Source organism: Gymnogyps californianus, chromosome 3 (assembly GCF_018139145.2).
Source record: "Gymnogyps californianus isolate 813 chromosome 3, ASM1813914v2, whole genome shotgun sequence".
NCBI classification, from domain to species: domain Eukaryota; kingdom Metazoa; phylum Chordata; class Aves; order Accipitriformes; family Cathartidae; genus Gymnogyps; species Gymnogyps californianus.
The window spans coordinates 118023483-118095571 of record NC_059473.1 but is presented as its reverse complement, the minus strand read 5'-3'; the positions used below and the strand labels follow the sequence as shown (position 1 = coordinate 118095571).

The following is a 72089-nucleotide window of genomic DNA, read 5'->3' as shown; positions in this document are numbered from 1 at the left end:
TTTCTGAGATTTGATAAAATCTCTTTCTACTTTGGAATTTAGGAGAGTGCATCTTATAAATATTTAGTGTGTAGCATTAAAATCTGAACCAGCTGTCCAAGATAGCTTAATATTCGGTGGAAAGAAGTAGGCATGTTTAGCACGAGTCACCTGCTCTATATTAGATTTAACTTTAGGAGGAGATGAGTTCTGGCTAGAGGTCCCTTTTTCTCCCATTAGGTGTGGAGGAACCTAGGTTCTGGATGAAATACATATATTTGTATTAGAAATGTTTGGTCAGATTAATCTAGATGGCCAATTTAAGATTATAGATACCCAAAATTAGGTGAAAATGATCCCACTTTAATTCCATACCTGTAGGTAACTAAATGCTATTAAAATGTTGCCTGAGGATGTAAATCAAGAGAAAACAAAACCAACAGCAAACTGGAGGTGTTTTAACATATTGCTATAATGTGGAATCTTCTGGTGTAGGGTGTCCCTCTACAAGCCTAGGAAGTTTCAAGTAGTTGAAAGTAAAATATTCTTCAGTAGGAAAATACTCTCCCAGGTTAAACAGGAGTAGACTTCATAGACAAGGACAAAATTTAGTATCTAGTGTACATCTAAATGTTTTTTTGGAATGAGGTGGGTAAATCAGTAATTTCCCACGGGATTTTTTCTATGCTTTGCTTTATTCCTTTTTCTACTTCTAACACTGTGATTAGAGCATCTACTTGGTTTGTTGGAAACAAATGTTCAAGTCCCTTCTCTGCATATAAAAGGATGAAAAAATCATATTAGTACTTGTCAGAGGAACCAACAGCACATCTATTTTAATCCTTTCATTTGCACCTGTTCCATTTTGTGTGCTCATCATGAGGAAGAGAGTAATTTAAAAATGGGAATCTTCATTTTGTTCCTTCTGTATGAAGTTCTAATAATTCAGCATTTTCTCTGGCCATAAGGTGCGTAATGGGACTGGTCTGCCAGTAACTGGTTATCTGTGGATGAACTCTGGCTGTATTTGGAACCCTGGAGAAGATCTATTTTTATCCTAACTAGAAGACCACAAGGACTCATGGCACTGAGGAAATTGAGGAAATATATACTTTAGAAATGAGAAAAGAATGAAAAAAAAAGCAAAAAGAATGGAAATTTTGATATAACATGGCTTGCAAACCTTATCCTAATGGAAGAGGTGTGGTACGGAAATCTTGCATACGTTTTACTGAATTGAACAATTAAGAATACTTTGGCTCCATGTCAGATTATTTCACTATGGGCCCAGTGCAGCTCCCCTACTCACACATACTTCTAAAAAACAGGCTATGATCTTCTGTGAATTTTTGTGTGCCTGTCCTCATTTTTCAAGATGCTGAACATCATTTTCTCAAATGACTATTTGCTTACTCCTCAGCTCTGGAAACGTCATTTGCTGTCTTCAGCTGGGCTACCAAACAAAGACTCGGCATGGAAGCAGTGGTCACATTTGTTGGCTTTGATTTGTCTATGTCCTCAGGTTAGGCTTTTGTCAAATGACAACCCTGTAGTTCAGAAAGCCAACAACGTCCAGAGACTTCAGTAATGCTTGCAGCACATTGGACAAAAATTAGTATAGGAAGAACCATAATAAGGCATTTAGTTATCCAGTTTTTTTAGGACACAAAACATACTTGTCTACTTCCATGGAACATACTGGTGGTGCCATATAAGGGTGATGAGACCATGTCAGCTGTAATGGAGCCTGCCCTGATATCCCTTGCAGTTCTTTCCCTCAGGTCTGGCTCTTTTTTATCTAGTAAAATAGATTCTGTCAATCATCAACCATATCGTGGCAAACTCCCTCATATCAAAATATGATTTATTTAGTTTCTTCTTTTGTAATGCCTTCGTTATCTGTTAGGTTAACAAGTTTATGCTGAGTTTCTTTACTTTGATCTTTCCTCTTTTTATCCCATGCACTTTGCTCCTTGACCCCTTCCTCACACTGAGCTCAGCTTGGCATACATCTGTGTAGTAAGGACTGCAGTGCATGGAGATGATCTTGAACTTGGTAATAGGGGTTCTGCTCTCAAGCAGAGCCAGAGCAGGGCAGAGCTCAGTGCAGCTTCACTGCCCAATCATTCACCCAGCTTCTAAGGTTGGATTTGCTGCTTTCTCTCAGCTTTGTTATCATCACTGATAACAATCTAAAATTGCCCTTCCCTCTATTTTACTGTTAAAAACCAAAACTGATACTTGGATTGTAGCAAGACGCTACAAAATTGTTGTCTCAGCAGCTTTACTGACGCAGAAATAATTGATGCTGTGCATTTTTTTAATGTCTATAGTTGCAGAAATACATTGTACTAAAATGAATGCAAATTCAAAGACAAAGCATTTTTGATGGCACTGCTTACTTTCTTGGAGATATTCCCTGGAAGCAGCTACTGCTCTGTCCAAGAAGCAATTGTTCAGAGCCTATGCCTCTCTCCAGGGTTTCACATGAATTCCCAGTCAACACAGGGCACACATTTCACATGCAGTGAAATGGTATGTCAAGAATTATTACCTTTAAGCAATTATTTCAGATACTTGAGGAAATTTCACCGTTGTGGCCAAGAACTCTGAGAACTAATTTACGTCACAGTTTTCCAAATACATTAGTGAACACAAAGCATCTCACTCATGCCTTTAAAAATCCACCGCAAAAAAAGAATGAAAGGTACCACTGAGTGGCAATAAGTTATTAGTCTAACAAGGCCAAATGTTTTTAAGAAGTTAGGCTCCTGAGTCGGTATTTAGTATTGGAAATTAGTAGCCTGATTTTCATTGCAACTAACTTTTTAGTCAACTATTAAAATTTAATGGAGGCTACTAGATTCTGAAAAAATCTCCATGTTGTTTATTTTAATTGGATAAATATACACTTATATTTAGCACAGTTAGCAGCCTCATTTTAATTATCACCATTTTTCAAAATCTTGGCTCAGATCTTTTCCATCATTAACTTCTATGACTCTATCTATATCAAATATCAATAAATATGTAACTTAAGAATGTCTCTTTTTTAACTATGTTCATGACTTCATGAGTTTTTCACTGTTGAATTTATGCCTGTGCTAGTGAAATACAATGTACATGTTGTGCCCCCACATCACTTGGAAATCATTCCTTGGCTGACATAAGTAGCTAACTGTAAGCCAATGGAAAGAAATCTTTAAAATATTCATAGGAATTATCATGGCTAATGACAGCATAACAGATTAATAGACTCCCCCTGCAAATATGAGAATACTCACTACTTTCTACCAGTAAAGTATCAACATTCATTTACAACATCAAGTGCTTTAGGAAGCTCTTTGCATGGCCATCACATTGCCCAAATCATAACAGAAAGATAAATTAAAGTTCAAAGACAGTTTGATGAGTTCTGCTGTCATTCAGCAGTTCATTGAAATGCATTCTATTCCTCATAATTCTTTTCTTGCCACAGAATGGTAAAAATTATCAAGCATATTCTAGTAAACAGCGATCTAAAAGGTTGGTTTTTGTAATAAAAAGCCCCACTGTAGGAAAAATCTTTTACAAGCGTTTTGGGAGAAAAGCCAGTGAAGGGCATAATGGGACCTGGCAAGGTGTGACTGTCAATAGAGGTGGCTAACCCTCCTGCTAAAGGAAGTTGGGATGATCCATGGGTGCCTTCTTACAGTGTTGAAACCTATATCCAGAATAAGTAATGACTCTCCTTAAATCCTGTCCACCACTTACTCCAGACCTTATTAAACAGCTTGGAGGAAATTATTTTAAATGTCATTCCTCTTCATTAATTAATAGTATGGAGTGTTTAATAAAAACAGTGTTTTATATAGGCAGAGTTCTTGAGAGCAGGCTGACTAACTTGGGTTTATCAGATAGTTTAGAAGAGTAACATTGTCACACTAAACTAGATACCTCCTTGAAAACTGGTGTTTTCTGCCAGTTCCAGTCATTGTGGAAAAACAGGTCTGTTTTAGTATTCTTTTGCATTATAAAAGCATGATTTTGGTCTAAGGTGCGATGAGGCCAATTTCTTAAGGCAAAATTTGACTAAAGGTTTTAAGGGAAGGAATCTCTGAGAGAAAGAATGTATCCAATTGTAGAGCAGTTGCTCTGGCAGAACTCCCAGATTTATTACTATGATTGCATGCATTTTTGCATATACTGGTAGCCCTATGTACATCATTAATTGCAGAGATTATGGAATCTATATGCAAAGGGGTAATACCCCTTTGGCACCTAATTTCCATTGATAAACTGTTCTTGGTGCCTTTGAAAAGCTTGCTTTTTGTTTTCCTTTCTGTTTATGCATTCCCTGACATAATCACGCATCTCATAAGAAAACATAAAAAGTGCAATACTGGGCCTGAGTATTTCAATGTCGTAACAGTTTAATAACCTGTGTTTTTCTGCAGAGTTGTCAGCTGTTGACACTGGACACAGTTCTTAGTTTAGAAACAACATTCCTGAAATCTTTGGTGTAGGTTTTTAGTGGGATTTTTTGTCCTTTTTTTTTTTTTTTTTTTTTAAATCCATTAGTGTTTGAAGAAAAATACCATCCGATGTTGCAATGAGGGGCTTCACCTTTCAGGGTAATATTTAACCTTAGGTGTAAATATACGCAAACAGAAAAGTTTTTCTGTAAGAACTCTGTAGATTTAGTCTACTGATCTTGTCAAAGAAGTAACCACTGTGTATTTTCATCGTTCTCTTAATTCATTTCTGCTTAGCAAAGTTCTGCAGCATTTCTGAAGCATATAACTGGAAAGGACTATTGAAGTCCTTAGGACCAGAGTCCTGCCTGCTATCACAAGCAACTGTGTTTTCTTATGCTAGTCATAAATGTATTAAACTAGGCTCTAAAATTGTTTAGTTTTGGCCCCTTAGATACCACCATTCCTCCGCAAAGGCTCGTGGACTGGTGCATAATTTCCAGTCTTCAGCCTTGATGTACCTTTGTCTGCTTTATTTTGGGCCTGTAACAACAACATCCTTAAGCTTGTATGGCTCTGCTCTCTTCCTGTGGATTTACAGGGATCAGTCATAGCCCTCTCAGACTTTTCTAGGATAGAAGTGTCAGGCTGCTTTGTCCCCTCTTGAAAAAACACTTTTTGTTTCCGTATTGATTCAAATAGTCCTTCCATTCCCATCTAGTTTGAATTCATGTTTGCTGAATATGAGTAACAAGAAGTGCTTAGAATGTTCTGCATGAACTCCCAGCAGTACCAGGGAAAATAATCAGTAATTACTGTTATATTCTAATGAGTGATAGGTAATACATCCCTATCACTAGTACAAATACTTTCACTGATAGAGCCTAAGATGGCAGCTGCTCTCCATTTATGTCACAGCTCACTATTCACAGTTATCCTGCCCATAAATGATATATATCTAAATCCTTCCCTTCCTCTCTTTTTTTCCCAATATACAAGTTTCTAGCTTAAAGCAGAAGTTCCTCCTATCTGTTCTTAAATGAATGGCCTTTCCCTTTGTACTACTGAAATTGATGCTATTCCTAATGTTCGAGTTCTTAAGATCATTTAGTTCCTTCCTGAGTGACCTTCTAATCTTTTCTGTGTTGACTATAGGCTAGATCCACAGAAAGATATAGTAGGATTCAGTCAAATTTTTAGGTTCGCTGTTTTTGCTGAGTAGCTCACTGTCTCTGATAGCATTGTCATTGCTAAGTACCTCTCTGTATCACTAGAAAGTACCATAGCAATTCTGTTCCTGCACGTGCCCCAAGCTTTGCTAGTGAGAATTGAGGTTGATGTCAATTTAATTTTCGGACCAAGCTTAACAGTATCTTTCTATCAACTCCTTTCTTCCTATCCTTCCTTTGCTTTCTTTTTTTTACAGCACTCATACTTTCCCTCTGGGGTTTTGGCAGTTCTCCCTTAACCCTTCCAAGATCTAATTTTTTTGCTGATCTGCTCATTTTTCTTATTCATTGTTAATGTTCTGCTTATTTTAATAGTATTTTCTGACATAGTTATTTATTCAGTTAGGCTTGGAGTGCTTCCTTTCAAGTTTTTTCCTCTTGTTTAATATGGAAATTCCAAAGTGGTATTGCAGTAAAGAAGTTACATTCTTCTTCCACATACTTAAGACCGTGCTCTTCATTTGAATTTTTTTCCTGAGAACAGTTCTCTTCTCATAAATGCTTGTCTGTTGCTGAACATTTATCAGTTTCCTAGGAATACTAATCAATAACCTACCTATTTTCCTTCCCTTGTCAAATCTTTATCCTCCTCCTTTGGAAGAAAAGATCTCTGAAATTCCACTAGACGAATCCCTGGAAATAACACCACTTTCTTGAATGTTTTCCCTAAACTGACATAATCTAGACCTGTTCCAGTATGAAACCAGCAGAATCATTGCTTTCCAGTGTACCTAAAAATTAATAGGGAGTTTTTCAGGCTTTCTCAGATTCATATCTCATATCCTTACTTTTGGCAAACATTGCATACTTTTGTTCGCTGGATACACTTTGATGACAAAATATAATGGCTTTAACGGCTTATTAAATATTTCTTGGTAAGATGCTTCCCAGGTTTTTAGACCTGACCTCTCCTGGAGTTGAGAGGAATCCGAGCGTTTTTCCCCCCTGCTTTTCTTCAGTCCTCAGGTCATGGCATTCCGTTTAATCTTGCAGTTCTTTGTATATTATCTTCATGTCTCCTTGGACTCTACTCTCCCAGGCTACACCTACACTAGTAAACAAAACAGAACTATGGCAATTGGGCCTTACTTTTTCTCACAGCTAAATAGCACAGTCAACAGCATGTTTTTAGCCCAGCCTGACAAACACTTTCCCAAATAATGCCCAGGCACCACTTCAGACTTATCTCAAGTCAGGAACCATTCCCAATACACATATGGCATGTGAACACCTTGTTTGGTGACATGAGAGAATTTAACTTGATGGACATGGACTGTACCACAACCCTTGGCCTCAGACCCAGAAAGTGATCCATGGCCCATTTCATTTTTTAGTACAAACAAACCCGATTGTCCTTTTCACTCTTTTCCCCTGGAACTAGTTTCATTTCTGTTCTTCTTTGCCAGACATTTTCTGTTTGTGTCTCTTTCTTATTCTCCACTACAGCAAATCTGTTTGTCAAATCAGTCTTTCTGTAATAAAGGGTGTCTTAATTTCTCTTCATAAAAGTTACTATCTGCATTTCTGGGCATCTTTAGATGTGTAAATATTTGAGTGGCCCATTCACTCTCCTGACTTCTCTGTTCCATCCCTATTTGAACACCACCTTTCCACTTCTCAGACTTTTTTCCTCTTATATTCTATTTTTTAAAATACATAGCTTTTAAAATACAAAGCTACATTCTAGCTTTCTGGACCTACTCTCGCCTAACCATCATCATCTTCTCTCTCTGGACCCTAACTTTAAAGAAATAGGGAAAAATTCCCATCCAAAGTAGCCTGTTTGTGGTCTATTTGACTGCTGACCATTTAGTGTTTCAATCTAATCCTACTTCTATGCTGTGGGTGAGTTAGATGTCCATCAGCAGTGATTAAAGGCAGAAAGCTTCCAGCACAGACTCAGCTAAGAGCTGACAGGGAAATGTTAAGACCATGTGTAATTTCATTTTGGAATAATTTTTTACCAAAGTGTAAAGTCATGGGAAAATTTCAAACACTTTCCCAACATAAATCTCAGATAACTGAAATTCAACATTAGGATTGATATTAATCCCATGAAACTGTATAATAAAAATGCTCACATCTGAATTTCTAAGCATAACTGACATTTCAAAGAATTGGAGAAGTTTTACATTCTCAGCTTTACTCGTTTCAAACTCTACCGTCCATCACCAAGGAATCTGATTCTACACTCTACATTCTTCCTTAATCTACATTCTGCACTCTTGCTTGGGTGTATCGGGAATTATTTCACTTAAGATACAGGAAAACAAATGTCTATCAATGTAAGTCTGTCAAGAGCAAATTTTATGTGAGAACATAATTGAGTCTTTGAAATTTATTTTCTAGCCCCACTAGAATCATGCCTCATGAATTAGTATTCAGACTAAAAGGTGGATTTTTATAGAATATAAAGTAGACATACAGAAACAGCTACACTCTTTCCCCAGCAATGTCAGGGGATTCACAGAGAAATGCCAGAAGTTATCAGGAGGAGTTATACAATTACCTTCCTCTGAAGGAAAATTCTTGGCTCACATGCTTAAGCATGAAAATTTGGATCATTTAAAAACTGCTGTCTGTGATGTAGGTGTCTGCAGGTAATCTAAATGTCTAAGTTTCCATTACAGTCAGTGGAGATCTACATGTTTAATTAGATGCCTAATCATGAGTGTCTGATCCCTTATGTTACTGAAGTAGTGGCAGTTATGATACAGTATCTACAAGAGGTTCTTACCCTTTTGAAGAGGCAGCTGAAAAGCAGGCAAGATACTCTAGTATATGAAATGACTTAAGATGTCCAAGTTTTGGCAAATACATAAATTACAGCCATAAATTACATCCTTTCTGTATCCTTGTATTATTGTATCTGCCTGTTTCAGTCTCTTTTCTTTGTATTTAGATCACCAGCTCAGTCAAGGAAAGAAGTATTCTTTTTTGTCTTTGTAAAACACTACTGTGATAAGGTCCCAGTCCTGCTAGAAAAGGACATCCAGGAGATAAGCTAAACCAAGAGGTACATAAATGAATAGACTTGAAACAGAGGTCTCCAAAGCTACCTGTGGATCATGTTTAATACTTGTTTTTATTTAGTTAGTTTAGGTTTTACATTCAGATTTATTGCCAACTTTCAAATTCACTGAAAGCAAGATTAAATGCAGTTAGGCATCTAGTATAATTTTTTACTCAGTGGATTATCATCTCTGACCTTCAGTTGCTAACCGAGAAGGGTGCAAATCTCCTGTAAGATCCATGTCTTATCTCCAACCAACATACAGCTGTCCTTGATACCCAAAGGGTTGAAAATAAAATTGGATGGCTATGTTTCAGGAACTGATTCCACACACAAGCACCCCCCAAATGTCTTCTAGTACTGCAAGAAAAGGAGACTCTCAGTGCTTTTAATCTTTCTCTATATTTGTAATTGGTTTGTGTGCCTTTATTTTATCTCTTATCTCCTCTTCAAAGCAAACAATTACAGTCTCTTCAGTCCCTCTCAGATAGGAGTATTTTCCATGGCTCTGACCTGCCTATCTCTGATCCTTCTCAGTTTCCGTTACATGTTCTTTGAACTGGAACCACAGGAACTGAGTAATAGCTCTGTTTGCTTCTATTATTATTATTGTTACTGTTGAGAACATACCGTTGTTTGCATTATTATAATACTGTTATAATATTTTGACACTGTTCTCCATTCTCTTCCTTCGTTATGTTACTGCTTTGCTTTTTTGCCCACCTCTACACATTGACCACAATTCTGAATTGCTCAGAACTATGGGCACATTCTCTGCCCACCAAATCCTTACCATTACCGTGGAATACATCTTACCTAAGCTTACCATCTGAACATTGTAGACCTGAAGTCTACATTAGACTAGGAAACAGTGCACAAGCGTTGCATCATGAGCTTAGGAAATGGACAGAGGGGTATTTCAGGAAGCCACTCAGTAAAGCACTCAGGTTATGCGTAGTTTAGTGCAACAGAAGAGACCATTTTAAGGAGCTGAAGTGGTGTGTGATGAGAATCTGCTAGGTTGTTCTCACAGTGGAATTCTGGATAAGATAGTGGATTGCAAGGGCTTAGTGAACAGGAAGATGAAGAGAAGATTTCAGCAGTCTAACACCAATGCAAGACTTAGCAAAATGCTAACTATGAGGAAGTAGAAGTAAAGGTAACATTGAGATAGTGTGGGATATAGGTGATGTGCTGAAACAGAGAAAATAGGAAGGAGAAATGAAAGAATAACACTAGAAGATAAGATTCTTTAAGTGCAATTGTGGCAGTGAATAATCAAACAGATACCAGATACAAGGGGAAAGACGGTGAACGGTCAAGGAATAGAAAGGCAAATGGTGGAGCAGTCAGCAGAGAAGTAGCTGCTGAGAGCATCAAATAAGAACAAAAGGGCAGCTTCAGAATTGAGCCAAATCCTCATATCAGATAGAGTAACATAACTCAATCATTGTCAACTGATTTATTCCTGCAGATAAAGTGACTCTTAGTGTTACATTTCTCTAAGAAGAAACCTGTCCTTTTTCATTAAATTATATGTCATAATTGGCATATTGATATGTTGGGGTTTTATGCCAAAAAGTATAATTCAGAAATCTTCATTCTTGACAACTAAATAAATATTTAGATATTTTATTTGACTTGATTAAGCATGTTTTCAAAGAACTTAAAAAAAATTTAACTTCTGGCAGTTTTCCTTCTGTTACTAAATAATATCTGAACTAAAAAACATCTGAACAACAGGATGTTACCTTTTATTTCTGAGCCTCAGCTGCTATTGAAAGATGAACTTTAACCTATTTTTGCAGTTTATACCTTATCTTAGTGTTAAATGAGGTTTGGTTTCATTTGAGTGATTAGCATAATGAATCACTACATTGTTGATAGCAGAGACAATTAGACAGTCATACACAAACATAAAACAAAATGCTCCATCTTCACTGAAGCCTTTATGTAAAGGAGTTTTAGCTCAAGTGGCAACTGTTTTCAACCCATTATTATTCAGAGAGACACATTTTTCAAAGATATCACGGACTGATTTTCAAACCCCAGACCTCAAAACAGAAGCTGTATACAGAAGGAATTCAGTGCCCAATGTGAGAATCTGACCACATAATTTGATACTTAAAATTGGAATCATGTTACGATGTCACTCTAGCCCCTGGGACATCATCAAATGTGTAGGCAATGCCAATAAGGGGTAGCATGCTTACTTCCAACACCATTCTTTCTGACTGTATGGTGGAGGTAACAAAAATGACATGATTTTACTAATAAAAATGTACTAATATTGGAAATAAGTTTTAACCAAAATTTCAGATTTGGAAACCCCTTGATTTTGGCAGAAATTCATATTAATCAATGCATGGAAGTCTGTATCTGTAGACAAGTGAGGAAATAACCATTCCACATGCAAGATGTTCACAGTAGAACTCCTGTTTACTATGTGAAATAATAGGGACAAGTTAGTATTCTGAATAAATACACTTCTCTCATGCTGATTTATATTCCATCAAGGTCATGTTCCATCAAAACTGAATTTCGGTTGCAAACATATAACTCTTCCTAATGTGGATTTTAGGAGACACATTTCCTTCTTCAGCAGTACAATAACAAAAAAAAAGTCTCATCCTAGTTAGAAGACTGCCACTTTTTTCTTTTTTAATCCAAACTGGTAACTTCTATATACCCAGTGCAAGCTGTTGAACTCATTTGGCTGAGAACAATGAATTAATTTTTTATTATGGCCACATTCAGGGGTGGATTTAGATATACATACTTCACTGACCCACCACAGACCCACAACAGAAAGTATAGACAAAAATAGCCTTCCCCTTTCCTCCCTTCCTCTCTCCTTCCTCCTCTCCTCCTCCTCCTTCCTTCCTTCCTTGCTTTCTTCCTCCCTTCCTCCCTCCCTCCCTCCTTTCTCCCTCCTTCCCTCCCTTTTGCTTATTAATACTGTATTCTTACCATTATCTATTAGTGGCTTATCAAGTACAGAGGTATCTAGTATTGAAAAGTTGCATTCTTAACTGAATGAAATGAGTGAAAGAGCACTCAGAAAGAAATAAGAGCTCATATATAAGCTTGAATTATGCTATAGGGATATAAAGTCCTTAAAAAGATAATACAGTAGAACTGACAATAAGGTGACTTCAAACAGGGGTTTCTGGAATAAAAGCAATATATGAAGAGGATAATATTTGTCAGTGCAATTTTGCTGGACAGAAAAGGAGTAATAAGAAATTAACAAAGAACAAGAAAGAGGATACTTACCAGTAAACTGAAAAATTAATGAAGTACAAATGCTTTACTTAAAAAAATACATTAAAAATGTTTAAGATTTGACAGTACATTTTAGATGAGTTGTACCTGCGAAGAGGAAGTATGTAGTATTTTCCTGCTGCCCCAGATAAGTACGGATATAAACATTTAATGTAATAATTAAAAATATCCCAAATATCTCTCTTTTAAATATGAATTTGATTCCTGTCAGTTGTATGTTAATCTAGGATGCTACATTGAGTTTAGAAAGGAACCCAGACAGAGGGTAAAAAGATCTTTCTTCTGAGAGGACTTTTGTAAAAATCAAGACTTTTGGTTATCATCAGTAGAATTGTGCTGTTTAATCAGCAAAATACTCAGGTGTATGGGTAAGCTGAAGATATTTCAACGATACAATGCAACGCCTCTTTAGGGATAAAAGGCAGTTTTTTTTCTCAAATCTCTGTGACTCTTGGCCTGTCCTAGAATTTAAAATCACAACCACTACAATAATGTTTCTAATTTTGAAAACATTTTTACCCTGGGAAGGAAGCTGAACCCACTGCTCATTAAGGCTATATTTACGAAGGTGACCAGAAAGTGAAAAGCCTTTGATGTCAGTACCAATAAGATGAATGACATGTCCCCTTCCTTTCTAACTTTTCAGAGCCTCAAGCCTAACAGGTGCAGTTCATCATCCAGTAATGAAATTTATAACCTGGTCATATAAAGTTCAGTCCCCACCTGACAGCCATATCTACTGTCACTCTTGTGGCTTCATACGTTTTGTTATCATTTCTGGTAGTGTGTCATGCAAAAAAATACTGACTCATTTTTTTTTTTCTTCCTTGTATAGCATCAGCACCTCAGTAAAATGAAAAAAAAACCCTCTTTTTCCTCCTCAGATGGGACATTGGGTAAACCTAACTATTTCCTTAACTATCATGTGTGAGCTTAGTCCACAGAGCCTTCCTTGTGGCCTTCGAGCAGCTAGTATGTCACAGAGGGCATCTTTTGCAGTATTAATTATCTAACATTAGGAGAAAGCTAGTAGTGAGGGCTTCCTGTGCTCTGTAAGGCAAGTTAGTCCATTTGTGGTTCTATTCCCTATTGCTAATGTGAAGACAGAATTTTTTTCCCTATCTAAGGAGAACAGTGCCTTGAAAAGGCTCAGGAATGATCCAGTAAAATTCCATGTAATATTGTGTAGAAATATGTGTTGCACAATACCAATCAGTTAAAACTATCAAATTGATGGATCAGGTCAGACTGAGTGAAGGCGACGTGTCAGACTCTTTGACTTTGAGTGATTATTGAACAGCTCTCAAAAGCAAAGAAAAATGAACTGCTCAGATTGGTGGAAAAATGAGCTCCCAAAACAACTGAAAAATATTTAAACATTACTCCTCAGCGTATTTGTGAGCAGCAGAAGCCAGCAAAAACAAAAACAGCAACCAGTAGTTCTATAAATGATAATTCTTACATTCAAAGCTTCCATTTAATTAAAGTGCAGAAGGCTAAGTATTTAACTGTAGTTTGCCTATTTGAGGAACATGGTATTCTGTAGAAAATTAACATGTGACAGATAAATATTTGAAAAGAAAGAATAAAAAAAGGAAATAAACTGTTTCTATGTAGATGAATTCAACTTGTAAGTCTGGAAAACAAATTGAGTCTCTGAGAAGTGGCCAGATGCGGAGATGAGGAAAAGCATCATAGAAAGCACAGTGGTTGTGTGAATTAATTTTGGGAAAGCAGTTGGAATTTTGCAGGCAGAGATGGCATCCTGTGTACATGAAAGCCTGTGGAGACAGCATGAGCTCTGGCAGTATGAAGATGATGGAGGGTTGAAACCATGGGAGAGATGAAGCAAAAAGGTGCACAGATTTTCAAGTTGGAGTTCTCGAAAACCATGGTTCACTGAACCACTTATGTCATGACACTCCACTGGAATACAATATTTTACATTACAACCTGGACAAAAAGGATGAAAAAAAAGCCACTGGTTCAATGGAAGTTACTAGAACAGCAGCATGTAATTTTGCTACAGGAAATCCCTGGATTGTCATTGTGGAAGTAAATGAGTTATTTCTTAGTCTTACCTTTTTTGCAGATGCATTGAACATCTGTACCAGAAACAGTGTTGTTAGTACTAAAAGAGACAGTAGAAGATCAGTCTTCCAGTGGTGAGCTTAGAAGGGAACATTTGAATGGAAAGTATGGTTAAATAAGAAATTGGAAGAAATGAAAAAAACATGGAAAAAATGCTGGTTTAGAAATACATTGAGCACTTCACCATGTCACCTTGTTGGTGAGAGAGAATAAAGTAGAGATTTGCAACATCTTTGTAGGAATCTCTCGGCAGAATTCAAAACTGATTTTAGAGATTCCAACCTACCACAATTCAAAAGTACATTTCTTTGCCTAGGGACAAAACAAAATGAAGGAACTGGGGAGGTCTAATACTTTGAAAGGAGAGTGTGAATAAAAGGTTCAACAGAATCAGTACATTTTCTTGTTAGTGCAAAAAGAAGACAGAGCCTTTGCCCAGGAATATACTGAAAAGAACTAAATAAAAATGTAAAAAGGAAACATTTTCCACTACCTACAAGGAGAGAAATTCTGGAGGAGATGGCTTATGCCAAATATTTTTCTACTCTTGATGCCTCAGCAGGTTTCTGGCAGTGGTTCTTAGACAAACAGAGTGTATGTTTATGCACCTCCAACACCTCCTTTGGGAGACACAGTTTCCTCCAATTGCCATTGGGTTATAGTTAGCACCATAGGTGTTTCGCCAGAAAATAGAACCATTTTTCTCTGATGAGGGACATGCTAAGACCTAAACAGATGACACTGTGATCTGGGAAACACAGTAGAAGACTAAGACCAATGTTTCCAAGGAGCTCCCAAAGAACCAGAAGTGCTGGGCCTTGATCTGAGTGAGTAATAACAAAAAATGTGAATACTGTGTAGTGGGTATATTTCTTAGAAAAGAAAAGAAGAAAGAAGGAAGAAAAAGGGGAGGAAGGAAGCCAAAAGGAAGGAAGAAAAGAAGAAAGAAAAAGAGGAGGGAGAGAGGGATGGAAGGGAAGGTACACAGGGATTCTTTGGAATATAAGCAACTTTGTACCAAGCATAATTGCTTCCATAAACTGCCTGTATTGTTGTCTTGCAAAAGTCATTGAGTGAAAATGAGATACAAAACTTAATAAAGAATCTAAATGAGTTAATTGAAGAGGGTCTTATCCTAAGACAATGCAATGACAAGCACAAGATAAAATTTCTGGTGGATGTGTCCAGTGAAGGTGTTACCACATCCCTCTCAACAGTACTGTCAAAACATTTGACCAGTCTCCAGTGACAGAAAAAGGAAATCTCAGTATCATCAAGCAGAATAAAAGACCATGGTCTATAATATATCATGTAATATATAATATAATATGATATAATATGTAATAACTATAGAATATATAATTAAAAGTTAATGGAATTTCTGTATTTGTATTAGTATTAGCAAAGCCATTGTTGGCATTGCCAAAACAGGCATGGAAAAACCAGTTCCTCACTGGAAAAGACAAGTGTAGGAAGGAGGGGGTTCAGTTTCAGATGAGTGATTTGATGCAGCTTCCTCTGTGCAGCTGTGGAAAAAAGTGTAGTGAAGTTTGAAGACAAAATTTGATAAAATAAATTGTTCTTTCTAGAATCAAATGTAGACTCTGAATGTCAGGAGAACTCCTACAACTAAGACTTCACAAAAAATAAACTATTAATGCACAGGATGGCTAAAACAAATTCAGAGCCCAAATCCTCAGTTTAAGAGTCTCAGTTAAAGTTTGAGTGTTAGATGGGTTTTCTGTTTAATGGTATTCATATGTCAATCCCTAAATACAACAGTTCAAGCAGTTTGAAAGTAAGCAATACCTGTACTCAGTCCTGAGCCCTGGTCTCTGCTACATGTATTATGTTTGCATTTAATCCACATGTGCAATACATACATAGCTGAAGCCGGGACTTCATACTCCCAGGTACATGTCCCAACATGCACAGGAGTTGTTTCATTATTTACTTGTTCAATTTTCTGGCTCTACAAACTTCAAATCATGGCTACATAGTAGTCCGGGTTCATCAGAAAGCCTGCTCCCAATCAGAATTACATGTAGCCTTATATGTAAGACATACATAGGATCAAACCCTCTCTCATGATGGCAAAGCAGGAAACTTGGTCATCTACTTCTCAAGCAAGTGCTGTAGTTCCAATGGAAAAGCAGCTGTTCCAGTCATTTAGAGTACAGTAATGCACCCAAATACATAACTTCTTCATGTACGTGTGAGGAGGCAGTAGCCTGTTAGTACTGCAGCTAGATTGAAGTCCATGAAGGACAGAACATCAAAGGATCACGCCTTCATCATTTGCTTGGACTCCACTGTACAAGGCCCAGAGCATCCTGATCTAGTAAGATCTGGTTTGAGTGTGGGGTTGGACTAGATTACTCTTAGAGGTCCCTTCCAAACCAAGTTTATTCGACGATTCTATGATTGCTAAGGCTTCCACATCATGTCAGAGATACACCATATCCGTAATACCCATGCACAAATTATCTCTCCGTACAAAATTAATTCAGCATATCGGAAGTATTGTCATACTTCCTACATTTCATAAGACCCTTGATTCAGTCCATACACAGTATGTCTGATGAATACATGAAGTAGTGGACTTTGTGAACACCCAGTCCATGCATGTACATGTGACACCTTCAGTTTATCAGTCATTCTTTACATATATGAACTCTGTGTTCTACAAAGAATTTGTGCATGTTCTATGGTTTTCATTTTTAGGTAGTACCAACGTATGAACGTGCAGAACATCCTAAACCAATGGCAAGATTTTTAGGAAAGAAAGAAGACATAATTGGCAAAATTCATGAAATGTATGACAGCTCCAGCCAGCTTATTTCATCAGCATTAATAAATGCCCTGCATTTTCCTCAATAAGCCACGAAACTTCATTTCAGTAATGGTTAGTTACCAGATGCTGATGACATTTTTAACTCCTTTAGGGAATTTTCCCCTTACTAGGTTCTCCTAAGAAAAAAGATGTGAAATGTCCAGAAATAGTTCCTTTCTAAATATAATTTCATCATTGTTTTTTAGTAATTTTTAATATTGGTATTTAAGTTTTTTGAAGGGAATGGTGAACAAACTTAATGGTCTCTGGCAGTACCTAGTGCTTCAACAGTGTTACCTTACCATGGTGAGCATCAAGGCCCACACTGTCCCTGTTTCCAAGTAATGTGGACTAAAGGAAAAAAAAGTTCTTGAGGGAAAAGAAACATGGAACACAGCACTCACCTCAGATGGCTTGATCCAAAGACAGTTGGAGAACTTCCATTTAGGTGTTTGGTTTTTAGATCAGGACCAAATCTGTGCAGGTTAGAGATATAGAGCATATACCAAAGAATGGAGCTCCTTCCAGTGTAGAACATCAGGGAGTAAAGTTTGATGTTTCTGTCGTCCTTGCTCTTTTCAAATGTGCACCAATACTCTCTGCCTGTCTTTGTCATATAGAGTGCAAAAGATGCAAAGATGTAAGACCTGCAATACAGTCACCAGGCTTCAGAATGGTTCCATCTCCAAAGTCTTCATTTCACTTACAAGAGATGCACTCAGAGGAGAGTGGGACTTAGCCAAAAGTAATTGAGAAACACAAAGAATGAGATGAGATAATATGATTTAAAACAGATTGGTCTGGAAGATTGGTCTGGAAGCCCACAATTTCACAGAAATAGCTGAAATAAGAACTTTATGTTGTCTAACTCCATGTGAATATTGACTTCTTCCAATGAGCTGGAAGCATGGGGATTCCTTGATGATTGAACAGATAAAAGTAGTGTGGCATTTTGTGGCACCTGTTGTGAAAAAAATGCTGTCCCTAAGTAATACAGCAATATAAACCTGTCATAGTAGAGTGGTGCACCCATGTTACCTGCATGCTTATGGGCTGAGTCATAACTTCTGTAATCTGTTTACGTCCATGAAATCTCATATTAATAAAGTCAGCCTCAGCTTGAGCCCAAATAATCACCTGAAGGCAGTAAGGACACAGGCAAAACAGGGAAATAGCTAACAACTCTCTGAATGCTGGGCACTCCAGAGCGCTATGTATCTGCAGTGCTAAAGTGAGCAAATAAATAGATTTTAAGTAATAGTCAAAACCTCTTAATGTTTGAATGCAGAAAGAGATCAAATGCTATGGACAAAAGTATGATATATTTGTATAGTCTCTTTGGTAGAATCATACTACAAAGTAAAATCATTGTTACATATCACAACACATATTGAGGCAGCTGTGGACACAAGAGTAAACAAAAACCTATGTTGCTTTTTGGAAGTAAAAAATAATAATCTCTTATTGGTTGTTTTATTGTATCTGTGATTGGTGTAAGCCAAGGACAGAAACTGAAATGGAAAAATCTAAGAAATGCTTTCTTCGTGATACCTCCAATACTGATGAAACCATGAAAAAAATTTCTGCAAGAAATCTCTCTGAAATGGCATGCTCTTGTTAATGTCATCAGACAAAATCCTGATTACAAGGAAGACGTCTCCCTTTTTGGAAAGTACGCCCCATCGTACACCAATGCTTACCATTTGGTTGAACTGATGTTAGGAGTTACATGATCATAGTGCGTCCTGGGAAATGTAAGCCAACTATGAAGTCCAAGAGAGAAAGTGTATGAAGAAATAAGAGACTTTAAAGATAACTACTGTGATGCATGGTAACCTGGTAACGTTTCAAGGGAAAAGAAATTACCGCTTAGCTAAGCCAAAATTTGATTTTTGATTCAACAAGCTGAGAGGAAATATTTTGATTTGGGAATGTCAAAACATTTCCATTTGATCAGATATATGAAAATTAAATTTACTGAGAAAAATGTTCTTAACTATTTCCATAGTCAATTTTTTTTACTGCAGTTAGCTTTGATAGATGAGTAGAGAAAGAATTCAAACTACTAGAATTTTTCATGACATAAAACCAGTCTTTTTTACTAATATACATATTCACAAAAAAGTTTTTTGTTTGTTTGTATTTTAATGAAGTTTATCTTCTTCATAGGTTTATCTTCTTCATACAGATAAATTTTATCATCTTATTTTCATATTTTTGCTATTATTAGCAAACAAAAATGAATCTAAACCAAATTTAATCTAAAAATAAGGAAACAAAAGAATTACACAGAGCTTACTTTCAACATGAACATGACCTGATTTACCAGAATATTGCAAGTAAATGTAAAATTATTTTTGGAAAGGTATATGACAAATTTTGGTACTACAAAGGAAAAAACTTAAACTTTCATTCTCCTGCCTGTAAAGGGAAGATGTCTAAATTGCACAATACTCTCATTTTCTCAAGTACTCATACCCTTAAGCCTCTCAACATCATCAACTGAAAGCATGCTGCAGTGATCATTTCTTCCAGCTACAATGTAATAGTTCCTATGTAGACATGGGAAATTTATTTGAATACATTGTCAGAGTCTGTAGCTGAGGGATTTTGCTTTTAAAACTCTGTTAAAGAAAAAACCAATTAACTGGAAGAGTTACTTATCTCCAGTATATGCTCAGTCTTCTGCCTTCAGGGACTCCCAGCAACCAAAGCAGAGCATTGTCTGGAGTGCAGTGAGGATCTGGGACTCTCACCTTTGGACCTTTGGCAATTTGCTCTGAGCTTTCTAAACCGTTTGCCTCAGCTGCTTGCTACAGACTATATAAATGGAGGTCCAAGTCAGAAGGCTCATTCTCCCTCTGAGGCAGTAGGGAAGAGGTGAAGAGGGGAGGGAAGGAAAAACAGAGTAAAAGAAAGAGCAGCAAGAGGGGTCGGGGCTCACCATGGGCCCTGTGCAGCTCTTGCTGCTCTTGCTGCTGCTCAGCAGTGGTGTTCTCACACGTAAGTACTGCCTTTTATGTTAGTCCTTTTTCTGCTTTCTTTATGAACCTGTTAAAACAACAATAATGCAAAAATCAACAGGACAATGGCTTATAGAATTAGAGAGGGTAAGTGTGGCAAAGATATAATTTCTTACCTTTGTAGGACTGGGCAATCATAGGAGGATCCCAATGTAGAAAAAGCCACAAATGTCACCTGGTGTCTTTTGATCAGATTTAATGTATTTTGTAACTTGTAAGGAATTCACGTGATTTATTTTGGCCTAATTGTTTTTCTGTAATGCTGTCCTTTTAAGCCCCCATGGAGATACTGTAGCTTGGAGATACCATACAGACTTATCCCAGCTGTTGCTAACCTGTTTTGCGGCAAACGTGAAGATGGAGAGCAATAAAGCAAAGTGTATTTGGCAGGCAATACTGACATTTGAAATACAATTTTGTGTTAAAGGGACATAGTCATCAGTAGTAGTAGTAGTAGTAAAAGAGGTAGGCCAGTCGAGTTTTTTTTCCTAAGATCAGAAAGGACAGCCTAGATCAATATGGTGCTCTGGATTGTGAGCTAGCCTTGCTTCCCAAGACATGGCTTTTTAGAATACGACACTGTAGTGTTACTTCAGACTTCAGGAACCTTAAGGAGCAAAGTGAGTCTGGGGCCAATTATGCAGGTCTGGTTTTATATGCAGATTGAATTCATCATAAATACACCTTTGTTGAACCAATATTCTGTGTTGAACCAATATTACAATAGTAATAGTAGTATTACTGTTGCTGTTGCTGTTACTGTAACTAATGTTACACTCTATTTCTATAGAGTGGTCAACCTTAGAATTCCCAGAATGAAAACTTGGAAAGTGCGCAGACAATATTGTGAAAAGTGCTGGCATTCATGTGTGATATCGCAAAGAATGACATAGCATCAAATGAATGCAGCCAATTTACTAGATTTTATTTTATTTTATTTTATTTTATTTTATTTTATTTTATTTTATTTTAGAGTCACATGGGACATACCTAAGACAGATTGGAGCAAATGATTCTTCTTAACTTGAACAGGCTTCCAATCAGTGTTCTTTTCCTCCAAAGAATGAACTCTCAATGTTCAGAAAAGATTTAATAGCAGAGTATTGTAGTATTAATCATCAAAGTTGTCCTTTTTTAAATGTACAAAAAGCAAAATATAGCCATTCATCCATTATGCAGTATTTTTGAGTGCTCAAATAGACTAAAATTTTAAAGTAAACCATGTTATGTGGTACATTTCATCTGTCTACCTCTACATTTTGTGCCCATCATTTATAAACGTTCTATTTCACATAACATAGGGCTTTTAAAAATGCTTGTTAACGTAGAAGCTGATCCTTCTCAGTTTAAATCAAAATAATTTAATTCAGTGACTTAAAGATCCTATTCTGAGGTCTTCGTTCACAATATCAAGGCAACTACTGTAACTCCCTTTAGATTTGACTCTCTACTGTCAATGTTAATAGTAGCATTATTTACATCAGTGTGGCAAACTATGTCAAAAGTTGGTATGAATTAAAAAGGTCTTACAATGAAAATGTAGTATTTCCATTTATATTTCCATAGCCCTTGTTTTATAGCTATAAACTGCTTTTCCAGCTTTTAATTCTTGTTTTTATTCTTTACAGAAGAAGAAACGCCTGAAAGTGGAAATCCAGGATGTTCAAGTAACTGATTTCTTGCATCTGGTTTTGTTATCTTATGTCGCTATATTAACTGAATACATCTTTCAAAGCTTGACTTTTCCTATTCCATAAATCTCTTCCTCTGAAATAACTGAAACAAAAGTGATGGCAATATTCTGAAGTCTTTATTGCCATTTATGTTAGGTATTTAATTATCCATAAGGCTTGGCTCAAAGAATTTTGAAAGTTTCCTAAATCGGAGAAGTTGAGTTTGAGTTTCTAAACTTTTAAAAAGCTCCCACTAAGAAACTACTTTCCATTGTTTTGTTGATTTCTTAATTGTCAGGTGCAAATTCCTTAATCTAGAAATCCCTGTTTATCAGATGTGAAGCTTTAGCAGTGAGGTTATGTACATTACACTTTACCATGAGCTGAATCTCACTTTTCATTTACCCTTCACAGTGGCTGCTAAACCCATAGAATTGCACTTGGATATCTGACTAAATACCTGTAGAATAAATCATCAATTCTGTCAGCAAGGACAGCAATTTCTTTAAACAAGTCAAGACTCAGGAAATGCTGACTTTATGCCCTATCTTTATAATGAACTCTGACTGGCCCTGACTGCTTGGTTAGATACATAATGTTCCACCATAGGGTCAAAGTACCAAATGAGTTGTTTTCTTTTTTGTCTTCAGGGTTTTTTTTCCCTTGTTGGATGCTTTAGCACCATCTCCAGGCAATTGGGTTTATTTCAGCTGCCTGAACCAACTCAAAGACTTCTGGGCTTCATTGCCAATTTCTTGTGTATTTTTGATACAATAAATTATTTAGTATTTGCATTTCTAATCTTATCATTTCCCTATTACTTTTCCATTTATTTCTGTTTAAAAGCAGGAAATGAGGCAATAGTTAGCCTTTTGGCTTTAGCATAGTAGATCCTGATGTTGCGAAAATTTCTGAGAATGTACAGTTAAGCAATGTTATAGTCCAGGATAGCCAAAAGTGACAGGGATAGTGTTGAATTTTTTGTAGCAGTTAATTTTAAGGTTAATTAGATAATTTAATTCAGTTTTCAAATGTTTGTAAGATGCTGATTACTGTATGATAGCTAGTATTAATTATATTAATTCTGTTTAGCAATTACATGCAAGTAATCTCAGTTAAAACACTATTAAAGTATGTAAAGCTTATAAAAGTGATAGTCCAAGGAGGAAATACGAGATTTATAGTACTATTCTGTTCTCCTTTCTAAGTATGCAATTCTGTGATATAAAGGGCAAGATATAGCATTGCCATTGGCCTCTGACGTGACAAATGTTTTATAAGAGGAAGAGTAAGCTACATTCATGGCAGATACAGGCAGGCAAAATCATGCAAATTTGATGGCGGGTGTGTGGGTTTACACCGAGATGACTTTACCTTTTTTTTTCTGTAAAAGTAGATCTGGATTCTAATATGTTCAGGCAGTCACAAATAACCACAGAGGAGCAATTTAGGGAATTGCTTTTCACTCAGCATCACAACAGCATCACAATCCCAGTGAGTTGCTCAGTCTAAACAAAGGGAACAGTAACTTCTGGTTCAGATAGACCTAAACTGCTCTGACACAGTCACTTAAAATGCCTGATCATCATATGTTTAGTTTAAAATGATGCCTGCAGTTATAATGGGAGTGAATTGTAATTGAGGACATTGTTTAGCCTACATTATGCATTCCAGACACCAAAAGAAGATCTTATATCCCTATATGACACTGAGACAAAATATTTTTTTCTTTATGTCGCTATTACCACATTCATTCCTGCTTGTAGGGTTTAAAATTACAGATTAATTGCCTCTGAAAGCAACAGGGACAGATTAAACACAGGTGAAATTCATCCCTTTGAGGAAGCCCATTAAGTTTTGGGCTTCCTTTGATAAAAAGAGAAACACCTCTGCAAATACTTCCTCCTGCCTTATTCTTACTCTTAACTTAGTGCTTTTGCCTTGTTCTGGATGCTCTTCATATAACTAAAGTTTATCTCCATTAAGAAGTCTACTCTAGTAAAATTTGCTGATCTAATAAGTGAATTAGAGCAGATCACTTTTCAGGAGACTCTGGGGCAGAAAGATACTCTGTAGATTCAGGTGAAATGATATTGAGAAATGCTAGTTTTGGTGTTCTGTCTCTTTCTGTGTTTATTTGCTTTCAGTCTCAGTCATGTGACTTAGATAAAGCAGCTCCTTGCGCTTGAATTAGGATGGAAAAATCTGAGCTAAAATGAATCATTTTATTACCAATTGAAAACTACAATTTGATTGGTTTAATTTAGAAGCAATAGGGTCATTTTTAAAACAATTCCACATCTTAAGTTTTCTCCCGTTTTGTCATTAACTTTAATGGGGCATGATTTGAAGGCCAGATAGGGTCATATTGTCAGATCTCATCAAACAGAGCAGTGAACCCCAAAACTTATGCTTCCCCCACAAGTTTTGTCTTATGCTTCAGAAAGTATCCAGCTGACAGGAAGGCATTAATTCTTTGTCTGAAAGCTATTCTGTAAAAGGAAATAGCGAGAGGGTCCTCATGCTTCCTTTATATGTGGCATTCATTTTAGTTACACAACACGAAGCGTGTATTGTAAGGATCTACATATGCATATCCTACCCAAGTTACAAAAGCACTCTTGTTTTCCCAATTGCAGAAGATGCAACCAGATTTAAACATCTCAGAAAATATGTTTACTTATATGAAGCAGAAACATCAAATGGGATCACGGGAACAGCAGATTCTCGAAGCGGTTCAAAGATCACTTGCAAGGTAGGGAAAGAGGGGTAAATACAACCGATTGGGACTGTACAGTGAATAACATGGGAGCTGGCAGGTGGGGAGCATCCCTCAATGTTTTTCCAAACAAGGACATTCTTTTGAAAGGCACATGTTGAGACTCCTGAAGACTAAGCCCTCCCTGTCCTAGACAGAAGTGGCAGCACTGTGCCAAGTGCATTTCAATCCTGATCTGGCTGTCCACGAGAGAGGAGGAAGGCCCGGTAGTTCAGTTTTCCTTAGCTCCCAGGCTGAGTCTACCAATGTCCATCAAACAATCCTAGAAGTTGAACTAAAGCAGCTCATTGATGTCATGAAGACCACTTGATAGCCTATTGATGGTAACAGTCAAGCCAGGATCAGGGCTGTGGGAGTAAAAGGTCCCGTAGGCCATTAAACTACCCAATGTCCCTCCATCTTGCCCAAAACTTTCCCAACATGTTTTTTTTTTTCTGAAATGGAGTAAGTGGGGAAAATATTTTTTTATTTAGCACACACTGTTCTGAAAGAGTCTAAACATTGATCAGTGTAATGACTCAAGTTTTCATACAGTTCTTCTAGTACCATAAATTTTCAGAACCTAAGTTGCTTGTTTACCATGTATATAGTATACTCCATGCCATTAGCCAAGAAAATACCTGCTTTCATATCTTCTCCCTCAAGTTACCTTAAGCTATTTAGAGTACTTTGGAATCTTACCCAACAGCTGCTAGCAGGGTGATTCTGACACTTTACAAAACCCAAGGAATACCATATTTTCAAAACTGTAACTGGATGATCCTGGAAACATGATAATGAAAAAAGGATAAACACATCATATTTGTGTTTTCAGGTTGAACTGGAGGTACCACAACTGTGCCACTTCATCTTGAGGACAATGCATTGCTCCCTGAGGGAGACATTTGGTGTTGACACTGAAGGAAGGGCCATGCTGAAAAAGTCAAAGAACTCTGAGGACTTTGCAAATGCCATGTCAAAGTAAGCAGTATCAATTATCATCAATACTTGTAGCCTTAACATGGAACAGGCTGCAATGTTACAGTCCACCCTGACTATGTTTTTGCAGGCATAAAATACATTTAATGATAACATGGTAGATTTATAAGCTGATTCCACAGCAAAACTCTCCCTGGTATAATTTAGGGCTGACTTGGCACAGTTCTCAACTGCTAGTAGGGAAGGTTTTTTTCCATTCAGAATTTTCACCTGGAATGTTTCTGTCATTTATATCATCTACATCAGGAAACTGTTGGGTAGTCCCCTAAAAGATTATTGCAAGTGGAATGTTCCTTCTTGTAAGCAAATTCTCAAATGGCTGTGTGCAGCCATTTTAAGATAATTTTCCTTTGCTGACATGGTACAAAGACTATGCAATAGAAAGGCATTTGAGACTGAAGTCCAGATTTCCTATCCCGATCTTTAATGACCTACGCAACTTATCTTTTCATTACTTATCTGCTTTCGTGACTTATTGCTACTACTCCCTCCACCCAGCTAGTCTCTAGTGCTTGTCAGTGCATGTTTCACTCGTGCATGTTCATGCTTGTTTCAATGCCTCAGTATCCACTCTATCTTGTTTCACAAGCCATAGATCTCAAAACAACTTGTGACAGTGTTAAAATATGTTTTTCAGAAAACAATCGAGGTTTTATTTAAAGACTGCAACTAGTAGAGAATCCTTCCCATCATTTTGTAGCCTATTGCAGTAGTTAATAATTACCTCATTCTAAAAATTTGCTTATCTCCTCTCTGAATTTGTGCAATTTCAGCTTCCAGCCATTGCTCTTGATATTTGCTTGTCCTTACATGACGTAATCTGGTGATACCAGAATGTCCTTGGTTAGAATTTTGCTGCTTTAATGGTAACACTCTCTAATAGTAACAACAGTGAATAAAAAATAACGATAGACCAAGATAAACATGATGCTTTAGCTGTAGCCCAGCAGTTTGTTGATAACATGTTCTTCACTGGGTGGCTTTAACATGATTTCATACTAACGTTGGGGTTTTTTTGGGCAGGCATGAGCTAAAATTCAGCATTCAGGATGGAACAAAAGTCAAGCTTTATCCAGAGAAGGATGAACCTCTGAATGTACTGAATCTCAAGAGAGGGATCATCTCGGCTCTACTTGTGCCAACAGAAACAGTAGAAAACGTAAAAACAATTTCAATGGTAGGTGTTTTGAAAGCATTCACTTTATTTCCTTAACAAATGGAAGAAACCTCACCTAGTAGAGTTACTCTTGAACACCATTTTCAAAAGACCTGGAAATTCAGATAAGAAAGGGTGCCTTTCAGCTAGATCAGAAAATGTCTGACAGCATGAACAAAGACACTGATTTCTTTCTTCTTTCCAGGATACTGTATATGGAAAGTGTGACAGTGAAGTTGAATTCAAATCTAGAAAAGGAAATGTTGCAGAAGATATTTCAATTAACAGGGACCTGAAAGCCTGCGACAACTTCAGTCCCATCAGAGATTATGTCAGCCCTATTGCCATTGTAAAGGGACTAGTAAGTATACCATTAAAAATGATGTGATATAACATTCTTCACTACATCACTTAAAATGATAAACAACTACTACAACAACTAAATTTTGTATTTATCTTCTAAAAGCTTAAATAGGTTTTCTGCACCCTTGCATTAGATCAGACTGTGGTTTTGTTGGCAGTCAATAGAGAAAAACAGATGCAGAGAAAGAGTGTAATTACTTTCTTTCATGTTCTTCTTGTTATTTTTTAAAGGACAGCTTTTCATAGATGGAGTTAGTACTATTGATTACAAGATAACCTGTCAGATCATATCCAAATTTTTAGTTTTGTGAGTTAAAATTTTCAACATTCCAATTTCATGTAAAACATGTAGTCCACCAAAACCCTGATGTGTATACGATGTGCAGGAGGAGAGGGCTCTAAATGCCCTGAAGTAAATGGTTTGACATGCTGTTCAGGCTACCTATGAATCCACAACAATCAAATGCAGTTGGTTGCATGAATATTGGCAGATTTCTTCCTGGTATCATGGCATCAGTGCTTTTGAGTGTTTTCCCTCAAAAAAAAATAATTAGGATTTCATATGCTAAAAACACATTTTATAATTTCTGCCACTTCTACAGCTTGCTGTAGATATCTTTAAAATTTGTATAATAAAGGTGAAATTAAAAAGAGCGTCAACTGTTACGAGGGGCTTGAACTACTCGAAAAATTACAAACTGGTTTCTATGAAGAAGTCCTTTGTTGTAGGCAGCAGGGGATCAATCATGAAGTAACTACTAAGCCAAACACCTCAATAAGGCCTGAGAGAAAATTTCAGTGGGATTTTTGCTTGTGAAGAGACTTAAGACTCAAGATTGATACTGGCACAATTTTGTCTTTGTGTGAGAATGATTCCAGTTATGCACCTAGTTTCCAATATGCTGTAACTGTTAAAATTACAGTAAAACTGTGGCAGCCTTTAAAACTATGTTTGTTTCCTATACTATTCAGTAAAATGACTGTCAAACTATTTTACAGAACATCCCGTTATCTACCCTTCTAAGAAGCACTCAATTCTGTCATTACAATATTGATGCAAAGAAAAGGCATATAAGAGATGCTGTCTGCAGTGAAAAACACCTGTTTCTGCCTTCCTCATACAAGTAGGTTGCTTACTATTTGTCATTACCCTTTATTTATAAATATTCAGTTTAAATGGTGATGTATCACATTCTGCCCTGACTACATCCCCAAATATGCATTTTGTTCGCAAGAAGGCAGGAGGCATGGCAAGACCTCTCAAAGGTACTTAGACTCAACTGAAGCCGTGAATTTTTCTTTGTTTGCTAGAAATCGCTATGGTGTGATGACAGAGGTCAACCAGACGCTGAAGCTTGAAGATACCCCAAAGATCAATAACAGAAATTTTGATGGAGGTATAGCTGCAATTCTCAATAATACAAATACAGGGACAAAATATAAATATAGGTTAAATACAGGGACATTTTTTTTTTTAAATAGTGAATTAGTTAAAGATGCAGTTGAGGGCACCAAAGCAATTCATAATTTTTAATGAAATTTGATCAGTTTAGTCAGGGAAAAGGTTGGGGTATAAAATGGGAAAACCTGAAAAGTTTAAAACCACGGTAATTTTAAATAATCTTTGTCTTTTCATTTTAATTTTGAAATTATTCTTTATAATTAAAAATTTATAATTTGTTTGGAAAATAATTTTAATCTTATTGGAAATTAGTTTAATGAACCCTTTTTAGCTAACCATACTTTCTTATGCAACTTTTACCTTCAGCTGGCAAATGTAAACAGTCCACGATTACTATATATTTGGTTCTGAAACACACTTTTTTGACATGCAGTTGTTATTCTTAGTCATAACATATTTCTCCTAAGATACATTCATTAAAAGATGAAAAAGCAAACTATGCTAAAATAAAAGTTGTTAAGGAATCATCTTCATTAAAATTTAAAAGAATTTATGCAAATAGGTATTATTCAGCTTTTGGGAGAATTACATTTAAATTCCACTCCATTATTTTTAGAAACTGTTCAGGTGTTAAACATCAACAGTTATCATATAAAATAATCTACAGAGTTTATATTTATACTGAATGTGTGACAGAAGATAAAAATGAACATAGATTTTTGATAAAGACATAAAGAATGCAATTTTTTTAATTGCTAGATGAACTGGAAGAGAAGGGACTTGCACTGGAAAGTACAGATGCCAAATTTCCCAGGCAGGGGGATGCTGTTCTGAAAATCCTTCAGGAACTGCAGAAACTTGCAGCCTCCCAGCAGAACCAGCAGAGAGCAAGACTCTTTTACAAATTTGTTTCTGGACTTAGAAGTTTACATAACACCACTCTTGGCTCTCTTATACCAAAGATGATGGAAACTTCAAGGTATGTTACAACAGTTCATTGTGCAACTATACCACGTGTCAATGTCATAGCAAATTCATTCTAAAGTTGATTTGCTGCAAGTGGCTTTAAATTAGAGGTTAATTAGATGTAAAGAATGTCTTTCAGAAAGATAAGTATCATCAGAATTATCTAGAGAGAGAAATAAGGAAGAGAGAGTAAAACCTGTGGATTTCACATTTTTCTATCAGAAATGCTCAGTTGTTAATTGGAACTTGAACAGTAAATATATGAGAACAGTATAAGAATTCAAATAGATCTGAAAGTTGTAGCTTTCTGTGAAGAACTAATATTGTTTTGATCATTCCCTCACCAAATCTTCCAAACTTATTGGAGAAGCTGAACTATAAATTAGAGTATAACACAGCCCAGTACAGGGTTTTTCTCCCCACCACCATCCCAAGTGTGTATGCCAGACATAATCCTGTGGATATGTTATTATAGACAAATGTCTTTCATGCGGTTTTGCCCAAGGACAATGACTGTAATTCCAAACTCCCAAGTCTGACTTGTAGCAAAGAACACAGTTTTGAAAGTGAGATTTTTGGAGACATGGAAGGGCACAATTCTTTGGTCTGACCTTGCCCTCCACTCCCCACCCTTACTCTTCTGTCCTAGCTGGACTTGAGTCAATTTACACATACTTTATGTCCTCAGTCTGTAGAGGGACTAGAGCCTCAGTCTGGTTCACTATATTATATTATAATACTTAAAGTTGTGGGGAAGTCTGTTGTGGAGGAAGAAAAGAGATGTCTGTGTAATGATAATATTGTTAATACTTTCTTGTTGTTCATAGCTAATCATGTTGTTATAACAACTTGTAAAACTAGGCAGCTTCTTTTTGATAAGCAATTGTGTGACTTGCTTCCAGTCAAAAAAAGCATACATCATTTATATTAAAACACCTTAATAAACCTGTCAAATGTTTATTTCAAACATGCAACATGCAGCAATAACTGCAAACAGGGAATTAATTAGTCATCTCTTTTCCTTTCAGTTCCATCACAGTTCAGGCCCTGACTCAGTGCGGGACTCCAGAGTGCTATGGTGCAGTCCTTCAAATACTGAGAACTGGAAACGTGAATCCACTTGTGGTAGACCTGGTCACATATACCCTGGGACTATTGCCTTCTCCAACTCCGAAAAGAATACGGGAAATTCTTAACATGGCCCAGTATCAGCCAAGTAGAGCTTCTTTTTATGGCTTGAGTCATTCTGTTACTAAGTAAGTAATAATAGCATGTAAGTGTACAAAATAACCTCAAGAAAACATTACAATGCTTAGAGTAAACCCTAAGAGTAGTCACTTTTTGAGGATTTTTTGTTATTCTCATGAATTTGCTCTTTGGGAATAAAAAATAAATAGACATTTCCCATTTTCTCCTTTTGTTTCTAATGTGTTTCTCTATTTCTTTAGGTTCTACAATGAGAAGATGATTGTGACAGAGGAAATAACAGATGTTGCAGACTTTATGGTATCACTGCTTGGCACTGATTGTTCTGGGGAAGATGAACTCACATACCTCACACTTCGGGTATTTTTATTTCCTTCTTTCCTTTATGCAGGCTATTATTTTAAATTGTAGCGCATATATTACTCTACTTCTCTTGGTGGAGAAAAAGTGTTTATCATCTTTCTGTGTTTTCATCACTGACAGGCTATTGGAAACATGGGTGCAGTAATGGAGAAAGCCAAACCCAACCTGAAATCTTTTCTTAAGACATGTATGAGAAATGAAGCTGCATCACTTTCAGTTCAGAAAGCAGCCATCCAGGCATTCAGGAAAATGACTGTTACTGAAGAGGTAATTTGGGTCACAAGAACCAGCATGAACTGTCTTCAGTTCACCTTGACTGTTCACAGAAGTTACTGAATATGCAAAAGCATTCCCATTATTTCATAGTTTTGTTATTTCCCTTTTAGCTGTCTCCAGCTTTTTTAGAACTCCTTTAGTTAGTTTAGTTTCCATACACATATCTGAGAAGTTCTGGAGACTTCTGACTTAGTGGGTGTTGCTCCTTTGAGGTGCAGTTGCTTTGTATAGATAGTCTCAGTTTAAATGGGAAGTTTGGATCTGTTCCTGTTCGAGTGTCTTAAATGGAGTTCTACTTATTTAAAGGTGGTTTTAACTAATGAATTACTCCAGATTTAAATGGATTTAACTAAGAAAAAATCAGGTCCCTATTTTATACTGGCATTTTGTTGTCATTGTTATTAATAGTACTGGTTAGATTTATGGTTACATTACAGTGACATTAAAGCACCTCCTACAGAATGGGTGTCATTACCCAGAGCACTTCAGCTTAGTATAGTGAAATAGTTTCAATATCAACAAGTTTCTACTCTAAGAGACATGCTCTTGTTTCCAGACAAGGCTTAATGAGTCCGGGAGCCTGGAAGCACCTGGAGCTCACATCCTCAGATTCAGTTTAATTTAAAGCATTTATTATTATTATTATTTATTTTCAAACTATGTTTTTAATTTTCCTGCAGCAGAAGATTTTGGTCACCTTCTTTTCCTAAATTGAATGATCTTTTTTCCAAAATTTGAGAAGTTGTCTGCAGACCAGAACACTTCTGATTCCCAACAATCAAAACTCAGTATTCTAAACAAAAAAGTAACCTGCCAGATATATAAGAAGAAAATCAATTTTAATAAAACCATAATTTCTATGACATTTTCTATCAAAAGAAACTTTATCAAAATAGCTTCAATGAAATATTTTTGGTCAGTTATAGAAATAAGGTATAGAAATAGTTATGCGATCCTGAAAAAAATATATCCTGGAAATTATTTCACCCTATATATTCCCAAAAGAGTTTAGCAATATCATCTACTAGCCGGCTTATCAGTGCAAACCTTTCTCTATTTATATAGGACCGTTCAGCACTTCTGAAAGCATTCCAAGAAGGGGATGCACCTACAGACAAACGTCTAGCAGCCTATCTCATACTGATGAAAAACCCTTCCCCAAGTGATCTCACAAAGATTTTGAGAGTCCTCACAAAGGAGAAGAACGAGCAAGTGAAGAGCTTTGTTGCCTCACACATTGCCAACATCCTAGACTCTGAAGAAGTAGGCATTGAAGAGTAAGTAAAATTTAGTTATATACTAGTCTCCTAGGAAGAACAAAGTTCTGACCATAATTGCTGTGGTAGTTATTTAGCAGTGCATTTTTTGCTTGTTTTTTTGTTTGCTTGTTTGTTTTCTTTGTTTGAACAAGCACATCAGCTGAGTAAACCTATGGCTTTGTCAGAGCGGTGCCAGCTTACAGTCTTTCCCTTAAGTCTTATTTTTACTGTTAATATGTGCAGAGAGCTAGCCATTTACAATCACCTCAGTTGTATGAATGTCTGCAAGTGACACAAGAAATAACTCGACTAAGACTAAATGAGGTTTTGGAATTTATACTAATCATATTTGCATTGCTATCCTCTTTCCTAGTCTAAAAAGCCAAGTTGAAGAAGCTCTGAAAGGAAACCAGGTTCCAACAGCCAAAGATTTCAGAAAATTCTCACAAAATTATCAGATTTCCAAAAGAGTTTCTGTACCTGGAGTTGATCCCATCTCTGCCCAAGTAGAGGGAAATGTGGTATTTGATCCAAACGGCTATGTTCCTAAAGAGACTATGCTAAAAACCACCCTGAATGTGTATGGATTTTGCCCAAGTGATATCTTTGAGGTACAACAATTACCAAAAACTTTTGCTAGTATTCAGCTGTTTTCTTTCTCATTTCTGTTTTCTTATAACAACTTTCTCTAAATAATGTATTGTTTTTACAAGCTTTGGGAGAAATCTAAAGATCACTATGCTTACAAGGGGACTTTCATTTGATCTCAATGGGCTTTAGAGCAAGCCATCCGTTATGTGATGTCACTTGCCACTGACTGGATGGATGACCCTGTTGGAGTTATTAAAGGCCTCAGCTAGGGTAAAATGAACCCATCTGTAACAAATTGACTTCATACTAATGAATCATTACTGGCACACTGAAGTACTCATAGTAGATTTTAAGTGAGATACAGCCTATGTGTAGGGTTTTTGTTGGCCCTCGCCACAGAGATAAAATTAATTGTAAGACGTAGTATTCAGTATCTTCCTTTAAGAATCATAGACTTGTAGGATACACTTTAAATGCATTGTTTGTTCCCCAGAAAGTCTGTTTGTTGTAAAGCTCCAAAGAAGTGGGGAAACTGTCTCAGTTATTGCATTGTCCTGTTCATTTCAGCTTGGCTTGGATGGAAAGGGGTTTGAACCAACACTGGAAGCTTTGTTTGGAGAGAAGGGATTTTTCCCAGACACTGCAAGCAAGGCCTTGTACTGGGTTGATGGCAGAGTGCCAGAGCAGGTTTCCAAGGCGCTTTTTGACTATTTTGGTTACTCCCAGGATGGCAAGCAGGATCAGGTACAGCTTAAAAACATTCTCTGCGCAGCACTGCATTCCTATCTTTACACAATAATTACAGCACTTCCCTCTTTATTGTATATGAGCCTTCTCCTGGTAAGCTAAAATAGAAATCATTAATGCTATTTAACAATGGTTTTTTCTTAATTGTATGTGGGAGGGCCTTTGTCTGGAGACAAATCTGTAAGACGTGCATGTGCAGATTAGCTGACATTCACTAAGTAACTGTTCTAGATATATGATCCTACAGATTTCTCATAAATCTGTTTTACTTCTTTCTGACTGAATTTTCAGGATGTCATGAAGGGAATAATGCTTAACCTTGAAAAACTGATAAAAGAATTGAGCAACAAGGAAGCTCCTGAAGGAAGAGCATATCTGAGAATCCTGGGAGAAGAACTTGGGTACATGAAACTCAATGATTTCAAATTGCTGGGAAGCATGATTTTAAAGAGTGTTAAAACTCTTCAGACTATTCCCGAAATGGTATGTTTCTGATGCACCAATATGTATTATTAATTTGGGTTTTTTCTACAAGATTTTTTTAAGATTTAGGTTGTGTTTGTCTATTATGTAAAGAATGGATATTTGATACCAGCATGAAAATAAAATTATTTAAAATCAAACATCCAGGTTTAGTCTGAAGGACTCTGAGAAACCCATGAAAACCAAGTGGAATCCTCCTGGAAGATGAGTGAAGGGAAGGAAAAAGAGAAGGTTCAGATCTTATTGTATGATTGAGATATCTACTGGAACAATGCCCAAAATCTTAGTGTTGGCCATTATGGTATACCACTAAGTTTCTAATTATGAAAATATATATTAATATTAAGCAATAATTTATCATGTTAAAAAGAAAAGAGGATGTAGTACAGTTTAGGAATATTTGGTAAAACTCTTCTTTCATTGAAGTAAAAAAACGCTTTGCCATTGACTTTGGGGAAGCCAGAATGTTACATGTTATCTAAACCAATTCACCTTTGTACGTGTATGTCAAGGTAGATGATCTGTGTGTATCAAGGCAGGTGATAAAATCTAGTATTCATTTAAAGCTGAGATTTTGATAAACAGTCTTTAGTATAGTTTTTGAAGCAAGGAATGTGTAGAAATTAGATTCTGTACTCTATATGAAATTAATTTTTGGATTATACAGTTACAATGATTCCATGATCCATTTTTGAAGTACGAAATGTACAGATTCCAAAGTGTAGATTTGTTAGTGTTCATTTCCTTGTTTGATTCACAGATTGCACAAGCCATCTCAAAAGGTGTTGACACAGATTTATTTGTCCACTACATGTTCATGGACAATGAGTTTGAGCTCCCAACTGGAGCAGGTTTGCAACTGAAGTTTGCCTTGTCTGGAATAGCGACACCTGGGGCCAAAGTAGCTGTGAAACTTCATCAAAAAAGCGTAAGTGTCAACAGCTGTCTGTATTTTGTCTCCTAATAATCTACAATCTCATTTAGGGATAAAACTGTAACACCAGAAGAATTTTAAAGACTACAAAATACTCTTGAAATGAAAAAAACAACTTACTTATTAGAGGTCTCCAGTTAATTTGTGGATGACATTTACATTAAAGTAAGAAGTAATCCATATAATAAATTAAGTATAAGACATAATAAAATTTATGAATTAGAGGTATTTTAATCACCCTTTCAAAAATCAGCCTTTTAATATCTGTTTATTTCTCTCTCCCTGCTTACAAATGAGAATAGTACAAAAGCTACAGCATGTGAATTTGCTGTTCAAACCAGTTAATAAAAAATTTTGATGTGGCCAATTCAAAGTGAAAATTTTGATTTTCAGTTAAAAGAAATATTGAAAGTTGATTTAAATGAAACATTTTTTGATCTGAAAGGAAACACTTTAAAATTGTAACAATTAAAGAGCATGTGATACAAAATTAATTATCCAGTTAAAATAAAAAAAAATTAAGTATTTCCATTCTTTTTTACAGTTTTAATAACTATTTTGCTGTAATTTAGTCAATATTTTATAGAAATTTCTCAATAGTTTCAGTTCACCTAAACTTTTAATTTTCCACCATATACACGATTTAAGTAAAAATAAAAAAAAAGTCCTCAAATTTAGTACTGGTTGCCTTATAGTTACCTTTGGAATCTTTTCCAGAACTTTGCATTCTGTCCCTTCTTTCTGTAATGGCCAAACTAAAAGCTTGAAAATAAGCTGTTTCCTGTTTAGAGAAATTCAAATCTTGAATCCATTTCTTTTTTGTCAAATAGTTTGCTCATTGTTTTTGAAAATTGCTATTTTTTTTTACAACGGAAAACTGGCTCTTATCTTCAGATTTAAAAATACATGCAAGTAGCTCCATGTACAAAATCTTTCTGAAGCATGAGTATTTTTACATTAAAGTAGGTAAAGTTCCTTGGTGTTATCATCTTGCTGTATTCGTTACATTACAGTTACCACTTATGTGGTCCCTCTGCTTATGTGACTTGGGAATCAAATTTTTTGAATAGCAAAATCAATTACATAAAACCTACCTCTAGCTTATCAAGAATATTACATTTTTTTTATAAAACCAGTAAGAAGTGTATTGGGCAAATTAATACACCATTTTGTTTTTATTAAATAGATGCAAGCAGAACTCATTGCTAAACCTTCAGTAGCAATTGAGTTTGTAACACACCTGGGAATAAACATGCCTGAATTTGCTAGAAGTGGCGTGGAGATGAATTCGAATATATTCCATGAGTCTGGAATTGAAGCACATGTTAGTATGAAAGCTGGACAGCTGAAATTCAGCATTCCTGCTCCGAAGACTCCAACAAAGCTTCTCAGTATCAGGTAATGAGAACTGAATGAGAACTTTCAAGGCTATCTTCTTCCCTTCTCTTCTTGATTTTTATTGTGATGGAATTGAGAGGCTAGGGCAGGCATGGAGAGATTTTCAGTTCAGAAAAATCCCAGACATTGTAAAACTGGGATAACTTCTTTTGTAAGATAAGCAAACAGCCCAGATAAGTGGTGACTGGGAGTCATGGCTTACAGATTCTTTAATTTGTCACCATTTTCTGAAATTTTCAACAAGACTTACCATTTCTATTATTTTGTTTTCTTTCACATAAAATTTTTATAATAGCAATGCCTATTTTTAGATTGAATTTAACGGAACTACTTACATTAATTTTAGAGAAGGTAAATAGCTCAATACACAGAATTATAATTATCAATAATAATACTTATAATAACAAACTACTTGATCATTTAACCACCAAATGTTATTTCATTAAGCCCCTACCTTAATAAGTGATTTTTATTCAGAAAATAACCTTGTTAATAGGCCAATGTCTGAACACCTGTCCTGGGAATAAATGGCTCACTTTTCTGTTCCAGCAATACACTACATTTGGTGTCTCCAGCCAAAACTGAAGAGATTCCACCTCTGATCGAGAACCGAGAAACCTGGACTTCTTGCAAGCCTTTGATTGCTGGTCTAAATTTCTGCACCAAATTATTGTACTCTAATGCCAGTGCCACAGAGGCGACTCCATATTATCCCTTGACTGGAGAATCCAGGTAATTCATATCAGCTTTACCTATGTTATTTTGTGTTAATTAACCTTCCCTCTTAGGGCTTAGTATCTACAGTACCCTCTCACATAAAGCTTACCTTTAAAAATCTTTAAAAACAGACTAGCAGGAGCAGCTCAGAAAGAGAGCTATTGAGAACTGTATGATTTCTTCCGTTTGTGGTCATAGACAAAATAGTTATTTACAAGACATTTGTTTACTCCTTCTTTAGATTTGAAGTTGAAATAGTGTCCACAGGTGAAGTGAAAGAATACTCTGCAAGTGCAAACTATGACCTGCAGAGAGAGGGAAATGACCTGATAGACACCCTAAAGTTTGCTGTCCAGGCAGAAGGTAAGAGTCTGAAAAACCAATATGGTTTAGCTCAGTTTTGAACTGTGTCATTTAGTGGGAAAAAGACTTGGATGAATAAATCATAATAGAATTCTTTACAGTATAAAATAGAATACCATTTCTACATCCAAACAGGCCAACACTTTAACTCCATTTCATTCCATGTATGCAATCCCAGTGCAAGATATTCATGATCAGAGGCTGATTTTGTATTCCAAAAATGCTTCCCCATGATTTAAAAAAAAGTGTGATGTTGGTGAATGGAAGTAAGGAAGAGGAGAAGTTAATGGGTTCTGTATAAGCAAGAGAAAAATACCATTTCTGATGAAATATGGAATTAAAGCATACAAATTGAGAAGAACTGCATAAACAGCAAATATTTCAAAGGAGAATCTGTGGGATGGCAAGTTTACATAACAAAAGTAGTGACAGGATTAGTGGATCAGTCCATGGTGTGTTTAGAAGATGAGGAGAAAAAAGATGACCCAGTTTCTGATTCAGACTCATCAAAGGTTACGTTAGGTCTTCAGGGTGATATAATTTCCAGTTGATCCCTTTTTATTCTCCTTTTAAGTCCAAACAGATTCCATAGTTGCAAATAACCAAAGTACATTATATTTTCCAGGTGTAAAGCAGCATGAGGCCACATTGACCTTCAGGTACAACAGAAACAGAAAGATTTTGACCAGTGATGTCCACATTCCAGATGTTGATGTTGACTTTGGTACAAACTTCAGAATTACTGATGAATCCATTCCTGGGAAGAAAGCATATACCTTTGTCTTAGACTTTAACAACAAGAAGATTTCTGAAGTTACTCTTACTGGCCAGATAAGGTAACTCAGAAAAACAGACTTTTACAGATACCTTTGAATAAGATAGCTGAAGGTTTTATTGAAGGTACAAAATTTTGGGAAATTTTATCCCATTTTGGAGAAATTGCTTACATAGGGAGACATATAAACTTGTCATTCAAACCCTCTTTAAAAACTTTGAAGTATTTTGTATGTAATCCATCCTGTATACATCAAATAAATACATCTAATACACCAACTGATCTTTCCTACTATATGTATATATATAATCTGTATTACAAGTTCCTTGAGCTAGTTCTTCCATGTTTGCACACACATGACTACAAGAATGACATTGTACTAGTGTTATTGCAGGTGTGATAATCCAAGGATATAAACAAGGCAAGGTTTGTTCAGAGAGGTATTATCTTTTACTGGATATGTTTGGCTCTAAAAAAAAGTTATTACATCTCCCCATGAAGAAATCTAATGGCACTCAATAAGCAACAAAACCAAAAATAACAGAGCTTCCTGTAAAAATTCCCACGCTTCATGATGAGAATATTTCCGGGAACATCTACAGGGGAGCTAACAAAAATGTTCAGCCTGCCAGGGTTTCTAAAATTGTCTGCCTCACAACCCCATAGTGAAATGAGCTGATCACATTCTTTAATAAACCTCAATCTTCCATGGAATTCTGTGATCTTGATGGTGCCCCGGGGAGTCTTTGTCTTTGCTGTTCATGCAGAATTGCCTCTGATATCAGTGGGAGCTTTGGACAGATGTCAGGGACCTCAATTCCCTTTCATTTGCACTAACATAATATTAGAAGTTTGCTCAAGTCAACAAAGTTACAGAGATACAAAATAATGAATAAAGGAAAATGAAGCCCAGTGGCATAATATATTTTGTCAAGTGTTTTGTTTCTATGCGATTCATGGCCACAGTCTGTATCCTTAGTAGAGAATTCAGCTTGAGTAAGGAGTTCAGAATTTGGTTCAGGTACAACTTTACCAAGACAGGTACATATTTCCATCCATTTCAGTATTATGAAATTAATACAGAATTAATATTGTGTGTATATCTGCACAGTAACATTATCATAATTTACCATAGATTTCCCAAAGTAACTAGCAGAAGCTGAAAAGATTCATTGAATTGGAACAGAATTTACAAATTTGATTCAATCTATTTTTTATAACACCTATTATGCCTTTATTATAGATTTAAATGCTGCAATTGCTCCTGAAACATAAGTGAAAAAGTAGAGTGAAATGTCTTATATTCACATTTACTTTTTGCTTTCACAGATATGCTGGAATGGAAGAGGCGATGTTAAGAGGCACCATTTCTATTCCTCGCCTGCAAACCGAACTTAGAACTGAAGCATTGGTTAATTATTCACCAACGAAAGGATATCTTCAGATGAGCTCAGCTGCAACAACTCATGGAAACTCAGTTTCAGAAAGAGTTCTTCTCAGATATGGTAGGGGCAAAAACATGATCCACATGTACAACCTATAAATTTAAACATCTTGTTACATTATTTTATAGTATATCCCTAAATAGAATAAGAATATTACTAATTTTACCCTTTTCTTTTAAATTCATGATTTTCAGATTCAGAGAAAGTTGAGCTAGAGTGGAATTCAGGTGCAAGTGCTGCTGTGAAAAAAATGTCTTCTAGCTTCCCAGTTGACTTTTCAGACTACAGAAAAACTTTAGAGAAGCATGCCAATGAACTGCTGGATCGGAAAGTGGCTCATACAGATATGACACTGCGACATATTGTGTCACAATTTATCGTGGTATGTTTCAACCTACAGTAGATATTACAGCTTGACCACAGCCCTGGTGAATTCTTGCCTCCCCCATGGACGCCAAAATGGGAACTACTTGTAAAAGCACTCATCAGATTGAATAAGATGTATATTTCCAACTTTGACCGAACCGGTGACTTTATCAGATGCCTAGGGCTCAGTATATGGATAGTTACAATGGCTTTCAGATAACTTACTAGGAAGTCCTAAAACTTGTTATTTACTTTGAAAAACTTGTCTCCTCATTGCAGGCCACCAACACCTGGCTGCAAAAGGCATCAAAAGATGTTCCCTATGCCCAGACTCTGCAAGAAAAACTAAGTGGACTGCAGGAACTGAACATTCAGAAAATTAACCTGCCTGTTATCACCATTCCTGAAGAACTTTTCCTGAAAAGGTAGGGAAAGAAATTAGGATAGTCACACAGGAAACTGAAAATACATTTTGTTCATGTTTTTGTCTTATTTTATTTTACTTTGTTTTATAAAACAGCATGGAATTGCTGTAAATGTTAGTATAAAATTGGAATCATAACAAAGAATTTTAAGACCAGAGAGATGAAATTATATGGAGGAAATGATGCATGTCTTTAATACAGATTTGACTTTACAGCAGTCATTCCTGCAGTATATGAATATATCCTGAAGTATTGTGTTATATAGTAATGAGAACTGACCAAAATTACAGCGTCCAACAATCTTTACTCTAAGCCACAGAACTAATGAAGCCAGGTTTCCATAGATTTGTGTCCTGCATCCCTATAGACCCTTTGTCTTTGGCCATAACCCTAATATCTCTTTTTTTTCCTGTGCAGTCCTATTGGACAGTTCTTCCCATTCCCCTACACATGCTGGTTGACCTCCACCAATATAATACCCTTACCTCTTCCCATGTCTGACTCCATCTGTCACTGGCTCAGAGGCAACACATGCCATGGTTGTACACATATGGACTGGATGCTTGCACTAGTTTGGGCCCATCTCCTCCACCTAATAGGGAGTTTCACAGAACTTGCATGAATGTAATTACCCTTGAGGCTTTTACCGTTCTGTCAAATTTGATACAAATCATCCAATATGTTAAGAATTTCTAAAAGTAGAGTTTGACAAACAAAAAGACAGACTGGAAGGCAGATAAATAGTATATTTCTTCTGTTTCTAGGAAATTAGACTGTGAGTCAGCCAGAGTAGATCTAGACTTTAAAATGCTCATGCATCTGCCCAGATTTGCTCTCATTACAGTTCCTAGCACATATTGTTCTTGCCACTTAGTGTTCATATCACATTGCTGCTCTGCCTATGCATAAGAATTCAAGGAACAGTGTTACTTGGTCGTATCTTCAGAATCCACCCACAGCTACCACTGTGATACATAGAAACGTGTCTGTATAGTTTTTCCATGAGCTAGGGAAGTATTGATGGCTGAAACGAATGTAAAGGACAACAGAAGCTAGTGTAAGATTGGATTACAAAAACAGATGGAGAAGTGTCTTGCATTTTGTCTCTCTTAGCGCTGTTTTTCCATGTACTATCTTTCACTGTGGTAATATGAAACTGTATGTTAATGACACACATCTCTATTGCTTCCATTGTGTTCCTAAGCTAAGTATAAGCAAGGAAAAAACTGTTTTTTCTCCTATATTCTTATCAGCAGTGCACATTATAATAATAATAATAGGAATTTCTACTGCTCTGTGATGTTGCTTTTTTAACCATTTGATATAAAGGAACAAATTTCAAAAATGTTTCCTTAGTTTTCATCTTAGGATGTAGCTCTAAGTGTAAAAAAGAAGATTTTGTAATATAAAAGACCAATTAGAAAAAGAAAAGCATCTTTGCCAGCTTATTGTTCATGCACAAATTAAGCCCAAGTTTCCTCCTGTTTTGCCTTTTCGTAATTACACTTTTTCCCCACAAGCTTTTCAGCTGACGATCCATTTTTTCCAGTCCTAGCTCCTGGTCAAATGGTTAGATTTTTATTTATTTTTATTCAGAATAAAATAAATGCTGTATATTTGGATGAAACTTTTGAAATGCTTATCATCAGAAAGATAAATTCTTTATAATTTAGGTTCTTACAACTTCTAATGCTAATAAGGCTTTTCATGCATTTCTGTAAGAATACAATACACTTTTTTTAAGAAGAATATAATCGCCTTTTTTTGGTACTCAGCATGCCACATCATTGCACAAGTGCATCAGTGTTTTTGGAGGATTTGTTTTTCCTATATGATGTCAGCTATTTTCATTCAAATTCCTTCATTTTGAGGATCATTTTCATGCCAATACATCTTTTCATTAATGTTCATAAAGCAGATTTGGATTCTCAGAGTAGAAAATCAAATGCAAGATTCATAACAGTTATGTATTTAGCCCCTTGAATGACACTCTCCACCTGTGAGCTAAAGTTAGTTAAGCTCTGAACAAGGAATCAGGAACCTTTGAATTCTAATGCAAGGTCTTACAGAAAGAATGTGTTTCTGGACTACGTGACCTATAAGTCTGCCTGATTATGAAAGAAGGGGAAAAAACATTGACAGAATTCACTGATATCGAAGGTGCTTTCAGTAAATTCTGCTAGATGAGTGCTTAAAAAATGCTGATGGTAATAGATGATCATTACATTTCTCTCTAAACCTAAAGTCAGGACATTGATATAAGCATGTAAGTAAGATCAGTATCATGGGAATATTAGGAATCATGGAAATTTCTGTATATGCTTCATGGACTTAGAGTTTCTAATAGAGTCACTTTTATTTTCTAGTGAAGGCCGGATCAGATACAGGTTAAATAAAAACAGTTTTCTAATTAATATCCCGTTGCCATTTGGTGGAAGATCATCCCATGACATAAGGGTGCCACAGACTGTTAAAACACCTCCTCTGGTAATGGAGTCAATGGGAATAAGTGTGCCGCCTCAGGAATACAGAATCCCGACATTTACTGTTCCAGAATTCTATCCTCTTCGTGTGCCTTTACTTGGCACTTTAGAGGTCTCTGCTAATGTGTACAGCAACTATTACAACTGGACAGCAGCGTACACTTCGGCTAATACCACCACAGAGAAAGCATCCAGCGTAAGAACTACTTATACCATGAACGCTGATTCAGTTTTTGAGCTACTTTCCTACAGTGTGAAAGGTAAGAATGTGTGCTAAATACTACAATGTTGGCAAAACTATTTTAATGACTTTATTTTCCATTTATCAGGTACAGCACATTCATTTTCCTGTTGCTTATTTAAAGAAAGGTGTTGTCTAATCTGAAATCACTTTCTCTGTGTTTTTAAAGATATTATGTGAGTCTGTTTATTCAGGCACTAAAGGTGAACTCAGTTTAATTCAATAAAGACTTTTAAGGTCTATATTTTCCTAGATATTCCCTACTGAAGAAAAAGTCCTTCAAAACTGAAGGCATGATTCTACAAACACTTGTGTATCTGACAAGTCAAGTGTTTTCAAAATCAGGTGTGCAGGTGTATGTGTAGGTATGCCCACAGTTTATTTCTCACCCTATTTTTACATATATATAGCTATATAATTTTTTTTATCATTTACATATGTCCATATACTGCCATAACTACATAGCAGTTATCCTGGACTCAGACTGGATAGGTCTTAAGACTAGCATTTTTAAGTTAGTTCCTCTAAAATTGCAGTTTGAGTTCTCAAATTGCAAAAGGACAAGCTAACTTCAGTGTTTTTTAAACTCCCCACCAGAAATGAAGCATGATAAAGAAAATATTAAAACCAGGAATGTTAGATATAGGTTATTCTTGAGAGTTCATCTTCTTAATTTGTTTAAATAATGACGTAACTTCCTGTCGTTTCACATAATTATATTTAGTAGAGTAGTGTAGAGATTTAATTTATTCATAGTTCAAAACTTTAGCCCCAAATATCAAAATAATAACAATTTTTACCAAAATATTCAGGATTTACCAAAATATTTTGGCCTTTAAAGCAAAATGGTATAATAACAGTAATTGCAATTCAAGCAGTAACATGAAAGCTTAGTGGCATCAGACAAAGTCTTAAAGACAAAAAGGTATAAATTACACCATAACTTTTGTCTCCTTTTTCCTATTTCAGGTTCTGGAGAAGCATCGTATAATAGAAATGGATTCACCTGTGCATATGAAAATCACCTGACGCACAGACTCTTAACATCAGTGTTTAAGTTGGCCAGGACAAAGAGTTACGAACCGAGTCCAGTAGCAAACTACACCATATCACTTGTGGCATCCAGTACTCTGGGTCCTCAGCTTTCATTTTCCGGTGACATTGTTTCTGAAAGGACAAATAACGTGAATATCAATAATGTCAAGATGGAAGGGCAGCTGGAAGTGGCTTCTGTCTTTGCAAGAAGCATTTACACTCTGTCAAGCTCATACAATGAAAAGAGACGAGTTTTAGAAGGAAAATCAAATCTGAAGTTGGATTCTTCTTACCTTCAGGCTGCCAATCAGATATCTGGCAGATACAGTGATGATTTATTTTCCATTACTTCAGTTTCTGATGTACAAAGTGGACTATTAAAGAACACAGCTTCACTGAAGTACGAAAACAGCCAGCTGAAAATGACATCTGAAACAAATGGGAGGTATCGACATACTGCAGGTGTCAATAAGCTTGAATTAATTTTGTCAAAGAAGATGGCAGCACTTCGATCTGAGTACCAAGCCACTTACAAGCAAACCCAGTATTATGCCTTGTTTGCAGGTTCTCTTAATTCCCAGGATCTTGTTTTCAACACTGATATCTCTATGACTGATCAAAGGAATCGAGCTGCACATAAGTCATCACTCAATGTAAATCAGTACGGTCTAGCCAGCAGCGCAACCACAAATGTGCAGTTTAGTCCATTGACAATGCAGAGTGAAATGAATGCCAAACTTGATACTGCTGGAGGCTCCATGTCACTATCCTCTTCTGGGCGCTATGGTAAAAACAATGCAAAATTCAATCTAGGTGGAAGAGTGAGCCTAACGGAAATAACGCTGGGAAGTGAGTATCAGAGTACAGTTCTGGGTATGGACAACAAACATGTTTTAAACTTCAGAGTTAATAGAGAAGGACTCAAGTTTTCAAATAATTTGCAAGGATCGTTCAAAGAGATTAAGTTGGAGTACACAAATGACTTGAATATTCCTGGCTTATCCTTAACATTTGCTTCAAAGTTAGACAACAGCTTCAGCTTTGACAAGTTCCACAAGCATGTTTTTGACCTACAACTGCAGCCTAGCTCACTTACAGCTAAACTGAGCAATAATATTAAATACACTAAAACAGAAGTTTCCAACAAAGCAGAACTGCTTCTCGAGCCTCTGAAGCTAAACTTGGGTGGCAATGTCAGAGGAGCCTATGGAGCAGATGAAATAAGGCATACCTACACCATTACATATGCTGATCTAGCTGCAAACTTTAAAACAGATACAGTCGCAAATGTTCAAGGTGCAGCAGTGAGTCACAGAGTTAATCTGAATGTGGCAGGACTTGCTTCCTCAGTTACTATGAACACAAACTGTGATTCCAAATCTCTCCGTTTCAGCAATGCTGTGCGTTCCACTATGGCCCCGTTTGCTATCACTGCTGACATACATACCAATGGTAATGGAAAGCTGATTGCTATGGGTGAACACACAGGAGACCTTTACAGCAAATTCCTGTTTAAAGCAGAGCCTCTTGCTTTCACTTTCTCCCATGATTACAGAGGATCTACCAGTCATAGCTTGAAGTCTAGAGGAAGATACACTACCCTGCTTGATAACAAAGTTCATATGCTTTTTACTCCATCAGAGCAGTCAAGTGCTTGGAAATTGAAAAGTCAGCTAAACAATAATGTATATTCACAAGATTTCAGTGCTTACAATGACGTAGAAAAGGCCGGTGCAGAACTTAGTGGAAAAGCTTTAGCAGATCTCTCTGTAATGGATACATCAGTCGCACTACCATTCACATCTGAAGAAGTTAATTTAATTGATGTATTGGGCCTCAGGGGCAGTGTGTCAGAGCCTCAAGAATTGAGCATCTCTGGCTCTGTGAAGTATGACAAAAATAAAGATATGCATGTTATTAACCTACCATTCTTGGAACATTTGCCAGTTTACTTTGAACAAATCAGAGGCACCATTCTATCCACGCTGCAGGCCATACAAAGTTACCTGAAGAACATTAACGTAGAACAACATATGAGAAAATACAAGGCAACTTTGGATAAACTCCCACAGCACATTAATGATTACATGGACAAATTAGATATGAAAGGCAGAATTAGCAGCATGAAAAATAATTTGGTTGCTTTCACAAAGGACTACAGAATAACATCTGATGATCTCCAAATTATGCTGGAAAAAGCCATAGACAACCTTCAAGAAATACTGTCTCAGCTGCAGGTCTATCTGATACAGATTGGGCAATACATCAAAGATCATTATGAGCAGTATGACATTAAAGCACTTATTGCACAGCTTCTTGACCAAATAGTTGAAACAATGACAGCTCTAGATGACAAATATAAGATAAGAATGACTGTAGTTGACACTATTCAAAAATTGCAATTTTTTTTTCGCCAGTATTATCCTAGCAAAATTGGAAGCAGCACTTTGGCTTGGATTAAAAATGTAGATGATGAGTACAGGATTACAGCTAGGATACAGGAAAACCTAGAACAACTCAAGATTCAGATTCAGAATATTGATGTCAGACGCATTGCAGAAAATTTGAAGCAGCAGATTAAAATGTTTGATGCTAAAGAACTTTTAGAAAAATTGAAGCGTTCATTATCAATTGAAAAAATTAATGAAGTTCTTGAACAAATCAAAGACTTTATTCTAAATTGGATGGAGGAGTATGAAGTGTCTGAGAAGATCAGCGCTTTCCGGGGTCATATGCACAAACTGATTGTAAAATATGAAATTGATAAGCAGATATATTTTTTAATGGACAGAATGATAGAACTGCTTAACCAGTACAGAATAAAAGAAACTGTCCAGAAACTGACGATCTACCTGAAAAATATTGATGTGAAGTCATGCTTTGATAAAGTTGTTGCTTTTATTGATGATGCTGTCAAGAAAGTGCAAACCTTTGATTATGAAATGATGATAAAGGAAGTCAACAAGTTCCTTGACATGGTTATTAAAAAGCTCAAGTCTTTTGACTATAACCAGTTTGTTGATGACACAAATAACAAAATCCGAGAAGTGACCCAGAAAGTAAATGAGGAACTCAGAAATCTAGAACTTCCACAGAAAGTAGAAGCACTGAAACAATATATGAGAGATTTTAGAGCTGTGATTTCAAAATACATGGAACAACTAAGGGACACCAAGCTTGCTGCAATAATTAACTGGTTCAAGGAGCTCATAAACTCAACAACATTTGCTAATCTGAAAGCCAGGGTAAATGAACATCTGGAAGACCTGCGAGAGAGGATTTCTGAAATGGAAATTTCCCAGGAATTCCAGTGGTATCTTCAGAAGATAAGCCAATTCTACAATTCTGTTGTCATATACATTTCTGACCAGTGGAACATAGCTTTTAAGAAAATCATTGCTTTGGCTGAAGAGTATGATCTAAAAAATTGGGCTGAAAATTTAAACCAGTTTGTTGAAACGGGATTTAAAGTTCCTGAAATCAGAACTGTTATAGTCACTATACCTGCCTTTGAGGTTAGTCTCCGAAGTCTTCGGGAAGCAACATTTCGAACACCAGACTTCATTGTCCCACTGACTGATCTGCATATCCCCTCCTATGAGATAAACATTAAGAGACTAAAGGACGTGAAAATCCCTGTGAAATTTACTACCCCAGAATTTACAGTTCTAAATACCTTTAAAGTTCCTTCCTATACAATTGACTTGAATGAGATTAAACTTCAGATTGTGAGAACAATAGACAAACTGATGTCTGGTGAATTTCAGTTGCCAGCAATTGATTTGTATTTTAAAGATCTGAAGATGAGAGATATGCCTTTTTCCGACATTTCTTTCCCAGAAATACAAATGCCTCAGTTTCAAATACCAGAATTATTGGTTCCAAAGCTAAATCTAAATGAGCTCCAGATTCCTAACATGAAGATACCAGAGTTCCAGCTTCCACGTATCCCACATACTGTGACTGTCCCTACATTTGGCAAATTGTCTGGTGCTTTCAGAGTCACCTCTCCATTCTTTACACTGTCTACACAAGCTGAGGTTCATAATACTACAACATCTGCAAACAGTCCAGAATTTGTGACCTCCCTTTCAGCTCAAACAACATCCAAATTAGACTTCCTAGTTTTTAGTGTCATTGCAGATTCACGTCTCTTGGCCCCTGAAATGAAGCAGCTGAACCTTAAAAATTCCATGAAGATTAACCACAGGTTCCTTAAAGTTGATCACACCAACGAAGTGGTATTTTTAGGAACTTCGGTAGAAGGTAAAGCTGAAACTAGAGCAAACTTATATACAACGAAAAATTCAATAGAACTACAGAATAATTTAATGGTCAAGCTGCAAAGAAAAATTTGGATGCAGAGTGGAACGGCATATTCCCACAGACTGAATATTCCACAAGTTGATTTCTCCAGCCAGGCTGATCTGATCAATAATATGACAACAGACATAGAAGCAGGACACATATCATTTATCTCCACTGGTAAAGGAAACTGGAAATGGGCTTCTCCTAATTTGTCTGATGAAGGCACTCATGATTCACATGCCACTTTCAGGGTTGAAGGCCCCATTATTACATTTGCTGCCAACAACAGAATAAATGATAAGTACCTGAAGGTCAACCAAGCTATGAGATATGAATGTGGTTTCCTAAATTATGCAACACTTCAGATTCAGTCTGAAATTGAGTCACAGCATGTGGGACGTAGCATTCTGAATGTAAAAGGCACAGGACAGCTTGCAGGAATGAAAGTAGAATTAACAGGCTCTCACAATGCTCGGCTCAATGGACAGATTACTGGAACTGTAAATAATGAGGTTTTCTTCTTGGCACAGCCTTTTGAAATTCGTCTATTAACAAACAATGATGGAAATGTGAAAGTCAGCTTCCCAATGAAAGTGACTGGCAAAATTGACTTCCTGAATAACTATGGTTTTGCACTCAGTTCTTCTGTTCAACAGGTCAGCTGGCAAGCTACTGGCAGGTTCAATCAGTACAGATATTCCCATAATATGTCTGCAGGCAACAATGACGACAGAATTGAAGCTCATGTCGAAATGAATGGAGATGCCAACCTGGACTTCCTAAATATTCCTCTAACCATTCCTCAGCTTCAGGTTCCCTACACTGGAATCAAAACTCCTCAGCTAAAAGATTATTCACTGTGGGAACAGGTAGGCCTGAAGGATTTATTGAAGACAACAAGACAATCCTTTGATTTAAATTTGAATGCTCGGTATGAGAAAAACAAAGACATGCATGTAATCCCACTTCCTTTAGCAACAGTGCATGAAGCACTTAATAAATACATCACTTTCTTCAACAAGCATTTTGAGAGAGGAAGGAACACCGCTTTAGATTTTCTCACAAAGTCATATAATGAAGCCAAAACAAAATTTGACAAATACAAAATACAGACATCACTGAACAAACTACCACGGACCTTCAGGATTCCAGGATACACCATTCCAATTGTGAATATTGAGGTTTCTCCTTTTACTGCTGAGATGCCAGCCTTTGGTTACATGCTCCCAAAAGAAATAAGCACAACAGGATTCACAGTCCCATTTATTGGCTTTTCAGTACCATCTTACACACTAGTCTTACCTTCTCTGGAGCTTCCAGTCCTTCACGTCCCACAGGATCTACGCACTCTAAAGCTTCCTAGATTCAGAATCAACAGCCCATCAAACCACATCTTAATTCCTGCCATGGGAAACATTACTTACGACTTCTCATTTAAATCCAGTGTGATCACTTTAACTGCAAATGCCGGGCTGTTCAATCAGTCAGATATTGCTGGGCAACTCAGTGTCTCATCCTCTTCTGTCATTGATGCACTGCAATTTAACCTGGATGGTTCAACAAGTTTGACAAGAAAAAGGGGGTTGAAGCTGGCCACAGCATTGTCCCTGAGTAATAACAAATTTCTAGGAGGAAATCATGACAGCACTATTAGTCTCACAAAGAGGAACATGGAAGCTTCAGTGGCAACAAATGCAAAAATCAACACACCAGTTTTAAAAATTAATTTCAGCCAGGAACTTTCTGGAAATACTAAGTCTAAACCCACTCTTTCCTCAGGGCTAAAATTAATGTATGATTTTAATACTCCTACATATGGCACCAGTGCTAAGGGAGGAATTGCTCACAAACTTGCTTTAGAGAGCCTTACATCTTACATATCAGTAGAAACTTCTACAAATGGGGATATTGATGGAGTATTTTACACTGGAAATGCATTTTCTGGAAGTCTAGACCATGAGGCAAACACCTATCTGAATGCTAATGGAGCTCGGTCATCTCTCAAGCTTGAGGCCCACTCCAAAGCAGATGGACTCTGGAACAGTGAAATGAAAGAAATACTTGCAGTTGAAGCATCTACCCGTCGTGTTTATGCAGTCTGGGAGCACAATGGAAAGAACTATGCACGATATACACCTCTTTTCACAACAACGGGGGCTCAGAGATGCAAAGCAACCTTAGAGCTGGCTCCTTGGCTTATATCAGCAGATCTTCAGGTTCAAGCCACTCAGCCAAATTCCTTCCTGGACACAGCCTCAGTTAATCAAGTTGTCATAGTGAAAATCAGTACTGCAAACCAGAAAGTTGGCTGGAAGGGTGAAGGCCAAATTCAGTCATTCTCTGTCAGTCATGATATGCAGTTATCAAATGAAAAAACAAAGGCAAAGTTTGATATTTCTGGATCTTTGGAAGGATACATGGACTTCCTCAAAAACATAAAGTGTCCCATTGCTGAGAAGAGCTTATGGGATATCTTGAAGTTGGACGTCACTACCAGTGCTGACAGAAAACAATACTTAAATGGTTCAGCATCCCTCGTGTACACGAAGAGTGACGATGGTTACTTTTTCCCCATACCTGTGAATAAGCTGACCGATGGTTTCACTTTCAGTATTCCTGAGTTACATCTAAAGGCTCCAAGCCCTGTTCTCAGCACTCCAGAGTTCAGAGTTCCTTTCACCACTCTCCAGGTCCCAGCATACACCATTGACTTGCGCAACATAAAAATTCCACAGACACTAAACACAATGCCATTTGATGTCAATTTACCCACACTGCCAAAACTAAGATTCCCCAAAGTGGATGTAGGAGCCAATTATATTACATTAGAAGAATATAAAATACCATATTTTGAGGTGACAATACCTGAACACCAAATAACTGTGTCTCAATTCACTCTTCCAAAGAGTGTTTCTCTTGGCAGTTTCCATGTAGATCTGGATGAAGTAGCTAATAAGATTGCTGATTTTGATCTGCCTACAATTACAATTCCTGAACAGAAAATTGAGATCCCCCCTCTCAAAATATCCTTGCCTGCTGGAATTTACATCCCATCATTTGGTGCCTTGACTGGATCTTTCAAAGTTGCTTCCCCTTTGTACAATGTCACCTGGAGAACAGACTTAACAAACAAAAAGGACTCTTTTGAACAGTCCATTGACTCTACCTGCAGCTCAACATTGCAGTTTCTGGAATATGACTTGAATGGTAAGACATTAAAATTCTATATGCCACAATTTGGGGTGAGATACTGTATACTGTTTTTTTTCAGATTTTTTTTTCCCAGGACTTTGCATATGAAGGTGTTGCTGTCTATTTAGCATTGGCATTGGATTATACTTCTTTTATCGTCAGCAGCATTTTTTCATAAATTATTATCAGAGTCTCAGTCAGTCACCCTGAAGGCTAATGACTAGATATATGTGTAACTAACGGCATGCTGTGAAAAAAAACGGAAAAGATCTCTTTTCTGTGTAGCAGTTTCTTACTTTAAATTGTGAACAATATAACATTTCCCCATTACTTACAATAATACATGTAAAGGAGAGAAGGCAGGCTGACTTTTTATCTGATTCAGTTCAGATAAAGGAATACCCATCTTTTTCCTTAGGAACTAAGCATATTTGATTTCAAAAATTATTTCAACTCTGGAGTCCCATATAGCATTGAGTTCTAGACTTTATAATAATACTAAAAATACATACCAGAATAAAATTCTAAACTCTCAGGAAATTAGAATCTCCATTTATGATCTGCATGAATGCAAAATTGTATATCTATGTTGTTCTAAATATAGAGAAAAAATGAATTTTAAAATATTCTGGTTGAACAAATATTTTCATATCTTTTTATTTGGGGCATTATGGGCATTCAGTTTGTTGATGCATAATTTTACATACTACTGAAACACCCCACAACTGGCTGTCTAACATACAACTGGATATGTATTTTGTGGTGTTTGCTGGTAAGTTCTGGAAATACACACATTTGAAATCTTTTTCACAGTTGTTTCAAACTACAAATATGAAGAAGGCATGTTTGTTATGAAGACAACTGGCAGCTTTTCACATCGTGACATGAGCGCAAACTACAAGGAAGATCTTACTGTTTCGGGAATTAGGTAAAGATTTGCTCTAATAATATAATTTATAATAGACAGAATTGCCAATGACGTATTGTTGCTTTGATCTCTAGTGCCCCAGAGTGCTTTGCTGTAATTAATAAGAACCTATGTAGCTACCCTGTCTTTATTGGCTGTGCCTTTTTCCCTCTTGAGATATCAATAGCTGGAAAGCTGTTCCCTCTCAGCATTTCTAGAATAGCTTTTCTCAGCAGCCCCATTTCAGAAAACTGGTGAAGTATAAACACAGTGTTTTATGATCAGAACAATTCTAGATCTGACCATCAACATTTTTTTTTTCACTGAATCCCTCTGTCACCACAAGTCATTAAAGAGTAATTGTTATTCGCAAGTGCCAGTACTAGAGATTACAGAGCTGGCCTTCTAACTGCCTGTTTTGATCTGCAAGTGTTGTGTTGATATATCCAAAGGACAGAGTCTGTGAAGGCAAGTACAAATGCAGATAAAAAATACTGGCTATACTTGTGTTGGTGGAAAAAATTGCAGTCAGGTTGTAGAAGTCTGTAGAAAGCTGACAGTGGTACAGCTACAGGTTTTGTTTTGCTGCCCTAATTTAATGAAAATTCTCAACAGAGCTCAATATAGTTTTATCTGAAACAGGAAAATTGGAGTGACGTGAAGTTTTGAATGTGTTAGGCTAAATCCTAAGAAATGTGGATAGTAAACCCCTACATTTTCTTTTGGTGACAAAGGCATTGTTTACATACATGTATATATAAAATAATAGGTGGTATTGTATTTAGACATACTGCATTGGGCTCGTGCTTTGTGCATTCCTTCATAGCTCTGTATTCACTGTTGTTGTAGAGTCATGGACAACACTGCATCACTAGACATCATCAGCCCAACTTTTACAGATGTTCATATGCGTTATCAAGAGACTGACAGGAGCTTATCCGGCTCAGTATCTTCACCCTCTGCTGGAACCCTGGGCTATGTCATCGAAATGGACACTGACATTCTCACAGCGAAAGTTTACTACCGAACTCGGGTAAGCTTGATATGAGCAATAAAAAGCAAAAAGGTTGGATGTGGTCAGAGGAAAAGTTCCCTTTTAAAGTTTGTGTATGTTTATGTTAAGACATAAATTAACCACCCTTTGTCCAAAGAAAAAGTATATTATCAGTAATTAAAGTTTTTGTTTCCTACACTGGCCTTTCCAATACTAAAAGTGGCATCTGTGTGCCAAAAGAGGCTGTTTCAGCTCCTCCACACAGTTAATTTTGCCCTCTCCTATGATCAGGAAGACACACCCACTGAAAGTGAAGAAAGTACAAAACCAGTTTTAGATAAGCCACCCATCAGGTTTAATCTATACCCATCAGGCTACCTGCAATTACTACGAAAGAGGCCATTATAGGAATCAGGCCACTGGAAGAGGTCAGACTATCTGTAGAGTGTCTTTTTTAATCCATTAATATATCATAATACATTATGAGAATTAAAAACCTTACTAGATTTGCTAACAAAACATGTTGTTATTATTATTGGCATACTACAACAATTTCAAACTTAAAATCTTACCTTCCAAAATGATATAGTAATTTAGGAATCACAAGCAACTCATAATTTACTATTTACTACAGAAAACTGGAAATTTTTTTTATGTAAATAGATACTCATTTGAGGATCCTTAATTACTGGGTAACTCTAAATTGTGTCATTGATTTAAATGATTACAAAAAGAAATCCTCTAATATTTTCATATGAATAAAATGCTTTTTGAATTTACTTTAAACGATTTCAAGAATGAGTAGAAGGTTCATTTTCCCAAGTAATTCGCATGCCTTATGAGACATGATAGGCATTTAATACAAAGGAAGGAAAAATCTTATTTGCAGTCAAATTTTAAAAAAGACCAGACTATGTTATGTTCTGGTCCTGCTGTTTGAAGAGGCACAAAGTAGCTTGATACAATATAATTTCTTCCAAAATAACCTTTCAAGATGAGAGCAAACACACAGTAGACAAAAAATTGTAGTGTATTTGTCCTAATATATAATAAAGATGCAAAATGAGAATGTTGAAATACACTCAGAAATAATATCAGATTTGTTTTATATACAAGCTACCTTTTTCTTATCCTGTTCTATATTTTCAGTCTGCTCCTCAGAAGGACATTGACATATTAAAAAGTGAGATATCCTTCAAGAAACCTGACCTGATTCAAATGAAATTCAACTGGAAAGAGGATGCTGCCAAAGACTTGCTGTTGGGTCTAAAAGAAAAAGTACCTAAAATGACAAATGCAGTCTATAGGTATGTTAATCGGTATCATAAGGAGCATATGGGACTGGAAATTAGTGCTGCCACGTTAAAGATGAAGAATATAATGCAGAATAATGCTGACAAAGCATACACATTTGCTGTAAAACAAATAGATCAAATAGATGCTCAGCTTCGCACAGCTGCCAATGAGGCCTCTGGCAAATATCAGGAGATGAAGGGCAAAGCTAAACAGCTATATCAAAAAGCAGCAGATCAAGCTGAACAGTTTGACTACCAAAGAATAAAAGCAAAGCTTTTGGATGCTACAATTGACATAATAGAAGAGTATCACAAGAGAATAAAACACCTAATTGACTCAGCCATTGAATTCCTGAAGACCACAAAATTCCAGGTCCCTGGGCTGTCTGAAAAGTACACTGGTGAAGAAATATACCTTATGACTACAGAGAAGGTAGCAAAAAATGCTGATGTATGCCTTTCAAAACTTCAGGAGTACTTTGATGCCTTGATTGCAGCTATCAATGAGCTGGAAGTCAGAGTTCCTGCTTCTGAAACAATTCTTAGAGGTCGTAATGTACTCGATCAAATTAAAGAAATGCTGAAACATTTGCAGGAAAAAATCAGGCAGACATTTGCTACTCTCCAGGAAGCTGACTTTGCAGGAAGGCTTAAGCAACTGAAACAAGTAGTGCAACAAGTTTTTCAGAAAGTAGAAGAAATGGTTAGAAGCTTACAATCCAAAAATTTTGAAGACATCAAAGTCCAAACGCAACAGCTGTACAAAGATGCAATGGCTTCAGACTATGCACAGAAACTGAGATCCTTGGCAGAAGATGTTAAAAAATATATTTCTCAGTTTAAAGATTTTAGCCAGAAGACATTCCAGGACCTTTCAGAAAAGCTGCGCCAGCTGCTCCTCTATGTAAAGGCATTGCGGGAGGAATATTTTGATCCAACTACACTTGGATGGTCAGTGAAATACTATGAGGTGGAAGACAAGGTACTAGGATGGCTGAAGAATCTAATAGATACAGTAGTGAATTGGCACAACAAGTATGTTGGAGATCTTGCTGACTCGGTTACACGCCTGACAGACCAAGTAAGAGAATTGGTGGAAAAATACAGCCAGGAATATTATGACCTTATAATTGATGTTGAAGGAAAAGGAAAACAGAAGGTCATGGAGCTCTCATCTGCTGCTCAGGAAAAAATCCGATATTGGTCTGCAGCTGCTAAGAGGAAAATCAATGAACACAACAAGCAAGTCAAAGAAAAACTCCAGGAGATCTATGGGCAGCTTAGTCATTCCCAAGAAAAGCTAATCAGTGAGGCCAAAAGGTTAATTGATCTAACTATAGAAAATTACTCTGCATTCTTGCAGTATATCTCAGAGCTTCTTCGTTGGTTTGAGCAAATAACAGCTGAGAGCATAAAGCCGTATATAGCTGTTCGTCAAGGAGAGCTTAGAATAGATGTGCCCAAGCCATTTGACTGGCAGTCCATTTACCAAATGCCCCAAAAAAGCAGAGAGGCACTCAGAAAAAAAGTGGAACTAACACGCACACTGATTCAGCAAGGCATTGAGCAAGGCTCCAGGAAATGGGAAGAAATGCAAAGATTCATTGATGAACAACTTGCCACTGAGCAACTGAGTCTTCAGCAGATTATGGAAAATATACAGCAGCGCATGAAGACCTGAATGGACATGCAGAAGAGGAGAACTAATAAGTTTGTACGACAATGTATTTAAAAATAACAGCAATCCGCATACTGGAGCTTCAGGTAGATACTGTTTGAATCTGAATTTGTAAATGAAAACTGAATAATCTACACTAGGTTATTTTAATAAGCTTAATAAGGCAATAAATGAGTTCTTTATTACATTTTTGTGTCATTCATTACAGCTACTTTTACTTGGACCATAGGGCTTAATCCAACAATTGTCAAGGTCAATGGGAAGTCTTTGCTTTGATTTCACTGTATGTTGGATCAAGCCAATAATGTGCAATACATAGTGTAAATAGTTACAAAAGCTATGGAAGACATAGAATAAACAGGTTTTAAGATAAAGGTCACATTCATAAGCCAGTTGAAGAACAACTTGGAAACACATCTATTTCCCAGCATAGAAATACCTTCATAGATAAGTTTGGGAGAAAAAGAAGAGGAAAAGAGCATGTACAAATATATGAAGAAAAAAATTAATGAATTCTGGAAATAACATCAAAAAGTGAAAAACAACATAGAAATATAAACATATATAGAAATCTGACTCCTGGAAAACTGCAGATAATACAGCCAATGTTCTGTTAAGAAAAATAAATTTATGCATGTATCAGTTTTCAGAAAACTATGCCAAGAATTTTAGATGGGTTTTCTTTCTACTGGCTAATTTATGATTCAGAAATACAGGGTTTTCTTACCTGTTTCCCCATGATATTTCTGGTTTCACATCAAATTGTCTAACTTTTACTTATCGCGAGTTTAGTTAACTGTCAAACTTTCACTGACATCATTGTATATGACGGGAGTCAAAGAGTTTTCCCTTCAGTCTCCTAGGCTGAAGCCTAGACCTCATTTAAATGAATTCTCCATTTAAAGATGAATTTACATAATGTTGAAGAATTCACTCACAGAATAGGACTACTTTTGAGTGGAAAATGTGTGGACCTGTTATGGTTTATTTTCAGCTGTTGGAATGCTATATAGATAGTCCTTGAGAAAGGCATGTTCAGGTTGAAATGATGTTGCCTCTTTGAGAATAAACTCTTTAACAAACAACACTAGAAATTTTGTGTACATGTCTGTTTTGATACAATCAGTTCACTCTGTAATATGGTTGTTGCTTTTTCAATATTGGGAAAACAGAGAGTCTGGTTTCATCCCATGGTATGATTGGTCACATACACGAAACAATGGAGCAGCAGTTTACAAACACCCGAATAATTTTTGTGGCAGCAGATACATATTTACAGCACAGAGCAGCACCAGCAAAGATGCTAGCTCAGGTCCTGGAAACAGAAGAGTCCAGTGCCCGTGTTGAGTTTGCAGCAATAATGCTCCCACCTCCACAGCTGATCCACACCAATCTAGCCAGATCTCAGAGCAAGTTGGGCCATACGACTTTGATATCCCCATTGCCAGATAATATTATTACCTGAATAAGTCTGCCAGTAATGATTTTTATCAGATGAGCTACATTAACCCCAAAATCAGAATCCGACAAGCATGGTAGTATACACACACCTATCTAGCTGTCAGCGGAGTGGGCATCTCTTAGAAAGTAAGGTAAATCTGTTTTCTTTTTAGAGCTTTCAGCCATCCCAAATATAGCAATAATTCTCAGATAAAGAGATGGACTAGTTCCCTGTGAACTGTAAAATAAGGAGGTTTCATTCTGAATAGAACTAATCTGCATATGTCACCCTGCCTGAGGGAACCAGAGGTATAAAAATCCCTGTTTACATGTCCTACTGAGTATCCTGGTAAATAAAGATGTTGGCTGCAGAGCCTTTTCACCTTCATTCACAAGGAAACTGAAGCCTATGGGTCATCTGATCTTTATTTGATGTCAGATTGCACAACTCGTTTCCCTGAATTTCACAAATGTTTAAGCGCAACCAGATTTCTCAGACACTGTCTGATTCTTGCTTCCCTTCATCATGACAAATAGCCCTGTGAAACAAAGGACAATAGAAGAAATTATAAAAGTTATGGGAGAAGAGAGATTTAAAGTTTTGTTTTCTTTTGTTTTTCCCCTCATGGCTATTTATTTCTGTCCATCATCCATAGTTCTTGGGAGGGTTATAAATTCTAAAAAAGGATTTACTTATGAGGAATGGGTTAATTGAATAATAAATATGCCAAATAGCATAAATACTGGCTCTCTTTGGCAAGAGTGAAGCTTCCCAAGAGCAAACACAATAGTTTGCACACTAAACTGTGGTTAGAGGTTAGAGGAGATTTCCAAGTCTCATAGCAGCGTTGCCGCCAATTGGATTAAAGCTCTCAATCCTGTAATCGATGTGACAGCCATCTTGCAGTCATCCCACAGTTGGTTTTGGGAGGGCCTGGAAGCAGAACATTGCTCTCAAAAATGAGATCTTGCTGGAACTTAGCTGTTGTTAAATCCCCACACCAGAGAGGTCATCTCAAGTACCCCTTCGAAACTCTGGCAATGTTTTGACACAGGAAGGGACTGTGTATTTTTGCATGTGTGCATAGGTACGTCCCACAAGCATGTACAACCAGGTGTAACTTTAATTTCCATGACTTTTCTGGTTGTTTGTTTGTTCGGGTTTTTTTTTCTTTCAGGTTCTAGCAAATTTTAGCCTTATTTTCCATGTAATATGTTACAGAAATATAGACAAAACCACAATTATTAAAACTATGCTGCAATTCACTCCACTTATGAAACGTTTGCAATATAATAATTTGAAATATTATTAGTTCTATTTTGGCCTCTTTTTCAGTCTAGTTTATATAATAAGAAATATTATATTTCATTAAATTGAATTGTGTGGGAGATAACAGGGAATCAGCAACTATCTGGGGCTCAGTGACACTGTTTCTTTTCTTTTTTTTTTTTTCCTATAGTCTTCATCATCTGAATTCTCATAAATGCCAGAGGGGCTTTTCTTTATAATTTACAGCAAGTATCAGACATAGAGCAGAACTGGTTGTAAAAGTTTAATTAAGTGAAACATTTTAACAAGAAATTCAGAGAACAATATGCCCTGCTCTAACTAAGTGATTGTAGAAATAACATTGACAAGAAACGTGTGTGTTCCTAAATGAAAAACTTTTGCAGACATAGGACAGCAAAAATGTTCCAGAATTTTAGATTATGCAACTAACTAGAGCTGATCTTTTATTAAGTGATTTAAAAATACATGTATAATTTGCTGTGTATACAGAGATTCTACACATGCATCCACATCCACACACACCATACAGTGCACCATCCACCTCTGGCTCTAAATTAGGCTATTGACACTTTTAGAGCAACTGTCATTATGGCCTACTGATACCTTACGAAGTTTATATTGAAACATTTAGTTGTTCAGTAAGTGACACCAAATTCTGTACTACTCTTCTGCTGGCAGATTTATTGCTCAGGTGGGAAACCAGAATTTATTAAAGGCCATACAGACATACAGAATTGCTTGTATTCCATTTCTACGCAGCCAAATCCCGGCCCAAATGAAATTGATGGCAAAATGTCTATTGGCATCAGCAGGAGTAGGCTTTGGCCAGTTAGGTGTATAACTTAAGAAGCACTTTGGGATCCTGTAGGACAAAGGCTATATTATTATCTATAAAAATCTACACAAAAATATCTTTGAAAAACCATGCAGACAGGAAAATTAATCACTAACAAAGTCAAGACAGGCCAGAATGAAGGTTGCCTGTGCAACACTAACCAGAGCCTCTTTATATGTTTTTACCCAGTTTTACCTAGTATCACAGAGAAAGTCTGCCAGGGCCAAGAATTCTAGGTTCTGGTCCCATGCCTTAAACATGGAAATATCCATATACCTCTCATCACCCTTTCCTTCATTTCATTATCCATCCAAGGCATTAAGGGAAACTGGGACCTTGTAGAACAAAAGCATATGTTGGAGGTTTGCAAGACCCGACTGGGCAAAGTCTTGAGCAATGCAGTCTGAGTTGAAGGTTGCCCCTGCTTTGAGCAGGAGGTTGCACTAGAGACCTCCCAAGCTCCCTTCCAACCTGAGTTACTCTGTGATTCTCTGTGACTAAACTGATATGGCTTTAGGTTACCATACTTAACACCGTACTTACCCTTTGGTAAATGGTTTATGAGCAATTGGCTTCATCATCATTCTAATATATCATTATACCAAGACAGAGAAGTTTTATTGTATCCCTGTGTGTAAATGCATTATCATTCTGATTGCAACCATGAGGCATAGACCTCAATACCAAACTCAGATGCAACCACCAATCTGAATACTTTCTGTCACTAGCCTACCACTGTTCTGGCAGCATCGAACACCACATGTGTACATACCAGTGTACTTCCGATAAAACCTTTATATCCATCATTCAACAGTCCAGTTAGAGGACTGCCAGAAGTTTTGAATGCTATTGAACTGGGATGATGAAGGCACATTTCAATAGCAGGAAATTGAAATAGTGTGGTCAAAGCAAACTAGATCACATCCGTCCATCTTTTATCTCCAGTTCAAGCAACCTGATAACCAATCATGGCTGAACTAAGGGGAAGTAGGTGTCAGGGCAAGTTTGCTAGGAGGCTTGAACTTCTGTCTTTAGATTGACAGTAAGATATTACAACAGCTCTTCCACCATGTTTCTATTCCAGCTATCTTCTCTCCAGGAAATAGCTTCATCCTTAACCGCACATAAAACACACAAAACCCCTAGCAAACTGCATGGTTCCCAGGGTATTACCTGCCAGCTAGCTGATATTATTCTTTGGTATAATACATAACTTCCTTTGACCCTCCATGCCTGTGATACTCACTTGTATCAACCTTCTGCAGAAATCTTCCTTAATTTCACTTTAATATTTCTGGGTTCCAGGCCCACCAGAATTTGTAAGTCCAGGGGATTTCAAACCTGCTTTAACCTATAGTGTTGGAAACCTTTTCTTTCACTTACTCTTGCACAAGAAGCAACACCTCACTGTTTCTCTTACTGATGAGAATGTCTCTGCAGTGGGGATGAGCCAAGGCCTGCCCTTGCCTTTACCTTCCTTATTTTTTCTCTGTGAGCTTGTCATGCATTTGGATATGCAATTGTGTTCACAACCAGCCAGTCAGTGCTGTAATACTGAGTATGTACCTACATGAGTATAAGTTTGCAAAATCAAGTGGGTAGTATAGGTAACAATGTAGGACAAATTCTTCATGGCTAATGCTATCATTCCCCACAACTGTATCTTGTACTCTTTATCTGGTCCATACTCCTGTTGCAAGCATCCTAAATTCCTGTTAGCATTCCAGCAATTGAAATCTCAGCCAGTTCTGCATCTCTTCTGTGTTATTCATGTCAATTTAGACAGAAGTACCTCTCTGCCTTACCAAACCACAGATGCTTTCCCAGCATGCAGGAACTGACCACAAAAGTGTGATTTTGGTAGCTGTTAGGAGAATAAACAGCAACATTAGATCTTCTCAGAATGGCTGGAGAAGGGTCATCTGCTAGTCTGAACATGGGCAGAGTGAGAGGATCAAGCACACTGAGCAGCAGTACCACCAACAACTTACGGAAGTAACAAAGGTCATGCGAGATGCTTACACCATGCTTCTGTTGTGAAGAATTTGCCAGGTGTTTGCTGTAAGCAGAGACCCACCACAAGTTATAACCTCATTTTGATTTCCCAACAAATGATTTCAAGAGGACGTGCTAGAAACAATCCTGAATTTATAGATAAATCTATACTGCCTTTGGGACTCAAGGAGCAAGTTCTGGTCTCTGAACAAGTGATATGAACTAGCTCAAACGTTATATAGCCTGTAGGAAACAGGACTTGGAACAACTCTCTATTCAGTGTCCAAGTTTCCTTAAAGAGGGAGCCAAAAGCCATAGGCAGTATAGATGTCTGGGGGACCTGAGACAGTCTGAAGCAAGGAGTGAACCAAATGGACAGCAGAGAGAGCATACAGAATGAAAATGCTCACTCTATCTACCCTACAAATGGCGTGGTTAGATACTTAGAGGAAGCCACTGGGGTGAGTATAGATGGTCTTAATCAAGGAGATGCATGGGGACAAGTAACAGACCTGCAACTCTCTGAGTGCTGCCTGCCACTTCTATAATTATTCTATGGAAGTTATACTGAAAGAGGCTGGGGACTCCTGGGTTTCTGGGCAACCTGGTTATTCTTACAGAGGTAATATTCTGCTCTGGTTTGTGTACAGCTTTGGCTAAGGATGGAAAACAAATAGTTAGCCTCCATAACATACTTTTCTTTCCCCACACATTTCCCCTGCTACCACTACCTCTGCCACAGTTAAGATGTATTCCAATATTGTTGCCAAGTAGAGGAAAAAAGTGAACATACACCTACTTGTTATTTTGCAGTAGTACCTTTTCTGGTATTTACTATGATTACAGGACTTTATTTCTAAAAAGCTTGATAGTGTTTTTGTTCAGAACTGTTTTCTGTAGAAAGTGTTTTATGGATGCCTTTGTATTCAACTTTATCACTGCTCTGAAAGTACTGGTAATTATAGCTCTATTGGTAGGTTTCACGTATGGAAGTTCTTTGTGCTGGAACCCCCAGAAATCACTCCATCTACTAATATACTGTTTTGTCACCAGTCTCTTAAACATCCCCACATGGCACCCACCAGTGACTCTGAAATGCCATTTGTTTCCTTTCCTTCTAAAGCCTTTAAGTTTTAAATCAGTAGCTAGCTTGAGAGGCAGTTCAGATCCAAAGCCAGTAACAAGATGCTATTAGACCCCTATGCTGAGGCAATCGAATCAAGCTTCTGCATTTAGCCAGAAAACCCCCATTTCCCAGGTACATGCTCTATTCCCTCACACTTCACAATCCCATTGAGTCTGCATCACATTATGCTGCAAAAAAAGAAGGAAAGTGGAGAGGTGGTATCACTGTCTCTGAAATTCAGCACAGATGTTAATTTAATTTATTTCAAGATTGCTACCTTTGAATGTTCTCAAAGAGACATCAATAAAAAAAAGGTCTCACAAACACCTACTACCTTTATGTTGTGTGAGACTTCAGACAGACATTTTACATTGTTAGCAGGCTGTTTGTCTCTCCATAATGCACTTTCTCGGTTCTTATTGTATTTGTTTCTTTAATAAGCATTTGTTTTTCTCTATGGTAATGACTGGCTTACAACTACTTACAAACAATACGGAAAGTTATGCAAAAGCATTTCATTTTAAAGTTGCAGAACAGAAAACCAGCCAAATTTGAAGGAACACACATCCCTCACACATAGCCCATATACACAAAGCTATGAAGTCAAATGCATTACAGCAGTACAAACCCCACCTCGTCTCTCTCTCAGACACATCTGTCTATATGTGCACACATCCATGCAAACACATGCACACGTACAATGTACATTACTGTCAAGTTAAAAGCCTAAAGCTAGTCCTTAATCCTTAGGTCATCCCCTTCATGTCAGCACATCGAGCCAGCCAAGTCTTCCCAACATGCCTGTCAGCAGTTAGCTGATGTCACTCTTCCCACTCAGGTCCCATTAATTCAGCAGCTTCACCAATGGTGTTCCACCAAGTTCATCATCTAAAGCTTTAATTTTTGTTTAAACACCAAATCAGAAAGTTATATTTTTTAAATATTGCAGTGAGGCAGTTTGACTTAATTTTGTTCTCCTTTTAGCTGAAATGTGCTCATGAATTTGATGTACAATTTTGTGAAGTGATATGGTTGATCTTATTCAACATTGGCCAGTTCCTCCTCCAAAAGATTTGAACTGAAATTTTCCAGTCCTTTTAGAAACACACTTCTGTTTTAAAAAAGTTTGTTGATATTTTGCTAGCCCAGTAATGACCTGGTGACTTCTTTGTGGCCATGTGTACGTGTGTGTCATCTGGACTTCTATGTCTTCCTTCTTAAGGTTTCCACTGAATGTCACTATCTTTCTGCTTTTTACAGATCTTCTTAATATATACCCCATGTCTGATTACCCTTACAACATATTACCCATTACAGAGACAGGATCTAGTTTTAACAGCTCATGTTCTGGATTGGGGTTCAGTTCCTAGGCCAGTTTCGGATCCACTGCATGATTTGGTCACCTCATTTTCTCATATATTAGTTTCCCAGCAGTAAAATGGGAATTATACTTCTCTGCTTTTCAATGGAGTTGTCAGAATAAACCTAATTCATGACCTGGAGATAATCTAATAACTCTAATGGTGCTGAAGACCATGAAGTAGATAGACACACTGTAATGGCAACAAGAAATCAAGATACATATATTGACTTCACTCTCCCATCATCATGTTTATTGTTTTAGAAACTTGGAGTTGATTTCATGTGCTAAATCACTCAGAAACACTCTAGCCCACCCCAAAACCATCATACATACCAGGCATCAAACATATAACACTCTCATACAGATAAATGATCCGAGGAATGGACTCAACGGCTGCTAGCAGTTAATTTATATCGTGGTTTCACCATAAACTTTTAACTTTGGAAATAATCTGCCACCCGTTTCAATTTTTGGCTGCCATATAATGCACCTTTGTGAAGTCACTTTTCTGTCTAATAGAGATGTTTCTTTTTACGGGTGAACATTTGTTTAAAAATAACAAATAGTTATCTCATTTACCGTTCACAAAAAGCATGCCACTTAACCGTATGTAACCAAGCCCCATTTCATCTGGTTTAATGTTTAGCAAGGCATGCAAACTAGTCGATATTACAGGGAGAAGATGATTTATTTAATAAAAGTACACTACTTTTTTTTCCGTTAAAAAACCAAATACTTGCAACAAAAAAGTGTTTAAAGTAGAAAAGCATAGCCTGCAAAGATTGATACCGAAAAGTCAGCACATATTGGAAAGTCTGATGCTAAGCTCAGCTGCTTCTTCACCCCGTCTCTGGCTGGTGTGCAGCCAGTCTCTGTTTCTGAAGTCGAGTACTCCCATAGTGATTACTGATATCCACCATAATGTAGTTAGCAGATAGCCCATTTGTTCCGCTGTGGATAAGGTTGCAACAGAACTTTTTTAAGCACACTTTTTTCCGTTGGGGAGGATAAAGTTTAGGATATATAGAGATATAATATGTAATATGCAATGTATAATATATACATTTACATGTTATATCTACCTATCTGTATTTTCCTTGTGGACAAGAAGTTGAACAGGAGTCAGCAAAAGCCCAAGAAGGCTAACTGCATATGGGGCAGTTGTAGCTAGCAGGTCAGAGAAGACGTCCTTCTCCTCTATTTGGCATTTGTGAGACCACATCTGGATTACTGTGTCTGGTTTGGGGATCCCCAGTGAAAGAGAGCCATGGACTCTGAGTGAGTTCAGCAGTGGCCAGCAACCTAGTCAGGGAGCACACAGCGTGCGAACAAGAGGGAGATAGATGGACTTATTGAGTCTTAAGAGGGAAAGGCTAAGGGGAGACATTATTGCCATCTTCCATGACCTGTTGCATGGTTATAGAGAAGATTCTATATAGAGTCAAGCTCTTCTCAGAGCAAAAAGACAAAAAGCGATAGATAAAAGCCATATGAAGGAAAAAAAATGTCACCCTGTGAGTGATCAAACACCAGCACAGATCCCAGAGAGGTTGTGGAATCTCCTCCTTTGAAGATGTTCAGAACTCAGATGGGCACAGTCCCAAGCAACTTCATCTGACTTCAAAGTTCAATATAACTTCAAAGTTAGCCCTACTTTGTGTAAGGTGTTGGATCAGACGATCTCCAGAAGTACCTTCCACCCTGAATTACTCAAATTCATGGTAAGACCTAAACCCTGTAAGCACCCCAAAAAAGTGAAAGGCTGTGAGTTCACAGCTATTTAATGGCAGAGATTCTTCAAAGGAGAGCTTACTTATAAATGCTTCAGCCACAGGAAAATCTTCCAGTGGAACTCACGATCAACCATGCAACACAAATGTGTATTAAATCTGGCTTCGGCTCTTCTTGTGCTCCCAAAACTCTTTAGTGTAATGTAAGTGGAGGAAGTTCACATTTCCCACTCACATTGGAAGTCACAGAAAATTGCCCTAGACGACATTTTGTGGTCATAGACTCCCTGCTTTGCTGCTGTTGTTTATCTTCAACACATGTAGAAACTGTTTTTGGGAAAAGATAAGTCAATAAATGTGATCTTCTGTTTTGACGCAATGCATTCCTCTTGCTCATTAGATGCTTTTTGAGATTAATCTAAGAATGTTGCTCTTACAGTCAACCAGATAAGGCTTCTTTTTTCTTTTGGGAAGGGAGGGGTGGGATGTCTACAATTTTTTTGGCTAGAGCAACACCGATACTTTATGCAATTGGGCCTTTGTTCTTAAAATAAACACATAAACTTGGCTTAAAATAAGAAGTAGTAGAATTTGTTTGTTATTAGAATGCACTTGTGATTAGCGGAACCATTAACCAGCAGCTGTCCTTTTGCACTGTGTGAGATGACCACACTTTCCCCACATATTTTGGAGGACAAGAATGGCATGTGCTATGATACTAAGGATGTCAGAAATGTTGAGGATGCCTTTTAAATTACATTTCCTGCTCTGTGTTTCTCCAACCAAAGAGGCACTGTAAGAAAGCAAGGAGACTCCGAGCAAGACAAGCAGCCTATGCCCAATTAATTTTATCTCTGAGCTTGTCTTCTAATACCAGCTTGTGAAGCATAGGGGTTTTGGGATAGTGCCCTCTGGGAAAAAAAGCACACAAAAAAGACCATCCATGCATACGTGCACATCTTTCTAGGAGTGTCTATAGCACTGCAGTACGTACACCAACTGCAATATGCACACCAGAGTTCGGGAGCCTTTTTCAGAGGGCTGTAACTGCTTCAGTCCCTTGTATTCAAAGTTGTTTATGTCCTTTTCATGTCCCTTCGGATACTGCCCTAGAAGAGTCTGGTAGAAAGCCATGGGATATTTCTCCATATTCTACCCTTTGTTTAAGCTATTGGTCTGGCTGCCAAAAGGCACAGTGAGTGACTGTCAGACCATGCCCTTGTTTGTTAAATACTTTCACAGAATCAAAATCACAGAATGGTTGAGGTTGGAAGGTACCTCTGGAGGTCATCTTGTCCAACCCCCCTGCTCAAGCAGGGCCACCAAACCGGCCACCAGAGCCGGTTGCCCAGCACCATGTCCAAATGGCTTTTGAATATCTCCAAAGAGGGAGACTCCACAACCTCCCTGGGCAACCTGTGCCAGTACTCAGTCACCCCCACAATAAAAAAGTGTTTCCTGATGTTCAGAGGGAACCGCCTGTATTTCAATTGTGCCCATTTCCTCTGGTCCTGTCAGTTAAAGAGAATGCAACTGCCAACTGAAGTGCATAGCACAAGACAGTCCCTGGCAAAATCTCTGGTTCATGTCAGGGAGAGAAAGATGTGTCTTGCATTTCACACTGAAACATCCTCAGTGCCATCAGTAACTTGTGGATGCGGTGTTTGGAAGTGAACGTGTCTTTAATTCCAAAGGTGTGAAATACTTGACAAGCATTTTTCTTCCAGAATTTAGCCTTCAATTCTGGCATTCCTGAACAGCCTTGGCATGAGGCTGGGAGAACACCAGGCAGGGAGGTAAGGGCTCTCCATGGAGATGAAGGGTGGCTGCTCCGGTTGCTGATTCCCCTGTCCTCTGACACCCACAGCTCTGGGTATGGGAATGAAACCACAGCCTCTGCCACTCAGCCGAAGAGTGTTGCAACTTTCTAAAAGGAAAATGATGTAAGATATAAGGAAACACACAGAGCCCCAGTCAGTACCACATCATAGTCCTACCGGCAGCTGGAGGTTCCTCACAGCCATGGACAAAGGGAGCACCGCACAACCTACCATCTCCGTACCCCACATAGTGCTACCAGCAGCTGGAAGCTCTGGTCACAATAAATCTGCCTGGCACAACGGAACAGACATTAAACTGTTTAAAGTTAATTTGTCTCTAAAAGCAAGTGTGATTGCAATTGGGGAAAATATCATTGCTATATAGATTTTAGGGTGCAAAACTCTTGTGCAATACCAGTCAGAAAAGCATGGATTCAGGAAAAGCAATACAGCCCATGGAAGCCAAATAGTAGCTTTAAGAAAGGGGTATTATCCAAAAGGTCACTCTTGATTAAGGGCATCCTGTGCTGAAGAATGAGACAGCAACGGCTCCAGTGAGAGCTCTGGCCTTAGCTAATGCCTTATAAATACATGGATGTAATGGGAAGAGGAAGAATTTTCTTAAACTGGACTTTTCCCCATATTCAGTACATGCACAGACCTCACATCGTGGCTTGACCTTCACTGGTCTAAAACACTTGAAGTACATTACTTTTGGCAGCTCTACAGCAGGGTCAGCAACCTCCAGCAAGAGCCAGTAACAAAGAGCTCAGGTGCAATAACATCTTAAATCACCACAGCTGCTTGTTTGGCATGTGTGAGTCACAGGTCCAAGTGGATGAGTATAAAAACCTAAAGGTTACATCTATATTAGTAAACTAAACAGTGTCAGGGCCATCAAGCCATCTGGAACAATCTGATCGCATCCATAATATTAAACTCTCTTAACCTCTAGAACAGGACAGCCGCCTGCATGTTGCCTACTGGCAATGGTCCCTGGCCTGTAATAACTCACAAACCATACCTAGGAATTGTTTGGGAGATTGTTAGTTGATCTGGGCCAAAACCACACCAAGGACTGTTCTAAAAATTGAATAGCATGGATGAGTAAGTTCCAGTGCCTGTGCCCGTGCCTTGACACTGTTTAATTTACCAGAATACATGTACCCATAGGTTTCCAAATGTGTCACTAATCCATCTGCTGTCCCTAAGTATTTTGGTCTCTGAATTTAGATATTTAAAACATATGCAGCCTGACAGTGCCTCTTTACTCTACACACTCATAATCAGTGTGTTGGCATGCCGCACCCGAGCTTTCCTCCATAAATATACATTTTTTGATGACTGCAAATGAATACATCTCTACTTGGAATAAAAACCTCCATGTTTGGTCAAGCCAAGCATACTTTCAGAACTGGAGCAGTCTGGAATGCACATCTGGAATGTGTGACGGCGTTAAGGGATCCTGAATACCAGAAAAGCAACAAATTGGGCTTCTGGAGCATGGCGTTTACTATATTTCTTGCACAGGCTTTGATTTTCTCTGGTTGTCAGGCCTCTACAGTCACTGCTCTGGTGTGAAGTGTCTTGGTGCTTTTAACCCATCAAATCTTGGTAGAATTCAGTAAGGTCTCTCGTTCTGGTCCCACAAACATATGCCAAAGGTAGACTTCTTGTACATCACCTCTCCTGGAAAAGTGAGGTCTTCCCTTCAACCACCCTAAATGCAAAACCATTCTTAGAAACCTCTGAAAATGTACACCCAAGCAGGTTGCACATGCGCAGACCTACTCAGACACCAGTCAGACATTTCAGCCTGCTACCATAGCTCTTTAAAAGCACACAAGGTCTTATACACCACAGTCCCTCCTGTAACTGCAGCTGTTGCCCAAGCAAATAAAGGCAATGGGTCTCCACATCCTCTCCACCCCCAGCATGTTTCTCATGCTCCCTGCCTCAGCCTGGAGAGCGGAGAGAGTTTGGCTTGCGGGCCAGGGAGGGTCCTGAGCACAGATAATGTTGTGATTATCAAAATTCCTCCTTCCCCACCTCAACACCAGAAGTACCGAGGGAGGGTATACCATCAGGATTAAGCCTTTTCAGGACTCAAGGGGGCTCTTGGTGGCCCTGAAAATCATATGTGATCACGGAAAATGACAATTCATCCTCAGACCCTCAAAGTTTTCCAGATAATCAAAATAACACAGAATTGTTTTGCCCAAAGATTTTTGCGTTTACTACCAGAAACACCACTGGTTTGAGCACTGCCTGTTCTACCCCTCACTACTTCTACTTTTCCCATGGAGAAGAGCCCGGGGTGTTATAACTTAGGGGCAGTAAATGCAGAAACCTGAGAATCTGCAAAACAAGCCCAAAACATAACTTTCCCCCTTTAAGTTGTTGGCTTCTTCTTTGCTTCAACCTGCTTTCCTTCCAAATACAACATGTTTTTTTGGAACATTAACATGCAACATGCTTTATTATCATTTAGTTAGTTCATTCTTACTACAGATCCCTAAGCAGATCTCAGTTCTTTACATATGAAAAAAATCACCTTTCACAGAAAAGCCATGAGCCACAGATTGCTCCCCACCTCCCTGCAAGAAAGTTTCAGGAGCAGGAAGATTCTACCATTTTAAAAAGTTTTTTTCCCAGTTGTTTTGACAATGATTATTTTTAATGGGGTGTCAATAAATCCATTCAGATTTGGAGCAATGTTGGCTTGAATAAACAAGAAAAATTTCAAAAATAACCTTTCTCCTGTATATGTTCCAATAAACAGGGTCATGTTATACTCAATAGTAATTATGAGGTGACCCTATAAATTATTGTCCAGTGATTCATGTTATTCTATAGACTTTAGGTCATACACTTCATTTCAAGCTGAAAGTGCTGCAAAGGCTATATTAGGCTCTGGAGGAAACAGGGAAAGAATATAATGTACACTTCATATTGGTATCATGGGAGACCTGGCTGTGAGAAAGCACTTTCCAGCAAAATATACTGAAATTACTGCAAAGAACCTGAGCTGAAGAAGGAACTGGAGTGCATGTTTCCCTACTGACTTGAGAGAGGGAGGTCCTCAGCTTGTCGGCAGAAGCAATGACTAGAATTAAATCTCCGTAAGTTCTTTGTTCAGCACTAGACAGAAGATTAAGCGTAATAACATTAACATGGTTTTGCTTCACAACATGATTTGTGATGATGTGATGATAATAAGAATTGACATACTTCATTCTTTCATAAAATTTTCTTCAGTCTACCTGAAAACACTTTCTGTAGGAGGCAAATAAACCTTAATTTTAGAGGTGGGAAACAAGCATGAGCAACTAAAAGTGAACTAAGTGTCCCACAACCACTTCGAAGCCCAGAAACCCAACTGGGAGTATGTGGGCCAAGGCACATACTATATCCTTTTGATCTCCTGAGCCATTTTTTCTGTACCCAATCTGTTATCTCTTAGAGAAATCAATGCATACCTGTCAGCTCCTGAAGAAGCTAGACAACCATTCTCTGCTCAGTTGACTCTGACAAAAAAACAAACTCACGTCTTTGAGAATCAATCAAAGCTGGCAGAAGGAGGAAGGAAACCCTTCACTAAACTGGGAAATCTAGTTTGCCCATCTTGATTTGTTCAATTTTGGAATTTACTGATTCTGTGTTTTGCCTTTGCTTTTAATTAACAGCAGGGAGAAGTGTCTTGTTCCAGGAAAACATGTCTATTACTGAAGATGAACAGGTGTCTCCACAACTGATTCTCTCTCCACAAACACTGAGCACAATC

General features: G+C 37.3%; 1 protein-coding gene across 1 annotated transcript; it reads left to right on the top strand.

Moving 5' to 3' along the window:
- Positions 1 to 19829: 19829 nt before the first annotated feature.
- Positions 19830 to 56781, top strand: APOB (apolipoprotein B). Its single transcript, XM_050894751.1, has 29 exons — positions 19830 to 19887; positions 21536 to 21574; positions 24220 to 24335; positions 25174 to 25319; positions 26361 to 26514; positions 26699 to 26854; positions 27856 to 27980; positions 28168 to 28253; positions 29018 to 29237; positions 30253 to 30480; positions 30673 to 30790; positions 30914 to 31060; positions 32135 to 32346; positions 32702 to 32939; positions 33487 to 33663; positions 33958 to 34149; positions 34910 to 35077; positions 36270 to 36481; positions 37031 to 37213; positions 37440 to 37561; positions 38187 to 38397; positions 39666 to 39841; positions 39976 to 40163; positions 40427 to 40572; positions 42939 to 43315; positions 44266 to 51846; positions 52645 to 52759; positions 53588 to 53771; positions 54882 to 56781. Exons 1-29 carry the CDS (start codon positions 19830 to 19832, stop codon positions 56706 to 56708), a joined length of 13902 nt encoding a protein of 4633 aa, XP_050750708.1. The 3' UTR covers positions 56709 to 56781.
- The last annotated feature ends 15308 nt before the right edge of the window (positions 56782 to 72089 follow it).

What these genes read in the sequence shown, in the direction of transcription:
- APOB (XM_050894751.1), top strand. Translation starts at nt 19,830, where the DNA reads ATGGGCCCTGTGCAGCTCTTGCTGCTCTTGCTGCTGCTCAGCAGTGGT. An exon ending in TAACAGAAATTTTGATGGAG is followed by an intron (nt 28,254 to 29,017) that starts GTATAGCTGCAA and finishes TTTAATTGCTAG; the next exon opens with ATGAACTGGAAGAGAAGGGA. An exon ending in AAATGACTGTTACTGAAGAG is followed by an intron (nt 31,061 to 32,134) that starts GTAATTTGGGTC and finishes CTATTTATATAG; the next exon opens with GACCGTTCAGCACTTCTGAA.